At 37.6% G+C, this 72,089-nt stretch overlaps 4 protein-coding genes across 6 annotated transcripts in view; all 4 read right to left on the bottom strand.

The window, feature by feature from the left end:
• OGG1 (8-oxoguanine-DNA glycosylase 1) overlaps nucleotides 1-12,045 on the bottom strand; it is a 17,338-nt gene extending 5,293 nt beyond the window's left edge. Inside the window, exons 1-2 of one of the 3 annotated variants that reach the window (XM_088964888.1) lie at nucleotides 11,089-12,045; nucleotides 9,018-9,228 (exon numbers count right to left, since the gene is read on the bottom strand). In XM_088964888.1, coding sequence (XP_088821014.1) covers nucleotides 9,018-9,228; nucleotides 11,089-11,900 — 1,023 coding nt within the window. In that variant the 5' untranslated portion in view covers nucleotides 11,901-12,045. The remainder of the gene's footprint in view (nucleotides 1-9,017; nucleotides 9,229-11,088) is intronic. The other 2 variants (XM_088964887.1, XM_088964886.1) reach the window with 2 other exon arrangements.
• Nucleotides 12,046-38,232: 26,187 nt separating this feature from the next.
• LOC148873929 (uncharacterized) lies at nucleotides 38,233-48,929 on the bottom strand. Its single transcript, XM_088948212.1, has 4 exons — nucleotides 48,735-48,929; nucleotides 39,789-39,848; nucleotides 39,496-39,528; nucleotides 38,233-38,415 (listed from the first exon to the last, which is right to left on the bottom strand). The coding sequence occupies exons 1-4, from the start codon at nucleotides 48,927-48,929 to the stop codon at nucleotides 38,344-38,346; spliced, it is 360 nt and encodes a 119-aa protein (XP_088804338.1). The 3' UTR covers nucleotides 38,233-38,343.
• Nucleotides 45,072-48,831, bottom strand: LOC148873930 (Pentatricopeptide repeat (PPR) superfamily protein). The gene is made up of 2 exons (XM_088942341.1): nucleotides 48,695-48,831; nucleotides 45,072-48,104 (listed from the first exon to the last, which is right to left on the bottom strand). The coding sequence occupies exon 2, from the start codon at nucleotides 47,990-47,992 to the stop codon at nucleotides 45,623-45,625; it is 2,370 nt and encodes a 789-aa protein (XP_088798467.1). The 5' UTR covers nucleotides 47,993-48,104; nucleotides 48,695-48,831; the 3' UTR covers nucleotides 45,072-45,622.
• Nucleotides 48,930-54,742: 5,813 nt separating the features above from the next.
• On the bottom strand, nucleotides 54,743-68,404 carry LOC148873928 (BTB/POZ domain protein TNFAIP protein). Its single transcript, XM_088963669.1, has 10 exons — nucleotides 67,601-68,404; nucleotides 66,345-66,442; nucleotides 66,225-66,270; nucleotides 64,702-64,784; nucleotides 64,466-64,530; nucleotides 59,631-59,692; nucleotides 58,890-58,949; nucleotides 58,596-58,628; nucleotides 55,135-55,200; nucleotides 54,743-54,974 (listed from the first exon to the last, which is right to left on the bottom strand). Exons 1-10 carry the CDS (start codon nucleotides 68,054-68,056, stop codon nucleotides 54,930-54,932), a joined length of 1,014 nt encoding a protein of 337 aa, XP_088819795.1. The 5' UTR covers nucleotides 68,057-68,404; the 3' UTR covers nucleotides 54,743-54,929.
• Nucleotides 68,405-72,089: the final 3,685 nt, after the last annotated feature.

Here is a 72,089-nt window from a genome sequence, read left to right as displayed (position 1 = left end):
GAACAAGAAAGGAGAAAGGGGGTCTCCTTGTCTTATACCCCTATTGGCTGAAAAGAAATCTACCACTGTCCCATTCACTAGCACTGAATAATGACAATTCCGGACACAGCCCATGATCCCCTTACACCATCTAGCCCCAAACCCGAATTTGGTTAAAACTTTCCTCAAGAACTCCCAGTCCACCAAGTCATAAGCCTTTTCCAAGTCCAGCTTACAGACCACTCCCTTCTTCTTATCCCTCTTAAAGTTCTCCACAATCTCATTAGCAGTTAAAATCTGGTCTGTAATTTGTCTTTCACTCACAAAGCCCCTTGATAGTGTTCAATGATATCCGGAATTACCTTCTTCAGCCTCAAAGACAACACTTTTGCAATGATCTTGTACAAGCTATTCACCAAACTTATTGGCCTAAAATCCTTCGGGTGGGATGCATCTTTCTTTTTGGGAATTAAGGCTATAAATGTAGAGTTCACACCCGGATTGACAATTCCTCTCCTGAAAAACTCCTCAAACACCCGCAAGAGATCACCTTTCAAAATATCCCAACAATCCTGATAAAAAGCCATTCTAAACCCATCCGGCCTTGGAGCTTTTGTTCTATCCATAGAAAACACAGCCTCCTTGATCTTTTCTATATCAAAGCTTCTTTCCATCCTTCTCCTGTTCTCCACCCCTACATCTGGCCAATCCAAACCTTCTACCCACACCCTTCTACTCACAGGCCTTCTTAGAATAGATTTGAAATGCTCCACACAGGCCCTGGCAATCTCCTCTTGCTGTACTAAGTCAACTCCATCTACTACCAATTTGGAGATAAAGTTCTTCCTTCTCCTGCCATCTGCTAGAGAGTGGAAATACCTAGTGTTTCTATCTCCCTCTTGCAGCCATTTACACCGAGATTTTTGCCTCCAGCTAATTTCCTCCTTGTGCAGGCAATCCTCTAACTGTCTTCTCAATTCTCTCCTGAGGTCATTGTCTTCCTCTCCAAATTCTCCCCTTTCCTCTTTAAAGTCAAGGCTTTCAATCTTCTTCATCAAGTCTCCCTTTCTTTCTTCTTTCCTCCCAAACTCCATCAAGATCCACTCCTTAATTCTTGCTTTCAAGAATTGTAGTTTCTTATGGAATTTTATCCCCTCCCACTCCACCGACGGGTTACACTCATGCCACCACTCCCTCACTTTGTTAGTAAACCCTGGATGTAGTAACCACATATTTTCAAATCTAAAGGGGGTAGGACCTCCACACCTTCTTTCTTCCTTGCATAACACTATGGGCCAGTGATCTGAGGTCACCCTTGGGACAGCTCTAGATTGGAGATTTGACCATGTAAATGCCTTATGCGCTAGGGGAATCTCTTTAAGCTCAAAGGCATCCACAAAATTGTTAAACTTCCTCATGCTTTTTGTCACCCTCTGGTTAATCTTATTGGACTCTTCCGAGAACCTTATCACATTGAAGTCCCCACCCATGCACCAAGGCCCATCCCACAACCCTCTAACATCAACCAGTTCCTCCCGCAACTCCTTTCTCTCTCTGTAATCATTCGGTCCGTAAACATTTGTGAGCACCCACATATAATCATCCTCTTGCTGCTTAAACTTCATGGAAACCGAGTACTTTCCGATCAACTCCCCCATCCCTTCAACCACATCCCTCTTCCACATTGTTACAATCCCCCCGGAAGCACCCCACGATGGAGCCGCCACCCAGCTAATCCCCCTGGCTTTCCATACACTCCTTGCCCATTTGTCACTAAACTCCATTCTCTTAGACTCTTGCAACAGCACAATGTCTGGGTCATACCGTCTTATTACCTCTTTTATTGTTGCTCTCTTCTTCGCACTCCTAATTCCCCTCACATTCCAACTAAAAAAATCTTCATTCCGCTTCTTTTTACAGACCCCTTGCCACCTACCCGCTACTTTCCCCCTTTCCTTCTATCTCCTTTTACCTCGAGCTTCTTGTCTCCTTCTACATCTCTCTTTAGTCTCTCTACTTCACTCAACCTCCTCTTCTTTGTTATGATCTGCATCTTCCTCTTCTGTAAACTTTCTTTCAACTCGTTCAAATCCTCCAGCCTACAACCCAACTTCCCTACAAATTCTGCTATCGTGTCTTCTCTCACCGATTCCACCACCCCTACCCTTCCTACAGAATCCCCTTCATCTCTGTCCACCTGCCTTTCCTTCCTCTCCTCTATTCCCACCTCAGTTCTTTCCTCTCCAACCTTCATCCCCTTACTGTTACCTCCCTCCTTCCTTGCTTTCTCCCCGTAAACCTCTCCATCTCTACCCTCATTCCTGTCCCTCCTCTCCATTAACCCCTCCTCTCTTCCTTCCTCCCCTTCCCTCCTCCATATCAGCTGCCCTTCCACATCCTTAAACACTCTTTCAATGATTTCCCACACTTGTCCACTTCTATACCTTTCTTCCCGCACCTTCCCACTTCTATACCTTTCTTCCCGCACCTTCCAAGACATGGTACAGGAACGGAATCTAGAACCAAAGACACAGGAGACACATTAGTAGCACAAACCAAAATCACATGGTTACCTGGGACTGAAGGACAAGCTAGAATAGGACTGCTCCCGACCTCCTCTTGTTTCGAAGGTTGGTAAATAATTATCTTCCTGAGTTGGTTGGGGAGTACATCTGTCCTTTGGTCAACCTGGTGATCTTTCCACTCTACCCCTAGGTCACCCCTAGATAGCATATTCCTGCTCTGCTTCCGGTTCTCCCAATTTTCCCCTTCTGATAAACCTTGCGCACTCTGTGGTCTTGGGAATGAGATAATCCGATTGCAGTCTTCACCCTGGAATAATCTTGCAATATTCCACCCTTCCATATCACCTCCAGCACAGCTGCCTTCATCGTTTACACTGCCCATGCTAGAGCCATCGACAGAAAGGTCCTCCGGTTCACCATCGTCTTCACCGCACTGTACCCACCCTTCAAACTTCTCTTTCTTCTCTTCAGTTCTTCCCCTAGTGAAACTTAGCTCCGGCCTCTCTGAGAAGCCTTGCACGGGGCTAAGCACCTTCAAGCTGCGTCGGGAGACCCACTATAACGCCCTCTTCTTTCCTGGTTTCCGACACTGCGCACATTCCCCCTTTTGGCTCGCGGCTGGGGACGATGATAGACCGAAACCGAAGTCTATCATAGTCGAAACCCTAGTCACGTGTTTCTTTAGTGGCTCACGCGCCTTATAAACAATCTGGGTCGGGCCCGCTGGCCTGTTTGGGCATTTAAGAATACCCTTTGCAGCCCACATGGGCTTTTGCTTTGGCCCATTTGTAAGCACCCGCGAGCTCACGTGACTTTTAAGAAGGTCACGCGCGTCCAGCCCCGACCCCGGTTTGGTTCTAACAGGTTTAAGTTCAAATCTTCCTTGACCCAACCCCTTTTCCCTGTTCAGAACAGTCTTGGCGCTAGTTACAACCTGTGCAAAGTACCTGCCACCCTCCAGACTGCTCACTTCTTCCACACGCGAAAATCCCACCCCCTGCCTACTACCCTTTTGTTTCTCCAGCAAATGTTTTTCCATTTTAGTGAAAGTGCTTTTCCTATTTGAATCCTCCAACCCTTTCTTGCCACGCAGCTCTTCTTCTTCAACCTTCTCATCTCCCTCCATACGAGCCTCTTTCCAGAGCATCAATTCAGTGGATGAAGCCAGCCACACTGAGTAGCACTACCTCTCGACTAGCACCTCTATCTTCCGAGGTATCTCCTCATGTTTTACTCCATTCAATAAAATGGAAGCTGAACGAAGGTCTCCCCAAAACGCCCCTCCTAGTGATCCTCCACACATCAAAGCAATGGCTTCAGCAGTTTCTTGCTTCCACAAATGAAAGGGAAGACCTAGCAGACGCACCACCACTCCATCTTCAACAAAGAAATCTTTGGAGTTTGAACCCGGACACCATCTTTATACTATGAAATTTCCAGGCTTAGCTTGGATGTTTAAAGCCTCAACTTCTACTCTGTTCTCAAGCAAATCCAGCAAAGCCTTGTTCTTCTCAAAGGATGTTAAAACAAATGTGCTCTTCAACTTAAACCTTGTTGTTAAGAGATCTGCAACTTTCCTCCAGTCAAGAATGGGAGCTGAAGCTTCAACTATCAATTTACTTTCCCAATCCCCTCTCTGTATGTTTACTCCCATTCTGTAATTACCTGCCCCAGCTAACACTAAAGGAGTCTCTTGCTTAGTCTTGTTCACCATACTACTAGACCTGCTTATCTTCCTTTTTACTATTGCTTCTCTTTTTACACTCATGCGTTTCAGCAGTTCACATAAGGCGTCAAGAACTGACTTCCAGCCCTGACCCTTCCTTCTGGAAAGCAGATCATCTTGCTTTCTACCCTTGCCAAAAAATTTTGTCAAGGAGATAAAATAACCTTTAAGGTTTCTCTTACACTCTACAACAACCCTTCTTCCAGATTCTGAGAAAAGCTCTTTCCAACTATTTTGCTTGCCTTTGTTACTTGCACCTTCCACAAACTCCTTGAGCCCTTCAATTACCCCCAGTCCTTCTAACAGCACCATCCCTCTCTTTGCTTCCCTGATCTTCAAGCTCAGCTGACCATTTAATCTCTGTTCCTCAAATAGGAGTTCCTTAGATTCAATCTTCAAAACTTTTTTTCCAACGGCCTACCTCCACAAATTCTCCCATCTCAGCTCCTCCCCCTCTCCCCCTCTCACCCTCTCAGCAACCTTCTCTTTGCTTCACCCTCTCACCCTCTCACCAACTCAGACAATGGCACCAGATGAAAACACAGTTCCTCTCCCTCTCACCCTCTCACCCTCTCAGCAACCTTCTCTTTGCTTCACCCTCTCACCCCACCAAATCATAAGCTTTCTCCAAGTCCATCTTATACACAAAACCTTTCCTCCTTGATCTTTTCAAATCCTTGACACATTCATTAACAACTAGATTTTGATCAACTATCTGCCTCCCTTGAATGAAAGCCCCTTGATTTTGAGTGATAGCAGATGGGAGAACTAATTTTAATCTCTCAACGAGAGAACCTTAGCTAGGATCTTGTAAATGCTGGTTACTAGGCTGATTGATCTAAAGTCCTTTGGATGACTAGCATCAGTTCTCTTTGGAATAAGAGCTAGAAATATTGCATTCACCCCTGGGCTAAATTTGTGCTATTCTACAAATTCATTAAAGACCTCAACTAAGTCATCTTTCACAATATCCCAACAATCTTGGTAAAAAGCCATTGTAAACCCATATGGTCAGGAGGCTTTACATCTATGCATTAAGAAACTGCCTTCCAAATTTCCTCTTCTTCAAAATTCCTTTCCAACCAATTTGCTACCTCAGTCTCCACACAAGGCCACTCAATTCCCTCCAAACTTGTTCTTTCATTCAAAGGCCTCCTAAAAATTGATTTGTAATGGTCCAAAAAGATCATAGCAATTTCCTCCTGATTGGTTATCTCCTACCTTTCTATCTCTAAGTTGGCCACATAATTTTTCCTCCTCCCATTTGCTAGGGCATGAAAGAATTTTGTATTACCATCCCCTTCTTTAATTCACTTGCATCTGGATTTTTGTCTCCAACAAATCTCTTCCCTTAAAAGCACTTCTTGCATCTCTTTCTTAACCCTACATCTTAAAGCTCTTTCCTCCGCAACTAGAATCCCCTAAGCTTTTTTCTCATCTAGCTCCTCTAATTTAGACAAGAAAGTGATCCTCTACTCTTCCGAACTGCTCCCTATTGCATTTCTTAATTCTCTCTCTCAATCTCTTTAATTTTTTGTGAAACCACACCTCTTTCCATTCCACTCCTCCTTTCACCACACCTCTGCATTTCTCACAAAGTTTGGATGTGTAAGCCACGTGTTTTCAAATCTAAACGGGTAGGGCCATTTGTTAAGGTTTCTAAGCCTAACTTACTAAGGAAGTGATCCAAGGTGACTCTAGGTAAAGCTCTCGACACCAAGTTTACTACACGGGATTCCCAAAGTTCATTAAAGAGGAACCTGTCTAATTTTTTGTGATGTCCTACTTCCACAGCTATAGGAAGTTCTTGGTGGGTCATAGTTTGGTTTAAACCTTAGTTCTAATGTTCCATCATTTTCTTGGATTATGGATTCTAATTCTGTAGACTTTACAGGGGTTGGATTTTCTTCTGAATTTAGTGTCCATTTTTTCTGGTAATACTACATCCTTCCACATGATCGGCTTTGGTACAGTAACATTATTTTTTATGTTTGTTTGAACCAGAATGGTTACTCCTTTTTTTACACTCGTACCGAGTGTTAAGGCAAACTATGTTCATTACTTTGAAATACATCCTATATATTAAAGCTATATTCTCTAATCCAGGCTTCATGTTAAAACCTTGGGTTCGCACTCTTAAGATTAAGGTTGTACATACGCCATGGTCGGTTAGGGATACTAAAAAGTTAGGGAATGAATTAAAACATCCCAGGCCATCACTCAAGCTTCCTTCTATTCCGATAGTTGCATCTTTGAAGTTAATATGGCGAATGTCTTTTACACACACCAGCATAGCAGCATTTAGCCCTAACCTTGTTAAGGGCTTCACCGCTACTTGCAACAATCCAAGGTGTATGAGAAATTGCAATCTCTCTTTCCCGCTAGGGGATAGAAGTATTAATGTCCTTCACTGATTGCTACGGTCCTTTCTACCATTTTGACATTATAATCAACTTTTAAGCTGAAGGAACCGGACCTATACACTTCCCTAGGCATCTTAGGAATTGACCAATTCTGTAGTGATCTTTCTAAATTTTCAAAACTAACTTCTTCGATGTTTTTTATTGACATGGTTTTACTTGTGGAGTTCAAAGAGGTCATAGTATTATTGTTAGACTTAGATAAGGATCTTAATAATCTAGCCATGGGTTTTGATATCCTTGAAGCTAGTCAACAATCTGTTGCCCTTCAATCACTCAACTTGGGCTCTTACGACTTTGCCTAGTAGGAACAAGGGTTCTACCCTTGCTAATCCTAGCCAAAGAATTCTCGTTATCCTATAGAAGCTTGGCTTCGGGACAAATGGCTCTGATACCAAATGAAACTAGAAACTAAGAGGGGAAGACCGGAATATATATATATATATAGATAGATAGAGAGAGAGAGAGAGAGAGAGAGAGAACGAAGGAAAACAATGAACTGTAAAGCCTCTGCAAAGATAGAGTTAAGAGAGTATTAGCACAAATTGGCTATGGTTCATCTTATTTTGCAGCAAAAAGAAACAAAAAACGGAAACCAAATAAAAGTAGTAGCTTAGATGTTACCTCAAATTGAGCCAGAGTCTGTGTCTCTATATCTTAAATTCAGAGTTCAACAAGGAGGTCTAAAGAGAGGGAGAAGTAGAGAGCTGATACAGAGTTGTAGATTGTGCAATGAATGGAAGAGACATCAATGGTGGCATTGGCTTCAGGGTTCAGGCCATTGAACAATGACAAATGGATAGTTAGAGTATGGAGAGGTGACTGGTAAGGGAATAGGATTTGAGAGGAAGGACTAAATGGTTCAACAACAATGGAGGACAAGAGGGCTAGAAAGATGGAGAGGGAGAGGCAGAGAGTCAATGCAAAGTTGCAAATCGTGTGGTGAATGGAAGAGATGGTGATGACGGTCTTGTCTTCCAAGTTCAGGTCATTCAATGATGATGGAATATTTATCTCAAAGTATTGGCGAGTCAAGCTTGAATAGCCAAGTAATCGGCTTGGCTCGACTCAACTTGAATCTATCCCTACCTCCAACCCGTGCAAAAAAAAAAAAAAAAACACAAAAGAAAAACACCCTAAACCCAACCAACCATTTGATGAAATACTCAAACTCAAGCTTTATCCATTTTCTCATTGTGTCCATTGTCTAAACTAGATCTCTCATTTCTCATCTGAGAGACTTTCTTTATCTTCTTCACCTTCTTTAATCCCACTCCAAATACTACCAACTTTAACCTGGCAAAAGCTTTTGAAACTTGCATCAATCTTTTGATTGGTTTTCTATCTTCTAAATCTTCTTACTGCATTAGGACTTTTCTCCGTCTTCGTATAAACCTCCCTTTTAGCATTGATTCTTTCTAATTCAAATATTGCATTCTTTTTCAAAAAATTAAGCAGCACTCAAGCCATCTCTCCTAAACTTCCCCTCCCCGAAGTCTCCGACAATCTTCAGACTTCCAATCTCCTCAGTTCTCCCAAAACCAGAATTAGCCGTCTCAGCATCTAATATTAATATCCCCTTATCCTTCTCTTTCGACTGGATTCTAGATTCTTCTTCCACCTTCTTGAAAGCTTCCTTTGCAAAATCCCCCCCCCCAAGAAGAATAAGCCCAAAGTTTCACTGATCTTCACCTCTGTGTTTATCACCTTTTCCATATCCACAATTTTCTCAACTTCGTGAGTCTCATCTATTACTATTTCTTCCTCCTCTATAGCCAACGTTGCTCCACCCTCATCACCTAATTCCACATCATCTTGCAAAAGTCTGGTTCTATATTTTTGTTTCCTTTTATAGACTATTGATAATGACTTTCTTTTCTTCTCATCCTCCTCAACATTTGTCTCTACTGCTTCACTGACAACCTTGAGACCAATGTCTTCCAACTCAAGCCCTGCTTGAACTTCATCCCTCTCTATAACCCCTCTAAAGATTTCGTTTTCCACTGAAATGAGGGAAAACAAAGTTAATAGTCCACTGCTCTCTGGATTTCAAAGGTTCTGGAAAGTAGTAAATTTGCTTTCTGGTTTCCACCCCAATCCAAAAACAGCCCAAGTTTTATAACCATGGATCTTGAAAGTTGAAACTGACCAAAGCACACACATGCAAAACTCTATTACCCACCCACAAAGAAAAGAAACCCAAGGAAGCCAAACCTTGTCAAAGAAGTGTCGGGCATTTATGGTTTTGGTTCATTTAACAAATAGGCATATTAGAAGTTTTCTAGTGATGACATATAGGGACATGCCCACCCCACTCTCCACCTTTTAATCATCTATTTATAATAAAGGGCAAATGAAAGAGCAAACCTGCCACACATGTGTATCAACAGGGATGGCATGGTGTTGGTCTAGAGAGAAGAGAGCAATGCAAGCTGCAACTTTTGGTCCAATTCCAGGTAAAGTAGATAGAGCATCAACCACCTCATCAAGATCCAATTCACGAAGAGATGAAAGCCATTCTGCACCTCCACCAGGTTTGGATTGCAAAGCCTTAACTGTACCAACTATATACTTGGCCCTGTGTCAACAACATGGATCATTAAATAATGGTAAAGATAAAGCCAGCAGAAGAAGTCAAAGAGATGAATCATACAGAGACAGTATTATCATTCCTTTCAAGAATAACATCTGAATTTGCCCCCATTTTCTCCTTTCCTCAACGAGTCTACGCCAGGATTGTTTATTGTGCTGCTCTGAAGTTTCAACCTATCCTTCACCCCCTTTCTTTTGTAAACAAAACAGTGACTCTACCCTCGTTCTTTACTTCTTTCTCATTTCCTTACTCTCTATCATAAATTTGATGATATAAAATGATAGCCTTCTTTAGTTACCAATTTGATATTAAATTGCTCAATTGAATACTCGTCATATTAGTATTTTTTAAATGTTAAAATTAATATATTTAAGAATACTATATTCCTTTAGATATGAGGATTTGCCATCTTTGAGAAGAAATTAATGCTCTTAATAAAGAGAACTGCTATTTTTTAATAAATATTCATGCTGACTGGTATTTAAAACTAAGGAACTAACCAAAATTTAGTTTTTAGGTTTATAAAATTTTTATCACCTACACAATGCCTAGGCACCCCACAATCGCATAGACAGGTTGACAACTATGATCTCTCCATCTCCTTTTCTTTTGCTACTCATTCAAATTTTAAACCAGGAGTCTTTTTTTAATTGAAGAGGAGAAACCTTTCTTTTCTAGATCTTGATTTTCTTCTTTTCAGATTTCTTTGCATGCATTCCTTTCTCATTTGATGCTCACTGAATATTTTTTTAATCGATTTCTTATGCTCACTGAATATTTTTTGCAAGTTAAGGGTTGCTTTCCTAAGTTTTGTGTTCTAATATCTCTTAATTGTTAAGCTGATAGTATTTCATATTTTCAATGTGATCCATGTATTTACTTTTGGCACTGCTCTGTTTGTTGTTCGATGTATAATGCTAATAACTGCCATACCTTTTTAATTCTTAGACCTATTTATCTGTTAATTGTAGCATTGAAAGTTTTTGATGATGCACATAAGTGTATTATTTCTATTTGGCTGCTTAAATAATACATTTCCCCAGGCACCCAGGCATTGTCTAGGCACTTAAGTGTTGCCTGGGCACTTGCCTTAGAGTCAGCACCCGGAGTCACCCAAGGTCCTTGGCAACTGTTTTTCCCCTAAAGCAATATAGCTGCTAATAATATCAAAAATGAGTAGATCTCAAGTACTTGTACCTGCAATTGGTGGGACAAGATTATACAAACTTCAATAGAAGCTTCAGGCCTTAATCTCGGAATAAACATTTTTCGACGGCTCAGAATCAGCATGTTCAAGTAACAATCCTTAGCATTTTTCCTTTTATAATAGAAGGGTAAAATTCATCTGACAGAGATCAAGAATCAAGAAATTTGCAAAGCAAAATGATCAAAATAGAAAAATAACAGCTGAGTAAGCCTATTGATAAACAGATGATTGTCTTTTATTTTGTTAAGCAACATTGCCCACACTGAAGCATCTCCCATCTGGAACTTATTGCACATCAAACTCTAACCAACAGTGCTGCAGGACAAAATCTACTAAAGTTTGTTTCACTTCTTGTTCAAGTACTATGAGTCTACGATTAATGTCCTTATCTTCCTTAATACGTCTTACAGCATTAGGGACAAGAGAACAAATCATCGGAGACACAAATAAAAGACAGAAATATTTGACCCATATTGCAATTAACCAATTAGTTCAGTTCATAACAGCACAATCATTGATGCAAATGCACAATGCAAGGCACTAATTAATCAACAGAAGTAGTTTGCTAAGAGAAAGAAATGCTAATTAAGAAACAACTCTAATGAAACCGATGAATAAACAATTAGAAGGTAACTAACCTGTAACCAAAACCAGCCTCTCGAAGCTCCGCCTCTGACACAAGCGACAACCGCTCCAAAGACGGAAATTCATGGAAATCGAATCCTTCAACAGTTCCCAGATAACTGCCTAGAGAAGAAATGAAATCCACCATCCGGGTAATTCTCCCAATATTGTTATTAGAAGAACAGAGGAACTGAAAGAGACACTCAACAGGGTCTTGCCTGAGAACACGAGCACCACCCAGATGTGGCGCCAAATCGGCAAACCTGGTATCAGAAGCCGAGAACGACGCCCACATGTCCCCAAGCGAGATTCCCATGTTGAGATAATCAAGGAGAGCGGCTCTGGCGTCGGCTTCACCGGTTGTGGTCCGATGAAGGAAGTAGGCGACATCACCATTGCCGTCGTCGAGCTGCTTGAGGGAGAAGAGGTGGGACTTGACAACGCCTGTGTACTGAGAAGGGCCTGTTTGCTTCCATCGGAAGGTCTGACCAGTGGGGAATGTGAGGGGCAAGAAAAGCTCTGATCTTCCCAGGTTGAGGGTCTCCCATTTTAGAGTTGTTCTTGGGGCCTCTGCTGTGGGTGGTAGGGTTTCTTTGGATTTGGGATCGTTGAAGGTAGGGGTGAGGCGTCTTTTGGCTTTCTTGATTGAAGATGTAATGGAGGTGGGGTTCTTGCTCTGGTGGGTCTTTGGGGTGACTTTTGGGGTTGGAGGTGTTGATGGAGTGCATGGTTTATTAGTGAGTACCGGAGATGTCGTTGCAGGTCTCTGCCTCTTCATGACTGGCAGAATTCTTGGACACTGCAGCATCTGATGACCGACGTTCATTTCTATTCACCGCTACAGTATCCTAAATAAAAAGCACAAATACAGGGGCAATGGAGGCACCGGTACAAAGAATAGCTCACGTCCCTCGTTCGTTCATGCACATCTTCTTCTGTACCGAAAATTTTCTGTATCTAAGACTCCGATTGGAAAGAGTATAAATGCACATGCAAAATAATATAAAATATAAGGTTTTGCACTCTATAAATTTATAATTTTACTTATTTTAAACTCAGCTATAAGGGAGAATTCCCTATCAGTCCCCTTAATAGGTTTCTGTAATAACAGTCGTCAGTTAACTTTGGACATCTTTTTTTTTATTCGTTACTTCTAGATAAACCAATTTAAACAAAATTCATTTTGTTTACATCTTGATTCCAGTAAACTATATTGCCGTTCCACCTGATTTCAAGCAATCTTTTTTCTGGCTTGTGGAATGATAGACTACCGGTTAGGAATTATGAATCTATGAACGAACTACAGCATAATCAACAACTTGATCTAAACCCAGTCCAGGGAAGTGCTGTGAAGGCACACCATAAGGAGGGGTGCAATTTTCCATGTGCTAATCCAGGTGGTGCCCCAATGGCAAGAAACATGCATACAATCCAAGGGGCGAAGAAGAAATTGACACGGTTTGAACTGGAAGTATTCCCTCCAAACAACAAGGGCCAAGAGCTAGAGAGCCAAAGGAAGAGGTTGATGAGTGGAGTAATGTGCAGGATTTTTGTAGTTGCATCACAGTATTGCTTGATTGGGAACCGGAGGAGGAAAGGCCATTTTTCATCTTTGGGGAGGAGGATGTCTTCTTAGTCCTACACAAAGATTGCTTTCAGTTGCTACAATGGTTGCCGATATGATTTTTGTACTGTTTTCTTATTCCATGCTAATTAGAATTTCTGTCGTTTTAAAGGGTTAACTAGCTCCATGAGAAAACACAAATCCAAGTCACAGAGTTTCAGATATACCAAATAACCGGAGTGTGGGATTAAGGCCCCGTTCGCTTTTCGGTAAGTTGCTTATTTAGGTAAATGCAGTTACTTGGGTAAGTTTTTCCTGAGAAACATTTATCCGGGTAAGTGCATTTACCCATGTTCTTTTATTTCTCATGAAAATAAGGCAATGACCATTTTAGCCATAAAAATCTATTATTAAAAGGGGCATTTTTGTCTCATTCAAGTATTGGCAACTTTCTCCCTTGGTGGAAAAGTTATTTACCCACCTAGAAGATGGGTACTATTTACCCGGATAAGTGATACCTAGGAAAATAAACTTTCCTAATCCCCACATAAATCTGAAAAAAGAACACAGTATTCTAGGTTAATAGAAACTAAAATCCCATTGACCAACTTATCCCCTCTCAAAATCTGAAAAATGAACATCCCCTAAAAGACATGAGAAGAATCAGTTACTATAAGAAATGCTCTTACTACTTTTCCTTCTTCTGGGTATGGAACCTATATGATTTCCCATCAACAGATGAACACGAAGACCCCCAATTGCACATAGTGTTGAAATCTTTCATTGAAGGGTAGCAACATCTTTGCTAGTCATGGAATTACCTTGTCGAAAATGGGATACTCAACCTTGAAGCAAGTGCATGCAAATTCTATAATCTGTTCGTTAGTTCCTTGCTCCCGCTGGCCAAACAAATTGCATGGGAAAGCCAATATCTCTAGACCTGCACAAATGATGAACAGAGTCAAGCTCTTACACCTAGTCTCAAGAGTGAAAAAGGAGAAAGCAATAAAACAACACTGAAACCTTGGTTTGTGTATGTATGCAAGCATTCCTATTAAACATTAATAGATATCTATATGTCCTAGCTCACATTTAAGCCATGGAAAAAGTGGTTGCAATCCAGACCTTGATCTTTATATTTGTTGTATATCTTACTCATCTCCATATAGTTTGAATTGGTCAATCCACTGAGAAGCCAATTAAAGGGGGGAAAACTCAAAAGGTCTGTTTGTAGTTAATGAAGTCAAATCCAAGCACAACTAAATGCTGAAATAAGAAAAGAAGAAACTAAGTTATACCATTGCGATGCAACATTAACAATCAACAGAACCTTTTTCCTTGTAAACGATAAGATCCACATCATTTTCCCTTGCATCCTAGCTGAGATAGGAAGGTTATAGCAACTATCCAAGATGGGTTTTAGAATATACAAGAATTTTTCATCAAGTACATAAAATTTAAAAAACAAATTAAAGAATATATAAGAAACCGTAGCAATGGCGATTTTAGTTGTTGCCAGAACTTGGTCAATTCCTAACACTGTTGTTGGTTCATTCAAACCTGTTCCTTGCACTGTCGTCAATTCCTAGCATCGATGTAACAATGGCGCAACTCTTTAGTCTCAAGGTAGAAAGACAATGAACAATGTCTCCTTTCAAGGGTAGTTTTGATATTTTAAAAGTTTTAAGTGGCACATGTCATCATGTGATATAGATAATTGATGGACTGCTAATGGTAAGGACCTATTAGACACATCTTAAAAGTTCAAGTACTACATTGATACATTTTGAAGTTAGGGGACATGACACAACCCCTAAAGTTCATGGTATTGATAAGGATTTTCCCTAAAAAATCACTTTAATTTTAAAATAGGAAGTACAAGCGGATGCAGCATATGGCTATTAATCTTGTGCATAACCAAGGTTCTAGATGATGTGAACTCATTGGTTTCAAACGGGACTTCATTGAGTCCAGATTTTAGCGCCACTCTAGATTTTTTTTTTGGTGAATAAACTGGTGAAATTTCATTAAACACATAGAGAAATACATCAGGGGTAGGCACTAACAGAACACAGACTCCACTGCTAATAGAAACAAAGAAAAGAGAAAGAAAAACAAAAAACAAAAAAAAAAACACAAACACACAACACTACTAAAGTCGACTACAAAAGGCTAAGTCCAGATTTACTACATCAGAGAGACATAAAGGACTTGCAAGGCTAGATTTAAAACTCCCAGAAAAACCACATTTGGCCACTGCATGAGCTACTTGATTTGCTTCCCTCTAACAGAACTAGATCTTGTAGTTCCTTCTAGATATGATTTTTTGAATATCCTTGCAATAAAAGAGGATATTCGGGTCTTCATAACCTTCAGTGCCATTTATCATTTTAACTAGATATTCATAATCTGATTCAATACAAAGGTCTGACAATTTCATCCTATCTGCAAAAAGGACTACTTCTAGAAGGGCTTGAGCTTTCGATTTGAGAGGCGATGAAGCTTTAACTGGGCCAAAACCCGCACCCCAACAGCATCCCAGATAGTCTCTAGTTATGAAGCCAAAAGAATCCTGCCCAGATGCCTCCAAAAAACCACCATCTACATTGATTTCCATATGGCCCTAATTTGGTGGTAACCAAAAAGAGTTCTTCTTGATCTGGCTAGTCTTGGAAGAGCCTTCTAATCTCTGATGCCAGAGATAATATCTCTCCACTACTGACCTACAAATGAAGGAGATAACTACACGAGGATTTGAATTCTCATTTTCAAAGTAAAAAGCATTCTTGTCTCTCCAGATGCCCCATAACACTACGGCAATATCTTCTAATTTGTTCATATGGGTCTTTCCTAGTTGAAAGAATATATTCATTAACCAATCTTTGAAAACTGGAAAGTTTTGGCCATATTTTGGATTGATACCACAACCCGATCTAAACCAAATGCATCTTGATTTATCACACTGGAGCAAAGCATGTAGAATTGATTTAGAATCTTTTCCATATCTTTCACAAGTACTAGAATCTCTTAATCTTCTCTTAGAAAGATTTTCTTTGACTGCTAATCCATTAACACAGCATCTCCATAAGAAATGTTTGATTTTTTGTTCAATTGGGAGACTCCAACAAGGTTCCAATTCAGAGATAGGAAACATCTCTAAATCCTTCATTTCAATGTATTCTTCTATAATAAATTGAATATCAAATAAAATCTTGGTATGTATCCTCTTGACTTTTCACCACAAGATTTGGGGGAATTGGGGTCCTCTGATTTCTTCACCACAGCTTGAATCATCAACCATGAGCTTAGTTAACTTACGGGTTTGAGCTTTTTATGAAGTCGAGTATCGACCATGGCACACCTGATTCAAAACCTATGAGATCATCTAACATTGAGAAGAAAACTTTTTAACTGGGATGGCTTCCATGGGCTTCAATGACTTCAGTACAGGTCATGGCATCTTACAAATTTGTGTGACAATGAAGAAAAAAAAGCAGAGCATGGCAGATTGATTTGGTCTTCCTGCAAGAAGGAGGAGAGAGAGATGGGAAGTCATGGGACTAGTGCTCTCTTCGGTTGGGAGGTCATTGTCTGTTTTTGACTAATTGCAATGTTAATAAACAAGGGGAAATAAGAAAAAACAAGTAGAGAGGGGGAGAGAGAGAGACAGAGTTCTGGTTTGTTGGTTCTATTGTCACAGAGGAGGGAGGAACAAAGAAAAGGGAAGAAGAAATGGAATATTTTCTTTCTTACACTTTTTTAAATTCAAAAAATTTATGAAAATATAATGGGGCGAGTACGGCGTTTAATTTTATCGCACAAGTGAACTAGGGCATCCAAGCGAGCTACAATGTGTTCCAATCTCATTAGAAGTGCACCTCAGCACATACCGAACGAGTGTAGGAAATCCAGTCCCGGTTTGGTTAGTGGGAAGTTGGGATAGTTGTTGCTTTATTAAGAGAAGGTCGATAAAGAAAATTAGATGACATTTGAAGGGCATTTATGTCTTTTCCCATAACACTTAACTGTTAGTTAACGACAGGTACTAGATTGTCGCATTTCGAAAGTTGGAGTACTAGATCGTCGCGTTTTAAAGTTCGGGTACTAAATTGACACTCGATCCAAAGTATAAGGTACCTATCGGGAATTTTCCCTTAAGTTAATTACTTTTATTAAATTAAATGTGTGGTAAAATTAAATCATTAAAGCAACTATGCATTTATAAATGGGTCAATAGCATCTAACATAAATTGGACGTGACACCGGTTAGTCTAAAGCCGGTCACATTTAATGACCTATAAAAAAACAAACCAAACATGATAATGCATAAGAAGAAAATGGGTTGTGTTTAAACCATCTTTTCTCATCTTCTTCACCCGTGATTTTACTATAGGTTCATTGGAACCCAAATTATGTAAAACGGTTTAAGAGGGTGGATATTTAATGCAATGCTATTTTAAAGCATATACAAATTCCAAAACATCATTTTATTGGCCAAAATAAGAAAAATAGATTCTAAATTTAAAGACTAGACAAAAATAATTAAATAAATAAATATACAATTCTAAAACCTACCTTGTTAGATTAGAAGTAGATGTCTTCTATAAAGATCCAATCACAAATGTTACCTATCCTCACAATAATGTCAAAAAACATTTAGAGAGTAAAAGCTTTAAGAAGTATACTTCAATTTATAGATTTCATATTTGGGAAACATATCTACCTCATATAAAAAATAGATGACTCTCCCATACTATTATAATCTTCTCTACATGGATCCCAACTTTGATCTGTATAATGAAGGAGAAAATAGAGAGAAAGTATAACATAGTTGTTAAGGTGATTAGGTGTCAACTAGGTGACTAAGCCATTTCGCATGGTCGCATTGCCCAAACGCCATTAGTTTTGAACTTTCTATATTTGTTTTTTGATATTTTTTAGTTGTTTTATTCTTTTAAGATAGAACTTATTACGTATAATCATTTTATTATTGAGACAATACAAAGTAATAGGCTTTGTTTTGTCTTTTGTCTTGCAAAAGGTTTTTGTTCGATTGGAGAAGGAAAAGAGCCGAAGACTTCCAACTCCAGGCCAACTCAATCGCACGGTTTCAAGTAAGTTCTTCTTTTCTTCTTTCAGTCTTTCCTTGCCATTTTCTTCTTCTTCTTCTTCTTCTTCTTCTTCTTCTTCTTCTTCTTCTTCCTCTTCTCCAAATTTCAATTCGCCCCATGTTTGTTCTCAGTCCTCATTTTTTGTTTTTCTTTTCCTAAAAAAATAGGGGCTCTGCCCCTAAACTCCTTCGATCCTCCACTTATCCACCTATTCTTTCTTTCCACTATTCTTTTTCTTCTTCTTCTTCTAAGTTTTCAAATAAAAATAGGGGCCACATCCCACATGTTTTATTTAACAACAGAAGGCCCAAAGTTGATAAAATCAAGGGCTATGCCTCACTCTTCTTCTTCTGATTTAACGTTATATTTATATATTTTGTGTACTTATCAAAAAAAAAATTTGTTTCCATTAATTTATTGTCATTGCTAATTTGCTCTTAGTCTTAGTCTCTTTCTCTTATTCGTATTCCTCATTATTTAATTTAGGAATAACATAGGTTAATTATTTTATGGTTTAACATTTCTTTTTGTTTCATAATTTGTTTTATTTGCTAATTGTTTAACTTTTTTTTTCAATAGAAATAGAGGATGACAAGTGAAGAGGGTAGTGACAGGTATAAGGTTCAATCAAAGGACCCCGCATGACAATATGAATCTTGGCATGATTTGGAAGATAAAAATACAATTTCATGCTCGTTATGTGGTAAAGTTGTTAAAAAGTAATAAAAAGGCAGGAGGAATATTGGAATTTATCATTTCAATGTTCCAACTTCCATTATCTTGATTAATTAGGTCAACCACTTGAAGGTTCTTACTATTTTTTTGCCTCGGCCCCATTAATTTGAATTCATTTATGTTTGGAATCCACAGATCATCCCAAATTTTAATACTAGTGCCACTACCCACTTTCTAGAAAATGCTCTTTTCCAAAATTTCCCTTCCTTCCAATATACTCCTCCACCCCCATGGAGACTGGATTTTGAGCTTTACATGGGTGAAATGGTGCTCAGGGTAATATTTTTCTTTTAGCACTCTTGCCTATAAGCTTGTAGTATCAAAGCAGAGCCTCCATGCTATTTTGGAAAGTAGAGCAAGGTTAAATGCTCTAGGATCTCTAAAGCCTAACCCCCCATTTGATTTGCTTTTACAAATTTGTTTCCAATTTACTCATCTTATCTTTCTCTCATCCTCTTTGTCTCTCCACCAGAAAGATTTTTGGCTTTTTGTCAAAGAGTTACAAATGCTCTTAGGAAGTAGAAAACAAGACATGTAGTAGAATAGATTTGTTTCTAATTTACTCATCTTATCTTTCTCTTATCCTCTTTGTCTCCCCACCAGAAAGATTTTTGGCTTTTTGTCAAAGAGTTACAAATGCTCTTAGGAAGTAGAAAACAAGACATGCAGTAGGTTGGGATTGCAGTCAGGATAGACTTTACAATGACCTCTTTTCCTGCTTGAGATAGCAGAGATCCCCTCCAACCTTTGGTTTTATTTGAGACCCTCTCAGAAAGATACTAAAAAATTTGGTTCTTTTTCCTACTACCAAGAGGATGAGATCCCAAATAGATAGATGATTTATCTACTTTTTTTAATTTTAGCACATTTGGAACCATCTTTTTCAGTTCGGGGTGCATGTTATTGCTATAGAAAGCTTAAAATCTTTGATAATTCACCTGTTGCCCGGAGGCTCTTTCAAAAAGGGAGATGGCTTCCAGTGGAGCACTAACTTCCTTAAAATTTGCTTTAGAGAAAAAAAAACCGTCATATACAAAAAACAAACGAGATATCGTTGGAGCTAATTTGCATATTTTGATTCCAGAGAAATCTTTTTTGGTCACTTTTTGTTTAATAATAAATGAGAATACCTCTGAGCACAAGAGAAAGAGGTAAGTGGACAGAGGATCCCCCTGTCTTAAGCCCCTTTGAGGGTAAATTCTCTTTGAAGGGGAGCCATTTACTGAGAGTTGATAAGTAACTGTGGATACACAATTCATGACCCAAGAAATAAATTTATCCCCAAAGCCCATTTTCTCCATGGTTTGTTTAAGGAATTCCCATCCCACTCTGTCATAGGCTTTGTTCATGTCCAGCTTAATTGCCATGAAGCCAGTTTTTGCTTTTGTATGAGTCATATAATGCATTACTTCATGAGCAATTAAGATGTCAGAAATGGCTCTCCCTAGGATAAATGCATTTTGGTTTTTTGAGATAATATTATTCAGGATTGATTTCATTCTGTTTACTAAAATTTTTGCAATTATCTTGTAAACAGTATTATAAAGGCTAATTTGGCCTGAAATGATATGCATTTTCTGGACTTTTGATTTTAGGTATTAGAGTTATAAAAGTTGAGTTGAGGCTTCTATTCATCTCTCCTATATTAAAGAACCTTCTTGCATCTCTTACCACATCCTCCTTTACTAACTCCCAAAAGGATTGAAAAAAGAGGTTTGGGAAACCATCTAGCCCCGATGCTTTCCTGGGGGTCATTTGGAACAAGGCTTCTTTAATCTCTTCTTTTAAGACATCATTTTCAAGGTTTTCATTGATTTCTTCATTTAGTACTGATTGGATTCCTTGCATAGCTATCTCAATATCTGTGGAACAAGAAGAGGTATAAATTTTTTGGAAATGATTTTCCATGATCTTTTTTATACTTTCTTGTCCTTCTATACGCTATCCATTTTCATTTTTTAGCTTTAAAATTCTATTTTTTGCTCTCCTGATTGTTTGATTATGGAAAAACCCTGTATTTCTATCCCCAAAATTAATCCAGTTTACCCTAGCTTTTTGAGCCCACATGATTTCTTCCCTTCTTATCCATTCATCTAATTGCTTTTCAATTTGATTAATCTTTCTTGATCATAATTTGACTCTTTCTTTTTCCTCTCCATAGTGAACTCCCCTCTGATGCTTTCAATCCACCACTGAGACTTCCCAAATTCTTTTTCATTCCAAGTCCTCAGAATTCTGCTTAATTCTCCACATTTTTTTGGAATAATGAATTCAGCTTGGTCATTTTGCTTTTCAGTCCAAGCTTCCTTAATAACCTTTGCATAGTTTTATGGGTAAGCCACATTTCTTCAAATCTGAACGACTTCCTAATTTTGAAGGTTATTAGGTTAGTGTCCAGGCAGATTGGTAGGTGGTTAGAACCATGGTTTGTAAGGACAATAACTTTTGCATCAGGGAAATTTTCTTTCCACTCTGTATTACATAGGCCTCTGTCTAATTTTTATTTTTATATTTGCTTCCTTGTTCCTTTTATTATTCCAAGTATATTTCGGCCCTTAACTCAGAATTTCTTCTAACCCCCAGCCAAACCTGTTCCTCCTAACTTCACCAACCCTAATTGCTTTTCCCCCCTACTTTATCATCCAAGTTAAACAACATATTAAAATCCCCAATACAACACCAAGATCCTATCATTCTATCTACTAAGTAATTTATTTTTTCAATGAACTCCATCCTTTTACTCCTATCAAGTTCTCCAAATATGAATGTACAACTCCATTCTTTGTTATTACTTGCTTTTATTATTTTGGTGTGCATTACGTTTTTATCTGTTGCTAAGACTTGAATGTTCAAACTTTCATCCCAAAAAAGGGCTAAACCTCCTGCTAAACCCCTAGCATCAACACCCCAGCAGTTCCAATCTTTCCAGCATTTAAACGGCTTCCTACATACTAAAAGACTGCACTTAGTTTCACTAAGGAAAATAATTTGAGCTTTATTTTTTCTCTGGGCCTCTTTTGCTAACTGAATTGTCAAGGGAGAACCCACACCTTGGAAGTTCTAGCAGAGGACTTTCATTTCCACAGAAGGAGTTGTTTTGGGTCAACTCCCACAAGCCCAATCGATTCCATATTTTTGGAGCAGTCAAACTCTGAAAATTTTTGATATATTTTTTTATTTTTTTTGTATTATTTTCTCTTATTTTTTACTCTACATTTTCTTTCCAATAATGGGAAAAGATTCGTAAGTCCCTGGCTCCATCATTTTTATTTCTCCTACACTCAGATTTATTGAGTCTACCATTTTGCTTCTTTTCTTGATTTTTTAAAATGTTCTTTAAAATTACTCTCCACATATTACTCTTCCTTGCAATTTCTTTCCTTTATGTACTCATATTATATATGCCTTTTCTTTTCGAGCTCTATTCATCATTTCCTCCTTTTTTTCCTTGTACTTTTTTTCTTCCCATTTTCTTTCTTTCGTTTGAACCAAGCAGGAAAATAATTGATATTTTTAAAGCTATCTACTGACCGATCAACATGGTAACAGAAATACAAATCATTTTCTTTTTCCTGGGTTCAAAATACTTGTTCATAGTTCGCCATCCAGATCCAGTTGGTAATCGTTGATGTTTGTTGATCAATGTCACTCTTGAAATAGCTGAGGATCTCCCCTTCTATGCCTTCCAGCCTGTGTCCTTTTTCCTCTTGATATTTCTTTCTATGTTTGTCTCCTCCTTCATTTTCTTCCTGGTTCGACGTTCTTTCCCTTTCTTCTCTACCGGTTTCTGCGAACGGGTGAGTTGTTAGGTCATTCACCCTACTATTTTTATGCGGGTTTGGATCGGGGTTACTCGGGTCAATATGTCGGCCCATACCCGGCTCATCATTCCATATTTCTTCCCCTTTTTTCAATTGGCTTTTTGTTCCTGCTATAACTAGTGCTCCAACTTCTGAAGAAACCTCCATTTCCTCTTTAACTAAGTTTCCAGAAAAAGCAACATGTTTTCCTTTCTACTTTAAGCCGCCATCTGCTTCACCATCCGAATCAGGTAAGACTTGTAAGGTTAGGCACGACTTTCCTCTTCTATAGATTTCAGGACTCAGCTCAGTCTTGTCTTTCCTAACTAAATAGCCTGGAAAGGTAAGACTTGTTCGGCAGGGACTAAGCTTCCTTCTACCTCCCCTTTTTTTATTCTTCTCTTTGAGTCTGAATCACTATTTTCTTCCCCCCTTGATCTTTCTTCTTCTTCTCAAGGTTCAAGAATCGGTCGTCCTCTTGCCCCACTCCAGCCCTCAGCCACGGCCCATAACCAGTCAGTGCTTTAGGCGCCTCCAGACTTTGTTCCCCCAATTTTGCAGTTAACATCTCTATTGATTTACTATTGTTCGAATCTTCAGAGCACCCTCTTTCCATATGTCCAAGCCTACCACATTTGAAGTAGAAGATGGGCAGGTTCTCATATTGGAACGAGAACCAGCTTTCCCTTCCATCTTCCAATGTTCCTTTAGCACCTAATGTTAGTGGTTTCCTGATATCAACCCTCACTCTCACTCTCAGCCCTTATTCCACTCTTCTTTCTTCTTCTTCCTTCTGTCTTCTCCAGAGTTTGTTTACAGCACTTCCCCTGCTGTCTGCGCCAGTAGTGTTCCCGTTTCCTTAGTTCTATACCCTATTGGGATATCCAGTATTCTTACCCACAAATGTATGGTGTTCAACTACACTTCAGATGGTAAGATATAATCTGAGTATTCTTTCAATATGAGAGGATATTCCTTCACTATCCACGACTCATCCATCGACACATGTTTCCTGACCTTTTCTCTGGTAAAGAAGATCCATAGAACGTTTTCACTCTCTCTTTCAAAATGTATTTCTCCTTTAACCCGCCACCACATATTCCTGATTTGCTCTATAACTCCTGAGACGTTTAATGGTTTATCAGATACCACCTTTGCATATAGGCCGCATCTCTTCTCTGGGTTCTTGATCAGTACTCTGGTCTGCTCCTCCATATTTCCAACTTCCTTAATCTCCATTTCTATCTCCTTCTACACAGATCGGCCACAAGAAAATCAAAACACGTAGTTACAGAGATATTTGATCACTGCTCACTTGCTGAGTTCGGATCACCAGCTCCTCTTATAGAGCACTCGGGAGTGTTGGGTCACCAACTTCCTTGATCGAGATATGACTGAGTAGGAGAGTTTGTTGCGCTAGTCTAGATCAAGGTTTTAAAATACATGTATATTTCCATGTATTTTGTTGTGTTCTTATTATTTTTAAGTTTTTTTTTTTTCCAAAAATATGATTAAGGTTATTTTTAAAGTTGTTTTGAGAACCCATTTCAAGGTTTTTTTTTTTTTTTTTTTTTATAGTTTATCGAATATAAACTCTTAAAAGTTTCAAACCGTTCCAAGCTTAAAACTCTTCCCAGTTTTAAACATTTCAGTTGTACCATTTGTAGCTATAGTTGGAGACGTTTGTGCGGTTTAAATTTTCATCCAAATTTTAAACACTTCCAAACATCAGGTAATAGAATATTGAAAAGCTGAAATTTAAAAAAAGAAAACAACTAAAAACGTTAAAAAATAGAGAAGAAAACAAACCGGGTTGACGTGGGACCCAGTATACCGTTCGGGCAAAGAATACAATTGAAACGGGTCTTCCGTGACTCTTTTTCAGTAAACCCGAATTTGAAAAGTCGGGTCATATGTCCCAACCTGTGTACTATACGACAGTACAGGTCCGTGTGTAGAGTACGGGTCATCTATATACATCTACAACCAATTTAAATTTATAATATTTCTAACCAATATTACTAAATCTGCTAATTTAATAAGATTATTTGGATTGGATGGGAACCAGTTCTACCCAAATGAGAATACTGAAAATGCTAAAAATATGAAATTTAATTAGAAAATACCGAAAGTAATGAAAAAATACAATTATTTTTTTGTAATTATTGAAAATAAACTGAAAATTAATTTTTTGATTAATGTTTTATTTGAAAATTACAGAAAATTAACAGAAATTTGTATTAGTAAAATTGCATAAATGACTAACAATTAATGAAAAATACGGAAAATTAATGAAAAAAAATATTGAAAATACCAAAAGCATAAAATATTTATAAAAATAATTGAAAAGTATTGAAATATTAGTAAAAATTAATAAAAGTTACCGAAAATATTGAAATTAATTAAAATACTGAAAATGCAATAAGAACTTACTTTTTTTTCTGAAATTAATTTTTTGGTGAAATTTTATTAAAGATCAACTAGAAATTATTGAAATTTTACTCGTAAATTCATTTTTCTAAAAATTAATGAAAAAATTCTGAAGCATAATGAAAAAATACTGAAAACCCACCGTAATTATGAAAATGCACATTTTGATATTGAAAATTAACTGAAATTTGTTGAAAAACTATTGAAAGTGCAAAAATTACTAAACATTATTCAAAATTTCTGAAAATTAATGAAAAAATAATGGTAATACCGAAAATACAAAATAATTCTGAAAATTAATTGAAAACTATTAAAACATACTTAAAATGAAACAAGATTTGTTGAAACTATTTTTCCAATGACTTGCAATCAGGATATCTCCTTTTGATCTTTTTTTTTTTTTTTGTCATAGAATATAGCACTAGCAAATAATATGTAAAAATAATTATCAATAATTTATTATTTTTGTTAAAAAATATGAATAGTTAATCCAAATTACTATATTACTAAATTATTTTTGCAACAAATTATTTAAATAAAGATTAACTATTTTAAACAACATTGCATCCCTTATAGTAGTTATCCATTTTTGTTGTTTTACCTTCCCTTGACAAATCCCATGCATCGCACGAGTTCTCATGTTAACAATTAATATATCATTTTGATACTTTTTGTCATCAAATTGGATATTACATCTTTCCATGCATCGCACGGGTCCCTACTAGTATTAGGGTAAGATGAATATATATAAATACTTAAAAAGAAAGAAAGGAAGAGGAGGAGGAGGAAAAGGGTGACAAAGTGAGCTATTTCTTATCCCTTCCTCTTTCTTTGCCTTGTGGTTCTTCATTTCTTTCTCTTGTCATTTGACTTTTCAGCCAATAGAAAAATGAAGTTCTTGCAGACCTTGATGAGAGTCTTCGGTTGTAGTGGTAATCATCTCCAGTGAGAGGGATTGCTAGTGAGAGAATGGAAGAGGAGGGGCGGCAGTTTGTAGAAAGGGAATAAGGAAGAAGAAAGAGGAGTGAGAGTGGGAGATAGGGGTTTAGGTAGCTAACAAACAAAATTGATTTTTTTGGAGTCTAGACTAACGTTAAAGTCTGGACTCCCTTAAGTTTCGGTTTGAAACAAATGAGGGACGTGGCTGGTCTCTACGGGTACAGAAAATCCTCCATACCCCAAAGACTAGAGGATGCAAGTTCAGAAAGCTTTACTTCCAGTTGCAGCATCAATGGAATCAATAGACCATAATGAACATCTATTGGTGACAACGGAAATGGATGGTATAGGATATGGCAAATGAGGCAACTTTAATTTTATGGGTTTATCCAATGTTGTCTACTTAGACTGGAATTGGATTGGATGGTTGGACCATTAGAATCAGGATTCATATGGATTATGGAATATACCCCAAATACTTCTAGTGATAAGTGATGTATTTGAGAGTTGAGATCATCAATAGGAATGGCAATTTTCCTCGTAAAATCAGGGCCCCATCCCTAGGGGTGTCAATGGACCGACCGGTTTTGGATTGGACTCCGTTCAAACCAAAATTAATTTGGATGGGTTGGACGAACCAATAAGACATATTGAATTGGACCAGTCTAGACTTAATGGTCCAAAGTATTTATTGGATTGAATTGAACCTGGTCCATCTATAATGACTTTATATTGGATTAGGTTGGATTTAGCCAATATATGGTCCATTGATAGAAGATAAGAATATAGGTGTCAATGGACCAGGTTTGATTTAGAATTAATCTAAATTAAAACAAATTTGAACAGATTGGATGGTCCAAACATTGAATTGGAACGGTCCAAAATGGTCCAAAATATCCACCAAATTGGATTGTACTTGGTCCAAGTGGACTCACATTGGATTGGACCGGATTGGACCAAATTTAGTCCAATTGACACCCCTACCCATCCCGCCCTGTCCCGAATGGGGTCGGTTTTCCCCGATCTTAAATAGGGATAGGGTAGGGACGGGAAAAATATTTTTGACCCAGATCAAGGACGGGGCAAGGACAAGGTTTGCATATAATTCCCTGAACCTAGTGGTAAATTATTAAAATATTTCTAGGTTTAATATTAATTTTTAAAATATCCTTGAATTTCTCTAGAATTCCAAAAAACCTAAGATCTCATGATCATATTTCTAAAATACCTCTAAATGCCCTTATATCTAAAATATCCCTGAAATTTAATGTATTTTAGGTAATTTCTTTGATATGGGGAAAATTCAAGGATTTCCGTCCCCAACAAGGGAAAGGTGCCCCACCCCACCACCGTGCGTAGGGGGGGATGAGGTAAGGGGATTTCTACAGGGAAGGGGTTTCCTATCCCCACAGGCACCCACCCCCAAGTATCATGAGTTCACATCCTCTGCACCACACCAACCAATAACAATCTACCACACCATGTGGAAAAATGACTTTAGTTTTGAAATGGGGAAGGACAGGTTGGCATAGAAAATTGCTATTTGCCTAGTGCAGTAAAATGTCTACACCAAAGGGTGCAAAGTACTTGAGTTCAAGCATCATAGCCATATGCACAAGGTTTACCATATCTTTATGCCTATGCCTTATAGGGGTGTGCACAAGTTGGTTTGAGTCATTTTTTCAACCAACCCGACCTAGTCAGTTTACTTATTGACTAAACCGAAACCGACTAACTCTGAAGCAAAACCAACCCAAACATGAAGGGTCGGTTTGGGTTGGTTTACCGGTTTAGTTGGTTTTTATATATTTTAAACTAAAATATCTATATCTAAATATCTATTTATATTTAAGTTTATTTCTTTTTAGTTTTAATGCAAAACTGATTTTTTGTCAATATGTATTTAAATTTATACAAAAGTGAATTAAATATTGTACCATTGTATTACATTTGTATTGGTTTTACGTTTTTAGTTTTTATCATAAATAACCAATTTTTTTCAAAGTTCAAACAAAACACAAATAACACATATCAACATTTAACAGATAGGATAGGGACTAATTAATAATTACTTAAAAATAAAGGATCGATTTGGTTTGGTTTGGCTCGGCTTTCATACATGAAAACCGAAACCGAACCGAGTTGTTGATTTAATTTTTCATACAAACCGAAACCGACCAATGAATTTGAAAAACCGACCAACTCAGGTTGGGTCAGGCCGGTTTGGTCGGTTTGACACTTAATATGAACAACCCTAATGCCTTATGTGTGTGTGTGCACACATGCGTAAGTATTTCTAAAAATATAGTTGAATATGTTTGCAAGTAAAAGATAAAGATGTGCATATGCATGTGCTCAAGTAAAGGGTAAAGATATAGGTTGATGTTATAGCATCAAATTTAACTTTTATGACCTACACCAAAAAAATGCAAGTATCCACTTTATAATAGTACAAATATGTGTGTGTGTGTGCACATGCATAAATATTTCTAAAAATATAATTAAATATGTTTGAATATACAGGAATCTATTTTGATAAGATTGTAAATTGTAACAATTTATTTTTTAAATTTTTTATAATGAATCAAAAATAAAAATGAATTTAACATCATAAAAAAATTGTAGGGAGTGGAGTCCTTACAAGGACAAGGATGGGGATTTTCATGAGAACTCCTTGTCATGCCTTGTGTCATTCCTACACATGGGATGATACATGGAGAAGTTATTAGAATGGGAAAAATTGTCCCAATACATCTTGTTAACTTTTCCCAAGTGGAAAAATTACTTACCCATGCCTATTTTTTTGTAGGTATACTAACATGGGAAAAGCAATCAATGGGAACCACAATCCCATTGACACTACCTGAATAGGAAGCATAGTAGCAAACAAGGGGTTTTATAGAGCTTTGGCCAAACCTAAGCCCATGTTCTCTCTTCAAGTAACCTCTTGAGAATTCCACTAAAATCATTTGGGCTTTCAAATGCTAGTCAAGCCTTAGAACCAACAGGGCTTCCAGGTGCCTATAAGACCTTGGATAGACTTTTGGGTGCCATCCCAACCAGAACAATTGGCTTATAGGTGCCAACCACACCTATAAGTTGTAATGATATAAATTTATTTAAACACCTCAAAATACAACAAATGTAACAATATAAGCTGAGATACAACAAAAATGCCTCTTCAGTATGCTAATAATAATCTATACTATTATTAAAAAGTGTGAATGAGGTCTAGATTCTAGATTTTTTTACTGAAATACCCTTATTCTTTGGACTTAGTCTCTCTATATTTATGAGGGCAAAAAACATAATTTGAACTACTATTTTTATTAAATTCATTATATTCCTCATCATTAAGTCCTATATTTAAGGTATTAAGTCTCATTTCCTTTCATTAAATTTTATATTTAAGGCACATTAAATAAATGAGCTTTTAAGACTTTTCGTGATTGAAACACCTCTATTTAATAATTTAATCTCTTTAATTATGTAGGCAAAAAAATGTAATTTAAAGTACTCTTACTTTCTGGCCACTTCATTATATTTCCTCTCATTGAGGTATTAACTCTCATTCTCTCTCATTAGATAATTTATTTGAAGTATTTTTGTTTCTCACTAATAATTTCTACAAATTAAATCTATGTCTAATATTTTTAATAATGTAAAACTTATGTTAAAAAACCAACATGAAAAATAATTAAATAAACCACCCATTGTTTGAGTGGCAAGTAAATAATTCAATCATTGGCATCAAACGTGTCAACCAATGTTCTCATAGTTAAATAATAAAAATTAAAAACTAAATATAATATAGATATTATAAAAATTATAAAAAAATATGAAAGAATTTAGACACATCTCTAATATTATCTATCTATCATGTCAAACAACATTAAGCATGCTAAATAAAAGTATTTTCATTCGATGGAAATGAAATACAGGATTTAAAACTAACCCAAAAACAAAATCATTTTCCTATTCAAATAGTGGGTCAATGATTCAACCTTTTAGGTTAAATGGATCAACCCAAGATATCATAAATAAATAACAAAAAGTTAAAAAGATAGAGACAAAAATGATTAAAAATATAGAAATTTTGTAAAAAAGAACATTTGGGTGCATCTTTAATATTATGTATTCATCATATGAAACAAAAATAAGTGTGATAGAGAAGAATTACTTTTATTAATTATAGAAGTAGAATTAAAAAATAAAGTAACTTAAAAAGAAAATTGTTTTTGCATCTAATTAATGTTTAATGGTCCATAAGAGGCAAATTAGGTTGTTTTAACTCAAGCTTGAATCAAATCTTGCTCATAGTTTTAAACAGGCTAGCTTTGATTTTTAGTCCTCGACTTGGGCCTATGCCTAGGTTCAAAAGTTTGAGCTTTTTTTATTATTTAGGTTAGGCTAAAACCTATCCCGTAGGTAGCTAAAGTCAAGCTTGATTATATATATATAATAAATACACATATACAATATATTTGTATACATGCATGTATATTCAATTATACACATATTTTATATCAAAATTTGTCATGGGGCTACTTGATAGACCTAAGTCCAAGATTAACTCCCAAGTGGATCAAATTTCAATGTAGGTTGGAGGTTGGGCCCAAGTTGAACAAATTAAGTTTGACTTTGATTTAAAGCTTCAAGTCCAAAGTATAGGGTTAGGCTTGGGTTAAGCTTAAATTAAATGCAACCTACTTGACTTGCACCATAATGATCCAATTGTTTAGGTAAGTGGATTAACCAATGATATCATAATTAAATAATAAAAATTTTAAAATTAGATAGAAACACAATAAACATAAAAATATCGAAATTATAGAAAATTTTTGAGATATCTAAGATATTATAAACTTATCATATCAAACAAAAATAAGTGTGATAAATAAGAATTATGTTTAGAATTTATTATGTAGATAGAACAAAAATAATTTAAAGTTGCCCAAAAATGAGATTGCTTTCTTTTTTCAAGTCAAATAGGCCAGGACATTGTATCATAATTATATAATAAAAACTTAAATATATATAAATAAATAAATATAGAAAAACACAAAAAAAATTGTTTATAAAATTTGTACGTGAATCTAACATCATATATATCATATTAAACAAAAATAAATATGATAAACAAGAAGTATTTTTATTAACAATGAAAAAGAACTATAAAATCCAAAGACACCAACACACCATGCTTTCATTACTTATCCTTTTTAAGTAGTTCTAATAAGGATATCGGAATTATCAATGTTATTTGAAATTACCAAATGCAATGCACATGCATATTTAGTAGTAGATATAAAACAAATTACATCACAACAAGAAAATGCATAGACTAGCATAGGCTCAACTCTTAAAGAAATTCATAGATATCAATGAGAAACAAATAAGCTAAGAAGGCTACTTAGTTTTTCAAACTACAACTGATTTAACACACAAATCTATTCTTCTCATAAAACTCTTTCTTACAACAATGCTCTCTTTTTTCTTAACAAATTATTACTTATTGAATTCTTCCTCTTCTTCAAGCCAAAGCCACTGATTTATAGTGATAGAGATCATTTGACCACTAGAAATCCATTAGGAAGGAGTAAACCATACTATGGAATGCTAAATTGAGTTCCTAACAAAATAGAAGGCATACTATAAGAGGAAATAATTGTTATGCCTTCAAACAATTAAATTTTTCTACAAGTAGTCAACTAGCATTGTTTAGTAGTTAACTACCAATTGCATGAGGAGATCTTTTTTTTTTTTGTAGCCGACTACCCCCTTTTGAGAGTCAACTAGAAGCTAATACTACCCATTCTTGTTTGTCAGGCATAGTCGACTCATCATTTGCTATAGTTGATCACTCAACAAAAGCATTGACCTCAACTATTATGAGTAGTTGACTACTAAATAGTGTCTTCACAAATACTAGCCTCAGGTACCATGGGTAATTGACTATAAATAATGAGTTGTTGACTATTCGTACGAAGGGAGAGGCTGGGAGATGATGTTCAAGGTGAAAGCATCCATCCTCCCAGATGAATGGCTTTGGCTGGCCAAGGCCTCAACTCAGCTTTCTTTGACTTGGCAGAGCTCATCCTTGACGACTCCGAGTGGTGCTTGAAGCTCAATGGTTCATTGGTGGAAGAGGGCCTGAGCCCCATTCTGGTCCTCATAGATTCGGTGGGGGCCCATGTCCATTCCTTTGGGCCTGTCTGTCATTCAAGAGGTCTTGGAGATCCGAGATGCGGGAGGGAGAGGCGTGACATTGGCCCTTGGCCCTCGAGAGGGGGCTATGATTGCCTGATTGCCAACCGTCATCCTGGGAGTTCTCACTTCGGTGGTGGTGATGATGCGTTGAGTCTCGGCGGTGGTTGCGAGAATATGCAGATTCTTCGGTGGTCGTGAGGTCCTTTGCAACTAACTGGCGCGTTGGCTACTATCGGACTTTGAGGGGTCAACCCTATTAGATCAGACTGGGCCGATCGATAGGGGGTCTGGAGACACACGTTCACCATTATGCCCTAGGATTCCAGCGGAGTGGCCTCCTGCCGAGCGCCCCACCTCGTCCAACCTCCTGCCGAGGTCGTCGAGCCTGTCGAGGACCATTTGGAGTTGGTCCCTTGTAACCAAGTTCTGAGCTTTCCTGGTGTTTCTTGCCATGTCGGGTGGTGCTTAGGCTTAGGAGTTGATTCTTTTAGTTTTGAGGAAGTTCAATTGAGGGAAGTCTTAGCGACATTTCCCACAGACTACACCAATTGTTGCTAGTCAAATTGGGTTGAGGGCAACACTATAAATTCACTCCCAAGCCGAGGTGTTGCTGAGTGGTCCGTGGTCTGAGGTGGTCGAGGACTAATAGAGTGGTCCTACAAGGAATGAAGGAGGATGTCAAAGGCCCCGGGTTGGTACCCAAGGTGGAGACTTCGACGCTCAAGTTAGTACTAGGAGGTGGTATAGGGTGGACGAGGCCTGGAGTGTGTGTACTCAGACGAGGCCACAAAGGAGAATAGGAATTCTTAATTGCTTGTTCTTGAGTTCAGGTTCCAGTTCCTTACCTTGAGGGGGTTTTCGTCTATTTATACTTGAGGTCGCCTAGAGGTAGGTGAGCTCGGACGGTCCGGATGCAGTTCATATGCGAGGAGCGTGGTCATCGCCAAATGGCGTCGTGCCATTGGTTCTGGGAAGCATGCCAAGCTCTGCTCCACGTGTGCCCTAATTGGGTTTGCTCTAAACGCCGCCACCTAGCATGTGCCAACTTGCCATTGGATGTGCCCACATGCGCCTACATCAGGCTTATTAAGGTTAGCTAAGTTGCAATTTAGAAGGAAGTTTAGATTAATTAGGTATATTAAAGCTATTTAATGTTAATAATTAACTAAATTAATTTGGATGAATTAGGTTAACTAAGGTTAAGTAGCGTAATTAAAATGAATTAGGATAATTAAGTTTATTTAGTTTATTAAGGTTTGTAGACTTTATTACGGTTTCTTAATATTAATTAAGTTAATTAGCTTAGTTAGATTTAGGTAATTAAATTTAATTAGGTTAATTAATATAATTGTATGAATTAACATTGGTCATGTTTATTAATGTTAATTAAGTTCATTAAGTTAAGGGAAAATTCTCGATAGGTACCCTCTACTTTAGGCCAAGTGCAAATTTAGCACCCGAACTTTAAAATGTGACAATCTAGTACTCGAACTTTTGAAATGCGACAATTTAATACCTACCGTTAATGGACCGTCAATTGTGTATATCACATGACCTCATGTGTGATGTAAGACTTTTGAAATGCCAAAATTACCCTTGAAAATAAAACACATTGTTCATCATCTTCTCTTCTCAAGAAAATGAAACAAAGCCCAAGCCAAGCTCTTAACAGTCCAAACCATCATTTCATGATAAAAACACAAGAGCCAGGGTTTGCCGCTAGCCGCCACCATGGACAGCGGGAGGGGTGGTGTTCTCAGTTCACCACCGTAGCTGCAACCATGGCCCATGCTTGATACTCCTGATCAAGAGAGAGATAGAGCGGAATAGGAACTATGAAAGAGAAGATAGAAAAAAGGGCGCTCGTTTTATGTCATTTTTCCTATTTTTCGTCATTTTGACATTAACCCTAAAAAGACAAAAGTGGAATAAACATGAAAGAGACTTGTTATTGAGCTTCCCGTGGCACATCTGCAATCGAGAGCAAAGGTCAAAGTCCAATCCAATCAGATGAATACTTTGGACCATTCTAGACTGATCCAATTCAATGTCTAGACCATCCAAATTGTTCAAATTGGTTTTAATTTAAATTGGGCCCCACCCAAACATGGTCCATTAACACTTGTACTCTTGTCTGTCAATGATGAGATATTGTTTAATTTGACCCAATCCAATAAAAATCCATTACAAAAGGACCAAATCCAATCCAATCAAACAAATATTTTGGATTATTAAGTCTGGACTGGTCCAATTCAATATGTGTTATTAGTCTGTCCACTCCGTTCTAAAGTCACTTACCAATTAAAAATCAAATGTCACAATAAATTGATTTTCTCTTGGTGAAAAATTTTAAAACTAAATCCTTGGCAATCATTCTTTAAGATATCCCAAAAAAAAGTTGATGGTTCCAAAGTAATTTCTTTATCTTCCCGTAGTGTAGAATAATGAAGGCATTTGCAAAGAAATATAAAGCAAACCAACAAAATAACCATTATCCATTAAAACAAATGAAAGATAAATGAAAATCAAACAGTAAATAGAAAAAATTGTAATCTCCAATTGCTATACATAGTTGCAATCATAGAATACCTGAAGCCTAGATTACTTACCAAAGAAAAAACAAGTTTAGAGGCCTAGGTTGTGCCAATTAAATTGTTCCAAAGCAATGTGATAGGACTTGAAACATTTCCTCCCTTCAAACTTTCAGGCCATTTATCAAAACTTAAATCATACTATACATCTATACTATATACAAAAGTCCCGATGCAGAGTGAATTATTTTTTTGGATTAAAATTACCTCCATTGCTTTGTTTGAGAAAGGGTATAAAAGTCATTTTATTACAGTTTTAAAACTCCATATCTAATTGTAGAGGTTGAAAATATAATTTCAATTATTACTTTCCACTTCATTTAATCCCCTTTCATTAAGTCTTGTATTTAAGGTATTAACTCCCATTTTCTCTTATTAAATCATATATTTAAGTTATTTTTCACTAATAAATGCTACTAATTAGATCTATGTCAATATTTTTAACAATATATACCCATATATTTTAAAATTGACTCAAAAACAAAATCGTTCTTTATCCAAGTGGTGGCTAAGCAATTCAACCACCCGAATCAAATTGATCAACCTATGAAGTCATAGGTATACAACTTTTAAAATAGAAATAAATATAGAAAATTACAAAAATATAGAAAAAATTAGATACATTTTTATACTTTATTAATTAAATTAAAAAAATTACGTGTAATAAACAATAATTTTTATAATGAAAATGAAATAAATAATTTAGAATTGACCAAAAATGAAATTATCATACTATTTGGCAAAGATCAATAGTTCTGCTTTTGGGTCAACTGTATTAACATTTAATGTCATAAATAAATAATAATGAGTAATAAAATATAAAAATAAAAAATTGAAAAAAAACACAAATTTTGCAAAAAAAAAAAAACATTCAGGCACATGTATAATATCATATAATTATCATATTAAACAAAAAGTAAGTGCAACATATTAGAATTATTTTTATACACAGAACTACACAAAATATTATAGAAAAATTGAATACATCTATAATTCTATATTTACACTACTATTACAAACATGAATAAGATTGTGTAATTTTCTTTTGAGTAAAATACTCATTTTTGAATTTTATCTCTATTTAATTGTGAGGTTTAAGTTATAAATTAAATTACTACATTTCACGTAATTCAATTTTCTCTATTTGAATTTTACATTTTTTTGATAAATGAACAAAAAAATACATCAAAAAGATAAAACATTACAAAAAGAAGAATTTAGCCAAATAGGTAGGCCTTCCAATAATACTTAAAACTTCACAACTTGATACAATTATCACATATTTGGATGAGGTGTTTATATAATCATATTTGAATTTTGCAATCTGCATCCGATTAATAATAAAAAACAAAAAATTATAAAAACAAAAAATAAAAATACATAAAGTTTAAAAAGTAGATACATTATCACACAAAAAATTAATAAAAAAGAAACAAAAAGCCGCAGAGAGAGAGAAGTTAAAACAATCATCATGCAATAGTCAGGGAACCCCTCAAGATGATCCATGCAAAAATCAGTCAAAGAAAAGCCATACTGCACTAACACTGTAAAGTAAAGCGGTATGGCAAGGAGGAGAATTTCTTGAAATGTAAGAACGTATTCATATGTGACAAAGTTGAATAGAAATAACCCTGAATTTTTTAATTGGAGTTAACATACCTCGTGGCCATTAGATTAATAGAATAAATTAAAAGACTCTTTTAGCCTTCACTATTCTTTATATTTCAAACAAAACTATTTGCAATGAACAACCTAAAAGTCTTTACGGACGACATCCTTGCTAGCTTGGCTTGAAACACTTATTACTTAGAATTGGCCAAACTGGCATTTGTGAAGCTTACCTCCTCGACCATGACGACTTTGCCGGAGTTCCCCTCAAACCGTTCATCTAAATCTCACGTCACATTCCATACTAACCATTCAATAATAGCAACAATAGTCGAGCTTCTCAAGTCACTTCAGTCTAATGTGGCATGCCTTCAATCAGTCTAATTAGATAGGCACACATGGTGAACACATTGAATAAGCACTTAAAATAATTTTGTTGACACCTATCTTTTAAAATATCCTTGAAAATGATTATAAACAACTTTTAATACAGGTGTCAGAATATTTATCGAGTGGTCATTAAACGTGCTTACAATGCTGTGCCTACTAGATATAGACTACTTTGGTGCAGGTTTGCTTGTACCATCTATTTTCTCAACATGCATGCATGGAACATATTGCCCTGAGCTGAACAAAAAACTCCTCACTCAATTCTATTTTTAATGCCATTTTATTACATTTATTATTCCAAAGATACTCCAAATGCAAAATCTCTGAGATCAAATCAGACCCCCACAATGTCCGACAGTAATCACCGTGTATTAAAAACATCTCCGAATGATAATACCAAAAATGATAATGTCATCATTGGGAGATGTTCCCAATATATGGCGATGATGTGTTGTGGGAAGTTGTGGGGGGCAATCATGCAAGAAATGGACAGAATATAGAGAAAGGAAGGGTGATCAGAGGTTACTTATTTCAACTCTACAATTTTTTTTTTGTATATGGGTCCCACTATTTTACATTTTTTTCTAGCTATTTGACTTCATTTGATGTTCTGTCAACAGATTATCGTCTTTTTGGCATCTGGGTCTCTAAGAAGTTTATGCACCTTCTCAGCCATTGGAAGGGCGTGGAGAAGCAAACTAGGGATTTTAAAATTTTAAATGGATCATATCATGTCATTATAAACGGTTCTCCACGGTATGTTTAAGTCCAGTGGGGTCAATGGATGAAGAATGATCAAGTCCATTTTAAAACTTCAGGGTAGGTTTAGAATATGTTTAAATCTTTTACCCTAAAAAAATTATAATATATACAGGAGAGAGAAAATAAAACAGAGTTATTTGGCAGTTACAAATAGCATTTTTATTAACACAATTCTGCATTTCTTTCAAGTACAGACCAATACTGGTTGCAAGGTTCAAAATATCGATACACCGGTAGGGGCATGTCAGGCATTTCAATACTTATTTTTTTACTTTTTTTTATTATCATTTTTAAACTGATTCAGGGGAACCGGTCTAGGACCCCTCCATCCCCTGAACCGGTCAGACCCCTGATACATCCACTATAGGGGCATTCGGAAGGGTCCTAGAATGATACATATCGGCCGGTACAAGCCGATATGTAACGATGCTTTGAACCTTGACTGGTTATTATCTTTCTCCTAACGACTCAAGGAGCTAAAGCCTCTTCCTCCTGCAAAAGCAGAAAAATAAGACAGCATTGATCAGCATCTGAGGTTCTCGTACTTTTGTTAAGTAATAAACAGTCTTTGTGCATGTATGTGTATTCTAATAAATCAACACCAAGTTTAGTGATTGCATTTTCAATATGGAATTTGCAGCCACTTAACACCAAGGCATTGAATTATGTCTCCTCATCTATTGCACATATGACAGCAGATCTTAGGAGTCAATAAAAGAACAAATAATACATTATTCTACGGAAGTCTGTGAAATAATCATCCTCTTTCCATTAACCATTATTAAGGTCATGCATCAGTACTCTTTCAAGTCATAAACAACAATAATTATTAATTGATTACCTTCTTCCTAACTTTTTCGCTAGGTGCAACATTGTATGTTAGAATGAAAATCTCCAAAAATTTAGATGTTACAACTGATTTACATTTGAACCAATTTGTGGTAACTACAAGAATTCAATTACAAAAAGAGGCATGGATATGTGGATGTACAGGACCCAAATTGTCTAGAGTGTATCATCAAAGAATAGTGGAATTATTACTAGATTCAATATTCATGGATCATAATCAAGTTATACGGAAAATCCATAGCCTTGCTTGGTTTCTCTTCCGGCGCATGCTTACACCTGATCAAGTAAAGGGGAATGCCGATGCCCTTCCACGAGTAGACTGTACCCTTTTCTTGTTTGTAAAAGAAATTGGCTGGTTGGCCCCAGTGTATTAGCACCATTTTTCAATAGCACAGCATAATAGAAAGTGGAAACATGAATGAGATTTAAAATTTTCAATTTCAATTCCAAAGAAAATTCCAGTCTCAAAAAAGTGAGATTTGTGAGATTTCCTGAAAAGTTTTAGAAATGGCATTATCTATTTAAATTTTTGGGAATACCATCATCTATCATCATCATCTAAGCCTTGCCCCAACTATATGGGATTGGCTACATAAATCCCGTTTTGCCAATCTATTCTATCGAGGAGATGATTTCATACTACGTGAAAAATATTACAGAAGAAACATTAGGGGGATAACTTCTCAAGAAAAAGAAATTAAAAATTCATCTGTTAATGGGAAACTTGTGAACAAAAGAAATTAATAAAAAGACAATGGAGAGTAGACTACAATGGTTTGGCCATATGATATGAACACTACTAATACTAGCAACAAGTGATTTAGATCAAGCAGAAGGTTCAAAAAGACAAAGGAAGGGCAAAAAAGAACCTAAGATCAAGTAGTGAGTCAAGATTTATCTGCTCATTCTTTAACAAAACAATGTAATCTTGTACAAGTTATACAAAAAATGCAATCTTGTATAACTTTTTCTTCTTCACCACCTTCTTTTCAGTTTCCTTTTTCTTTCTGGCTTCAATGTCTCACAAATTCATATGATTGCCTTTCTTAAGTCATCTTCTTGGTGCTTCTATCTTGTAAAAAAATCTGCCAACATCAGATATAGTCATATATGGATCCTTTTACCCATCTGCAACTCCACATCATCACAACTAATATGGTTGCTCATCTATTTATTCATGATGATCAATCATGTTCAAACTTCAAAGAAGGTAATATTTTGGGAGATGAAATTGTTAATCAAATTTCAGACAAACTTTCCAGACATAAAAATAAGATCTTATCCTAATAAGATTTAATTAGTTTTAAGAGGTATCAGGTTATAGGCTTCCAAATGCCACCTCAATGCTTTACCAAGTTCTAAAAACAAGTTATAAAAAATCAGACAATGTTCTAGGACTCAAGAACATGTAAAACTAGATGAGATTACTTACATCATCAGCAATTTGCAATAGACCACTTTGATCCTGCATGAACAAAAAAATGGTTTTCAGTTGACATTCTCCCCAATCCTCAATCTTTGATCCAAGATTTGTTAACCTTTTCTCAATAAGTTACAGACCAATAAAAAAGTACAAAACCAAACCAACAAACAACAGAGTTTTTAAAGGCACCTGGACAATACAAGTTCCATATATTAACAATATAAAAAGGAAAGTGCTGTGTTTATTCAAGAGCATCATCACTAGTATCCCAAATATGCAAAGATGAAAAGCTGGCAAGTTACCTTTACAGCAACAAATAGAAGTGGGTCAGATGGTGTATCAATCATATAATATGTACCACCCTGCAAAATAAATGTCAAGAGTGAGAGATATAAGAAATGGATTCTGGTCTTGGAGTAATATATCTGAGCATTGTATCAAACTTCAAATGACCATCCCTCTCTATGATATCCTTTAACAAGGTATTAACCCATAGAGACATTGCAATAGTGTTTTTAAGCAAAATGACATGGAGAGGGCACGAGGGAAAAATGAATAGCTTTAAATGCAGAATATAATCTTTTACAATACTAAAATGTTTGTATTCTTCTTAGCCTTGTCTGAACCTTTTTCTTAACTCCTTGTGCTTCCCTTTAAACCAAACACATTTGACCAATTACAAACAAAATTTCATCTCAAAACCATGAATTCATTGAGGGAAAAACCCCAATCCATGACAGACATCCACACAAAGACACACCAAAAGCTCTTCCAAGCACTGTTTTGAAAATCGTAATCATATCGTAAATCGTAGAGAAAGTTTAATCAAATTGAATTGTGAATCGTATCGTAAATCGTAAGATTATTTCTGATTTTTACAAACTTGTCAAAAAATTAAACATAGATACATTAAAAGGCTAAAAATATATACGAAAGTGGCTTTACCCTATTTTTAATCTATATCTACCATATATGTATTTAAATAGAACTTACCACAATAGAAGCCTAAGACGATATAATCAAGTTTGACTTGAAAATCAAACAAATCTACATACAAGGGCTCTTTAACCTACATATGATGGAAAATAAACTCAATTTCTAGTCTTGAATAGCATAAATAAATCATTTTCTAGTAAGGGAGGGTCTCCTTTGGCAAAACTAAATATAAACAAAAAAAATAATAGAGAACTAATTCTTAATTGAATTTATTTGAATTATAGAAATCATATTAATCATAAGATTTATGAAATAAATCAATTCTTTTCACTATTACTCGAGGCATCCTAAAGACCAACAAATAAACAGGGAGGTTAGCTAGAGTGGATTTGATCAATGTAAGTCTCCCAACCAGAGAAATATGGTTCATCTTCCATCCGGTCAGTCTTTTCTCAATTTTCTCTACCACTAAACTCCAAAAACTAGCCAGTCTAGGGTTATCTCCTAGAGGTAAACCTAAATACCTTAAAGACCATTTCCCACTCTCAGACCCCAAAGATTCAGCCATAGATCTAAGCTCCTCACTTTCTAGATTGACCCCCACCAGTAGGCTTTTGTTCCAACTTACACTCTACCCATACTTCTTGCCACTTAGATATATTGATGCAGGTATCCACCACTAGTTGTACAACTATATTCAACTCAGCAATGTGGCATTGTGAATTAAGCGATAGCATGGAAATTGTTGCAATAATTGATATGGCATTAAACAAAACATGATTCATGTAACTGACCCCATATAGTGAAAGGATAGGATATCCATCATATGGACGCCCAAAGATTGAGGAATAAAGGGGGGCGAATTTCAAAATTTTTTTTCTCTCCCTTCAGTTGGGAATCGAATTCCCTATTTAGAAAATCATATTTTCAATGATCATTCTTGAACCATAAACTGAACCAGATCTGAACCAAAAGTAGGAGATGATTATACCTGATACGGAGAAAAAGTATCCCCCAACGAAGGTATTCACGCCCAAAGAATGATCCAAAGACTGCTCCCACTGAAGATGGCAGAATACAGGATGGAGTATAATCAACAGTGTTCTTCTCCAAGAACTCTGTCATTCGCAAGAATCAGCAGGATGGTACGTGAGCACAGGTTCCTATCAATTGTTTCTCAAAGAACTGATGTCAAGATCGAATCTTGACTTCTCCCACAACTGGAGATCGAACTGGCAAAACAAGGCGGCAAGAACAGGGAGGCGGCAAGAAAATAATTCTGCAAAGATGCTTAATTCTTCTTTCTTGATTTCAGCACTAAAGAGGATATAAATGAATGTCTTCTCAAGGCTGTCGCCCCCTCCTACTTTTGTTAACCTAAAAGATCAGCTCCTAATCCAATTAGGAGTTGCTTATCCAAATCATATTTGGATAAGATCTCTCTTTAGGTGATAGGGATAAACCATTATCTTATCTGCATATTAAATTAGCTTTCTCCTAATCTCATTATGAGGTTTTTAGATCTGAATCACATTAGATCTAGACCCTCTGAGTGGATAAGGTCAAGACCCTATCTTATCTGCTAATCTATCTCAGAATTCACCCCATTATTAACTAATTAAATAGCCTAGTTCGAAATGGGTTTTAGGCCCATTAAGCTTATATGCTCACTTAACCTTCCTAACTGTTGCCCAGTTGGACTTCCTTGTATGGCGTGGGACCCAAGCATTGATATATACATTAGCCACATGGGTTCGGCCCAGCCTTTGTTACAAGGCATAGTCGAATACACTGTTATGGACAGTGCACCCCGTGAAACCCATCAAATGGGCTCTATGGGCCCAACATTTACCCTAAGTGGTCCCTGGGCCAAACCACCTTGTAACACCCAGGGACTGTGGGCAGATGCAAGATTAACCCATCAGGTATTATCCACAATGGTCTTACACTCAACCTTTCAGCCCATAATGATCATACACTGCCCGACAAGAGAGGACCTCTCCCTCGGCTGCAAGGAACAGTGTTGCACTCTCTGCTTATATGGATCTCGGGAATTAAAACCTTTTGCAGATCATTTCGAAACCATAATATATATACTTTCATATCTCATATAAAATATATTTTGCAAAAACAAATCTCAACGATTGAAATCGGCTGACGGCAATCTTGGTTTCCATCAGTGAGAGTGCATCTCCGATCATTATCTTTGTCCGACAAAGGGGCTGATCCTGTCACTATGATCACCCACTCAAATGAATTCTCAGGCTATCCCAACATACCCAGGTTTTGACCCCCGCTAAGGATCTCACTGATTGGTACATCAAAGACAGCACAATCCGACACCTAGTGCAGTATCATAATCGAGTCTAGGGGTCGTGTGTAACTTTCCAGTTTTGCCCATCAATCTCCAAGGTCCAGGGCAATACTAGAAATCTGGTCCAATTCATAGATTCAATTAATCTTATACTGTATGTGCCTAGGGTCTCACCCTGGCAGTTGAGGCAGGCCACCCCAACCGACTTAGTGGCATTACAGTGTCAGCCTTGTCAGGATAGGTCTCCCCAAACCAACCCACTGGCTGTGAACATTCTAAACTAACACGAGTCTCATTAAGTATCCAGTTTAAGGGTATTACACAGAAACATACCAAGGGAACATGAATCAAATATGCACTTTTATTCATTTACATTAAACTCATAAAATACATCATTCTGATTGAAGCTAAGGGCATACAAAACTATCTAATATATAGTTGGGATAAGGCCTAGATGATGAATCATGTTTTGTTATCACAGTGTTCACAATCAAACACCGTCAAACACAACTGCAGGCCTAGATGATTGGCAGCAGTGTTCATGTCACTGACCCCAAGTGAAAAAACTTAAGTCTGATTTATCACAGTCATTAACCAAACAAACAAAGAAAAGATAATCCCACAGGTTCACTAGGAGAGAAAAGGTGGGGCAAGTCAACACAGAAGTTAAAAATAAAAGAAGAGCATTCAGAAATATTTCTGGTATCAAGCAGTTTTATACGAAGCTTCTATCTATAGCTTATTGACAACCAGCAAACTGAAATCCAAAGCTAAAACAAGATATATACAGCTGAACATCCATTAACATTTGTGCTCTTCAAGATTTGAACAGGCCTGCAGGAGTAAAATTATCCATTACATACGAAGTTCAGAAAATTTATAAAGCTACAAAGGAACTAAATCACTTACGTGTCAACTGCACACAGCAGCATGCAATCATCCCTCTGGAAACTTTTGAATACCCTTCTTATTATGCACTCTAATGGCAAACTATTTGTAGAGTCCACCTATCCATGGTTTTCCAAAATCCTCAATTTGGTAAAAACACAATTTTAAGAAAGCAATGAGCATGCAAGTCAAGGGAAATTTGTCATGATCAAATGCCTCTCATAACAAGGTGGAATAATATTCTAAACAAACAGGAGTTTTATGTATATTACTATTAAGCTCTGTTTTTATGTTCCATGAGGTCACAAAAGCATTGTAAATTGAGATGTTTTCAATATGCCATAACCAATATATGTCTCACAATAGTCACTAGATCTAAGTCTTGCAATAGTCCTGCACAACTGGGGTTTTCTCATGTGAGACCCAAAAGATGTTTTGGGACCTACCAACCCAATCACCTTCTCTGGGAAGCCATAGATTAAGGCCCTAGTTTTCTCACTCACTTGAAATAAATCAGAGATCTCTCAGTTTCCCAGTTACAGTGGTGATTTCATAATATTTAGCAATTTTCTGATATTGGTCAAATATTGAATTTTAATTCTTGTAGTAGGTATTGTTTCTGTGCTTAAATGTTTTAGACTCTTAACCTTTTTTTTTGGATAATTTTTTAGACTCTTAACATTTTTTTTGGATAATTTTTTAGACTCTTAACATTTTTTTTTATAATTTTTAGACTCTTAACTAATAGGCAGTTCAAATAGTTATATGGTTGGCTCAACAAGGTTATCTTGGACCTTAGTAATATTAAAGTTCAAATTTTGTAACCCTTTTTAAACCTACTAGATATAGGTAAAAACTTGTCTGTTTAGGGTGATTTTTTTTGATAAATAACAAGATTTTATTAATATCTGAGATACGCTTAGCTATCCAAATATTATTAACAATTCTTTCCCATAGAAGCAAACTCCTAATACCTCAATTGAATAACTTTCATATATTAGAATTGCCTCAAGCCTGTCAGTAAGAAAAAGAGTGTGATGTTTTGGAGACCAAAACAGTACTAAAAACCCAAGAAGAACCAATCATCTAAAACATAATTCAGAAAATTAAAAAGAAAAAAATGTCACTTTAATATGAAAGTAAAAGATGCAGACAGATACAAAAATGAAAATACAATGTAAAATTGTTCTAACAAGGAGCCAGGATCTCCCTCTCAAAATACGAATTTCAAAAAGATTGACAGTATGGATGTATTAGTTATTTAGATTTCTATATATTCCAATTAAAAATGTGTGCCGGAGCTTGAACCTAAAGTCCTTAACTCCAAAAAAGGATTTGCATCGTCATCATTATTATCAGCTAAACTTTGTCCTAACTATATAGGATCGAATACATCAGTCCTGCCCCGCTATTCCTTTTTGATCAATGCCCCAAACAAGGATATTCATAGTTGTAAATACTAGCTGGATTTATATTAATATCCTCAAATACACCATCCACTGGCCATTTCAATCCAACCAGTTTAGTGATCAAAAAACAGAAAGAAGCTTCCCAGTTAAATGTTCTAAAAACCTCAACTGAGCAGACTTTCCAAATCCCATAAAAGATAAACCATGATTCAGGAGACCGATGACCCCAGATAAACTACCACTACCAGATGGCACTTAGAGAAGCTCTCTTACAAGCAAGTGGTCTGGGCCTGCAAGCTCAAATAAATATGCCATATATGTCATTCCACCCATGCTATCAGATCATAAAAGTACTTGGTGGAAAGTTATTGATGGTGAACAGTCTGAATGAGATGGCATTCAGCAATTATGGCCATGACTACAGTCCATAAATTTTGGTAAGTGGATTCCTAAAGATTTTTTGCAAAAGCCACCCAGTTGATTTTTGATATACCAACTGCTAAAGCTAATATATTTTTAACCATCACAGCCTGAGCTTCCCTCTTGACTTAATAATTTCAGCAAGAATTCAACCAACAAAGGACTTCCATTAAAATAAGCCCACCCACTTCTTAAATGCCAATGCTGCTTCTCTCCTCTGGCACTGGGCTTCTGTTTGGAACTTGGGGGCCTTTTTTTTGTAAAGTGTTTTGTGGTATTTCAAGAAGAGGGTCCTGTATTTGTACTTGTCAATAAACATGTTTTCTGCTTCCATCATTTCTATAACTTCATTTGCTCTCAAGAAAAATCCACCCCTTACAAAGACATAAAGTAAGGAATCCAGGAGCTCCTGATCAAATTTCATAGAACTAGAAGATGCAAGAACCTTCATCTCACCCCACAACTCTGTTACCTCAATGTACTTTCCCCCAATGGCAGCATACCCAGTGACTAATGAATGAAAAGTCTGTGCATTTGGTAGATGCCCCAAAGCCCTCATCTTTTTTAGAGCCTTCTCAGCATCTTGCATTAGTCTCTTCCTACAGAAAAAATGGATCACATTATTCCAGTCATGCACCCCACAATCTGCTCTTTGCCCTTCTTTGATTTCTTCCAACAGTTTTGCCATCATACCTGCTTCACCACTTTCTGCACAACCCTTTACTAACATCTCAAATTCTCGATGAATAGGTTTTGAGATCTTGGCCTCTTTCATCTCTTTGAATAGATCAAGAGCACCTTGAGTATCTTTCTGAATGACTCTAGATTGGATCAATGCCTCATAGCAGCTTGAATCAAGCTGAACCCCAGCTTTACGAGCATCTCTTAGAAGAGAAGTCACCTCTTCTGGTCGGTTTGCTTTACAATAGGCATTTAGGAGGGAAGAGTAGACAGAAGAGTCAGTCCTTACCCTAGCATATCGCATCTCATCAAGTAGGTCATGCGCTTGGTCTAACCATCCAAGTGAGATACAAGCATTAATTACATGGACCACAGCTGAGTTCTCAGGGGAAACTGGGCCATCTTCTTTATCTGCCTTGATTAAAAACTCAGCTAAATCCTTAACTTTTCCTGCTTGAAGAAAGGCCTTAACCAGTTTGGCATAACTTTTTTCTGTTGGCTGGAGAATACCATGTTTAGATGTAACCAGTTCAACTCGTGTTTGAAGTTTAGCTAATAACATATCAAGCATTTCTTTTGCCTCAACCTCAAGCCTTGCATAACTTCTATCTCTAGAAAATTCCTCGTAAGATGGGGCATGGTGCTCAAGTAATTTAATACCACCTGAAACCTCAGATTTTCCAAAAGAAATTTGCTCAGGATTTTGTGCAAGAGAGGACTTCTTAGTTCCAACAGCTTCAAGTACAAGTGTTGCTGAAGCAAGAGACTTTCGAGCATCTTTTGCCTTTCTGAGCATTTCCAATACAATCTGGGATGCAGAATCCATGTCCCCAAAATTCAAATGGCATGTCAGCAAACAATTATAGAACTGTTGAAACTGAAAATCACCTAAGCTGCAAGCTTCATCTATGTTTCTCTTAAGCTTCTTGAGGTCTTCTCTACGCCCATTTCTTTCATATATGTGTACCATAGTGAGAAGTGAATTTGCATCAGCTTTCACACCAACTCGTGGCATCATGTCAAGAAGTTGTTCAGCTTTTCTATAAGTCCCAGATAACAAACACCCAACTAAAGCGATGTTAAAAACAGTAGTGTTTGGTTTCATGGCAAGCATAGGTCTGTTGCTCTTTTTCCGTGGGTCCACCCTGTTATCCTGGAATAAGTATCCTATCTCTAGAATCAACTCTGCAGCAAGGTAAGCCCCAGGTGTTGTTTGTGCCATGTGGGCAACAATTGCTGACCAAGAAGATACAGGAGGAAATTCCTCCATTTCTACCAATTTTCTCACAACTGTTGAAGAGGGAACAGGCAATCTACTCCTTGCAAGCATATAAGACAGATATATCAGAGTCTCCTTCTCTAACAAATCATGTTTTCCCTTCTCAATAACCATTTCCACCAAACTGTAAGCTTTCTCAAGCCAGTAAATGTCAGGGCTTCCAGCAAAACCCGTGAGAACCTTGTTCAGTACAGATTTCCTAGGGAGCCCTTCGATTTGCATGTGAAGTTCATACAACTTCCATGCATCATCAAACATATGCTCATCAATAGCATTTCCTAATTCCATTGTTATTTTTGAAGGATCCCTAGCCTGCACCAGGATTGAACCAGCCATGGTGGAGAATGAGGGCCAGGTTAGGAATTTAAATCCATTCACTGAACTTGTAAAAAGACTTTTCATGTTCGATTTGTTCAAAAAGAAATCCATGAATCGACAACTATACCCATAGTTCAAGTAAGGCCCAGGTCGACATCTATGCATCCTGGTTATCTTGTACTGATTGCCATCAAGCAAGAAAGCAAGGGCAGAAGAGGAAATTGAAGTCCAATGATACCCAAGTTTCTTAATGGATATCATTTTTAGTTTCGACCACAGTAGAATTGCCCAGAACTGATTTTGGCATAAACTCAAACAGAAATGTGGTATTCGTCAGCGACTTCCTTTGCAATGTTCCACGCAGAAGTGAACCCTGTGGAGACGAAAGGGATAGAGAAATCAATGAGAAAATCAAAGTAAATGATTATGAGACGGTCTCACTAATACGATACTATCACCACCCAGATGAACACTATAAACGCAAGGGGCAGAACAGACCTTTGAACCGAGGTGCTAAAAAGAACCTATTTAACTTACTGGCAGAGGTATTGATATATGATAAATAAAAAAAAAAAAAGAAGGAAACCTATAATCTGCCCTTCATCATAACCTGGGATCATGGAGTGGAATCAAGCCTAAAAGGACACTCGAATTAATATCAACAGTAGGAAAACGAGTGGGCTCAGAAGAATACCGTTTCAAAATCATAGCAGAGAACATTTGTTAAAACAGAGTTAAAATAAAGATAGTGACCGAATGATTCAACCATTGAAAATCAAAATGCGTCACAAATTCACAATGAACTTCATGCATCGCTAGAATAGCAGAAAGAAATGGACACAAGCAGCAAACCGGGCTTCCATGGATTAACGTTATGTGCTACAAATTTTCAAATCGGTCACTAGCAGGAATGGAACAAAACCATAAAATGAAGAAAACGTCTATCTTTGATGTTGGCTTAACTTCAAGATTAGATGCTGCAGTCTGAACAGACAATGATTACCGGAGTCGACTCGTGGAGAAGAGAAACAACGGTGAAATGGACGAGGATCCCGTGCAGCTTGGTGAGCTGGGAGGACGGTTCCTCTGCACGTTCGGCTCGAGTGGGAGTTGGTTCGATACCTGTCCCAAAATATAACCTTGACCGGAGGATCGCTGCTGCTACGTAGACCGGCAACAATAGCCAGTCTTGATTCATCGTAGGCCGTGCCGGGCCTTGTCACTGTAGCAATCGGACATAGCACGAGTAGACCTGTTCATGGGCCAGGTAGCCCGACGGCCTGCCCGGTCCCTAAACGGGCTTGGACGTAGGCTTGACTGGAGCCCAAAACACCAAGCCCGATTATTTTGCGTGTTGAATTCGGGATTTGTCAAAAAAACTCAGCCCAACCCAACTATTTTATATCATATAAAATATATAATATTTATTATAATTTTTAAATTCATAAATTGAAAACCCTACCCAACTTTTCCTTTCCCTCTCTTCATCGATTATCTTTTTATCAGTTCTCACTTCTCAAAGAGTTCAAGCTAGCAATGACCAACAAATTATCGATCTTCAGTGAATCGGTAGCAAAGGCAAGCAGCGGTATGCAATAACCTTTTTTTTGCATTACCTTCTCTAGCGAACTTAGGTAGTAGCAAGCCAGCGACCAGGTCCTCTCATCTCTCGACTCTCATTGTTTTCATCAATCTCCAACAAGTCAGTGACAAATGTAGGCTAGTAGCGGTACTCGGTGGACTCAGGTAGCAACGATCAGGTTCTCTCTCTTTGTACCAACAAACACAGGAAGTCGGCGAACTTGAACTTCAAGCTTGGGCCCAGGCTTCAGGTTTTTTATAAGGGTCAGGCTTGGGCTCGGGCTTGAAAAAAATTCTATTAATGGAGAGTGAAAGCCCGGCCCATAAAAAGGTCTAAGCACAAGTGCACGACAAAATGGGCTGCACTGTCCCACCCATTTTGTATTTTGACTTGGGGGGAGGTTTACATAAATACCCCAAGAGCTAATTTGGAGGGTATTTTTATATTTTGACTTGGGGACAGAAAAATGACAATAATGCCCCCAAAACTTATATAATAGTTAAGTTGGGGGTATTTGGTAAAATGATAAATATTTTTTTGAAAGACCAAAATACCCCTCCCAATAACTATAAAATAGTTAGTTTTTAAGGGCATTTTGCTTAATTAAATTGATTTCAACTTCAATAAATACTCTTACACCCTCCCTTATTCTCATCACATCAATTCTCATACTTTCTCACACTCTCATATACTCCAATACTTTAATATACTCTCATACACTCTCATACATTCATAATCTCTTACTCCCTAATCCCTAATTCTCAATTTTATTCAAGTTTCAACAAAAAGAAAAAAATGTTTGCTCAAGTATCTCAAGTTAACAATTGGAAAGCTTAGAAGGTTCATCAGTTGAAATCAAGTTGGATTCCGATCAAATGACCGAGTAAATTGCAATTAATTTTCATTTTTTAGGATTTTAATACTACAAATTTTAAAAAATGGCTTGTTCCTCTCAAAATTCTTTTCCCAACATGTTTGATTTTGAAGATGTAATACTAATATGGGTAGGGAATGTTTACTATAGAGACTCTTGAGGGGAATGGAAAAAAAGTTATTTGCATTAGATGTAAGAGTGTTTTTAGTTATAGGTTGGTACTCCCATTTGGCTAGACATATGGTCACTTATCTAAAAAATAATGATAGTCAAAATCAACCATAAATTAAGTGCAGTTTTTTTTGTAATTTTCAATATTCTAAGATAAAATGAAACAATAATTAGCTAAATATATTGTATATATTGAACAACCATTTTTATTAGTTGAAGACCCTAGGTTAGAAATATTTTTACGACAACCAATAAATTTTTAATTTGAAAAAAAAAATCTAGTTTTAGAGCATATGCTTTAAAATTTGTTTATTCATATAAATAAAATTTAATTTCTACATTGTCGACTCTTAATTCTAAAATTTCACTTATATCATATATTTGGACTTCCAAATATAAATTATATTTGTGTTATGAGGCATTTTATTGATAGTCATTGACTTTTACATAAAAGAATTTTAAATTCTATATTGGCTTTTACATAAAAGAATTTTAAGTTTTATAAAACTTGAATGATCACATATTAGACTAGTAATTGCTACAAGTATATTAAATACTTTGCATAATTATGAAATTGAAAATAAAGTTTTTTCTATCAGTTTTGATAATGCCAATAATAATGATTCAACAATAAATATTTTAAATTATCAATTAAAACCATGTTTAAATGATAAATTATTTAATATTAGGTGTAATGCCACATATTAAATTTACGTGTTTAAGATGTTTTAAATATTGCTTCTCAAATTTCTAAAATTAGAAATTTCATTATGCATATTAGAAGTTCTAGTGCAAGAAAATAAGAATTTAAATATTTATGTCAAAAATAAAATTTAAAATATAGAAATTTTGTATTAGATGTTCAATAGGTAGAATTCCACTTATTCTATTTCATACAAAGACATTTTATTAATTTTTAAAATGAGAAAATGCCCCATGATTTTATAACCAATGATGATTGGGAAATTGTAGTTTGCATAAAAGATTTTTTACAAATTTTATATGATACAACTAATACATTTTTAGGTGTATATTGCCCAACTTATTGCATTTTAGTTAATCAATTATTTATAGTTAGTGAATATATTCAATTTATAAAAATAATTTAAAATATTCAGAATATTATTGATGTAATGGAAGTTAAGTTTAAAAAATATTGGAAAAATATTTCTCCTCTATATTGCTTAGCTGTAATATTAGGATCTTGAGAATAGAAAAGATGGTTTAGATGTTTTACTTAAATCTAATTATAAAAATATGATAAGTAAAATTAAAAACAAAAATAAAATGAAGTTAATAATTTATTATTTGAAATATACAATGTATATGAATCTCAATTCTTAGGATATAAGAGAACTTGTATAGCCTCCACTAGTGAACTTCTAGTTTTAATAGTAGAAAACTGAAGATCACAACGATTTAATCACCTAGCTCCAAGTAACTCTATAAATAACCTTGAACCTAAACTTTCTTTTCCTTTTGGTATTGAGCTTGATATCTCACAGGATGACCTTGGCCTTTTCGTTGTAATTCAAAAAGGGAAAAGGAAGTGTATTGCCCATTAAGGGTACAAATTGGGCGAGTTGGGCCGGGTTTATGGTCAACCCTGACCCAATTCTAAGATTTGGGCTTAAGACCCAAGCCCTACCCGCATTGTAATTTAATGTACTTGGGTTGGACTCGGGCCTGGGCCGAGCTCAGGTAGGTCAATGAACCTACTCTAAAATTATACATGTATCTTTGCATTTATGCAAATATGTATTTATATATGTAAAAATGTATACTAGTATTTTATATTTAAATACAAATCTATATATGGATGTATGAATGCATATAGTTGGGTTGAGCTTGGGTTAGGACAAGGTTGGGTTAGGATTGGACCAGGTTCAAGCTACCTAAGGGCTAGGCCCAAGCCTAGACCAAAAAATAAAAAAGCCCAAATTCTTAGGCCCAAGCCCAACCCAAGGACTGAAATCTAAGCTTGGCCTGTGTAAAATTCTGGGTTCAGGCTAGACCTACCCAAGTTGCGCCCCTACTACCTATTCCATCACTAACTATGCTTATTACGACGCCTTATCCACCTTTATACTATGCCTATAATTCAACCATTTCTACTATTTCTATTTTTGATAATGTTATAGAGGCAGTGCAATTTCCACAATGGAAAGATGCTATGAACCAAGAAATGAAAGCCCTCATAAAGAACCAAACTTAGGAGATTGTGCCTCTCCCTAAGGATAAGGTCCCAATGGGTTGCAAGTGAGTGCATATAGTTAAATATTAGAATGATGAATTAATCGAAAGGTACAAAGCTAGGTTAGTGGCAAAAGGGTGTACCCAAACGTATGGGATTGATTATCATTAGACTTTTGCACATGTGACTAAGATAAACTCCATCCAAGTAATTATGTCTTTTGCTCCTCACTATTTGTCGTCTTTGTACTAGGTAGAAGTGAAGAATGCATTTTTCAATGGAAATCTTCATGAAGATTACATGGATCTTCCTTTGGGAGTAAGCTTCCCTAACAATGAGAAGGTTTGATGTCTAAAGAAATCCCTTTATGGACTCAAGCAATCTCCTAGGACTTGGTTTGACAAATTTAGAAAAACTATTCTTAAAATTGAATTCACTTAATCACAGGCAGATCATACTCTTTTTATAAAAAATGATTAATGGTCTAGTGACTCTTCTAATAGTGTGTATTGATAATAATGTTGTCACTTGAGATGATAACTTTAAAATTGTCTAATTAAAGTCTTTCCATGCTTCTGAATTTGATATCAAAGACCTCGAAAATCTCAAATAGGATTGAAGTATAAAGGTCAAAGGAATCTTCGCTTCACAGAGAAAGCATGTTTCTTAACATTCTTCATGAAGTAGGTAAAGTTGGGGTGCAAGCCAGTTGAAACCCCCATTGATCCCAATCATAAATTGAATGCTAATGGAGAAATTCTTCTTGACAAAAGTGTTTATCAAAGACTTATTGGTAGGCTTCTCTACTTGTGTTTGACCAGGCCTAATACATTCTATAATATAACTCTAGTGAGTCAATAGATGCGTAGATCTATAACTTCACATACACAAGCAATCAATAGAACTCTTGCCTACTTAAAAGATGTTCAAGCAAAGGAATGTTAACATCACAAGGTTAATGCTTACACTAATGTAGATTGGGCATGCTCTATGAGATTCACCTCTAATTACTATGTTGTATCATGTTGTATCACAAAAAAGTAAAAAACAATTAGTTGTTACCCGATCTATCACAAAAGCAGAATATAAAGCTATGGCTCATGATGTATCAAAGTTATTTTGGCTGGATACTTTGTTATCTGAGGTTAGAATCCAAATTGATATTCTAATGAAATTGTATTGTGATAACTAAATTACCATAAGCATTACCCATAACCCAATCTAGCATGACTGAACAAATAAAAATGGCAATTTGACTCATCCCTCTAGGACTCTGCCCGCTTCGACCAGGGTTGGTTTTTTACCACTGATTGGGGTTCAGACGGGTTTCAAGGAAACGCAAAACTCTGGGGATCAAGGACGGGGTTCGAGTGGGTTAAAAGTAGAAATGACAAGGGCAGGGTGGGGCAAATTCGATGATCCCCATGGGGATGGAGATACTTCTAGTTCAATGGGTTTAGGGTGGGGCATTTAAGTTTAGAGTTGGGGGTAGGACATCAACTCCACCCCCGCCTCATTGTCATTCTTAGGAACAAAACATAATGAGATTGACAAACACTTCATTAGAAAAAAATAGCCAATGGAGAAATATGTGTGCCTTTTGTCAAGTCTAAAGATCAATTTGTTAATTGTCTCATCAAGGGTCTCCACAAGCCAAAATTTGATAGAAACCTTGACAACTTGGGCATGATAGATATCTATGCTCAGTTGAGGAGAAGTACTGAGAAAATATATAAAAATCAAAAAGTAGATTAAAAAAAAAATTGTGAGATGCAATTGCCATACAAAGTTGCAATGCATAGAAGAATAGGCGTCTAGATTGTGCCAATTAAACTGTTCCAAAGCAGTGGATAGGATTTTAAACATTTCCCCCACTTATGGCCATGCTTAAAGCATACTATACATACACGAAAAGAATGAAAAAAATAAAAAGGAAATAAAAGGTGAAGAGTTTTTGTGCTATGTCCTAGTGTTAGCTGATGATGCAAGATGAATTATCAAGAAAAAAAGCAATAGAGGTCCAATAGAAATTTTGCATGAGGCAAATCGTTATGTGGAGAGAGAGAGAGAGAGAGAGAGAGAGAGAGAGAGAGAGAGGAAAATCGTTATGTAATTAGTCAGGGAACCGTTCAAGATGATCATGACTCCATACAATAATCAATCAAAAAAAGCTATAATGAACTCACGCTGTAAAGCAGTAAAGCGAGGAAATTTTCTTGAAATGGCTGAACGTATTCACGCATGAAAAAGTTGAACTTACAAAAAAAAATTATCATATATACAGGACAGAAAACCAAAACAGAGTTATTTGGCAGTTACACAGCTTCTTTTTTCAAAAAGCTTTGCAATTCTTTCAAGTACAGACCAGTACTGATTGTTATCTTTCTCCTAACAACGACTCAAGGAGAGCAGCCTCTTCCTCCTGCAAAAGTAGAAAGAAAGACAGCATTGATCATCAACTGAGGTTCTTTTTCTTTTGTCAAGTAAATAAACAGCCTTTGTGCATGTATGTATGCGTGTTCCAATAAATCAGCAGCAAGTTTAGTGATTGCATTTTCAATATGGAATTTGCAGCCACTTACCACCAAGGCATTAAATTCTGTCTCCTCATCTATTGCACCTATGACAGCAGGGTCCTCCAAGAGGTCCTAGGAGCCAATAAAAGAACAAATAATACATTATTCTACAGAAGCCTGTGAAATAGTCATCCTCTTCCCAACATTAAGGGCATGCATCGGTACTCTTTCAAGTCATAAACTACAACATTTATTAATTGTTTACCTTCTTCCTAACTTTTTCGCCAGGTGCAACATTGTATGTTAGAATGAAAATCTCCAAAAATTTAGATGTTACAACAGATTTACATTTGAACCAATTTGCGATAACTACAAGAATTCAATTACAAAAAGAGTCATGGATATTATGGGTGTACAGGACCCAATTTGTCAAAAGTGTATCATCAAAGAATAGTGGAATTGTTACTAGATTCAATATTCATGGATCATAATCAAGTTATACTGAAAACTCGGCCTCGCTTGGTTTCTATTCTGGTGCATGCTTACACTGAATAGAGTAAAGGGGAAAGCGGATGACCTTACACGAGTAGTCTGTACCCTTTTCTTGTTTGTAAGAGAAATCGGCCCCAGTGTTTTAGCATCATTTTTCAATAGTACAGCATAATAGAAAGTGGAAACATGAGTGAGATTTAAAACTTTCAATTTCAATTCCAAAGAAAAATCCAGTCTCAAAAAAAGTGAGATTTCCTGAAAATTTTAGAAATGGCATAATCTTTTTTAATTTTTGGGAATACCATCATCAATCATTGTCATCTAAGCCTTGCCCCAACCATATGGGGTTGCCTACATAAATGCTGTTTTGCCAATCTATTCTGTTGAGGGGATGATTTCATATTAGGGTTAAAAAAATATTACAGAAGAAACATTAGGGGGATAACTTCTCAAGAAGGAAATTAAAAATTAACCTGTTAGTGGGAGAGTTAGGAGCAAAAGAAATCAACAAAAAGACATTCAAAAGGACGGAGGAAGGGCTAAAAAAGAACCTAAGATCAAGTAGTGAGTCGAGATTTATCAGCTCATTCTTGGATAAAAAATGTAGTCTTGTACAAGTTCTACCAAAAAGGTAGTCCTGTATAACTTTGAAAAAACTCAATTTATCTCTTCTTTTCGTGTTTCTGGGGATTCTTGAGATCTGGGACTAAGGAGAGGTTTGAAGGATTCAGAAGTGGATTCGGAAAATGATATTTTTTCTCTTCTAAGTTCAGTTTTTCTAGACCACCCATCTCTTGACAGTAGAATTTGGACTGAAACTTCCACATGTTTTTCTTGTTCTTCGTTTTTCAACGCTATGGTCCTTTTTAACCCGGTTTCCTCATTTCCTGTTAAAGAAGTATGGAGCACTCCGGTACCCCCAAAAGTAAGGGCTTTTTGTTGGGAAGTGGTTCTCCAAAAAATCAACACCTTGGAAGTGCTTCAAAGAAAGAGACCAAATTGGTGCTTGTCACCTCATGTCTATAGCCTTTGCTTGAGGAATGGTGAAACAGTGAATGACCTATTAATTTCTTGGTTCTCCTCTCTCTTTGATTGTAGGTGGACTCCTCCCACAAGCGTAGCGGATTTATTTGACCCTAGCTTTTTTCCAACAACCATAGAAGAAAGGAAGGGTGATGTGGAGAACAACGAGGACAGCTATCTTGTGGGCAGTGTGGGAAGAGAGAAATAATAGGATTTTCCAAAGGAAAGAAAAATCAACTCCTGAGAAGTTATTGAAGGGATCACCACCAAGGCAGTACATTGGCTGAAAACTCTTGACTTGTTCAAGGATGTCTCTATAGATGATTTGACTAGAGGATGGAGTATTTTAGCAAGGTCTTCTACTTCATCACCTACCATACAAGCAGTTTGGTACCCTCCTTTGTAGTGTAATGTCAAACTGAACTTTGATGGCAGCTCTCTTGGGAACCCTGGACCTTCTGGAATAGGGGGTGTGTTTAGAGATGCGGAAGGAAAAATCCTAGCTAGAGCTGAAGTATTGGCTATCCTCTAGGGGCTCAGATGGGCCAAGCAATTGGGTTTTCAACAGTTAGAAGTGGAGGGGGATTCAAAATTAGTAGGTTGGCTGCAATCAAATAGTTTGGGAACATGGTCCCTTAGACAACATGTAAGGGAATTATTGAGCCTCACAAGGAAGCTGGGTGCACAAGTGTCTTGGTCTAGGAGGCAGCAAATGCTTTAGCTGACAACCTAGCAAAACAAGGGGTGAATCGAGAGGTTTTGTTTTGCGCAGTGTAGTAAGTTATTTGTTATTCAGGGGTCACCTTTTACTTTAGAAGGTGACAGTTCTTCTTCTAGTTTTATCTAATGAAAGTTACAATTTCCTATTAAAAAAAACTTTGGCTTCTTCACCTTCTTCCTTTTAGTTTCCTTTTTCTTTTTGGCTTCAATGTTTCACAAAGCCACTATGATTGCCTATCTCAAGTCATCTTCTTGTTGCTTCTAGCTTGTAAAAAAATCTGTCATCATCAGATATGGTCATATATGGATCCTTTGACCCATCTGCAACTCCACATCATCACAACTAATATGGTTGCACATTCATTTATTCATGATGATCATAGTTTTCAAGGAGGCGAGGCTAGGTGACTGGGGGGTGCCTAGTCGCCTAGGTGGGCGCCTAGGCATCGCCTAGGCGATGGATTTTTTATGTTAAAAACATAGATCCTAGGGTAGTTCCCTAGGTACCATAACCATATTTCTTTAATAATTATTCATGATTTTCATAAGAAAAGTATAAATTTCATATTAAAGTATAGAAAGTCAACATATTCATGAGAAGAAAAGGAAAATAAAATTCAAAAAATATAGGGGCTGAACCCTTATTTTTGTTATAGGAAAAGAAGAAAATGAAAAGTATTGGTAGTAATAGTAGTAGAAGAAAAAGTAGTAGAAGAAGAATATATGGAAGGGGAAAATGTGCTGATTAGATAAAATTTTTAGTTCTTCCTTGCTTATTGGTTCAGGTTTTTAACAAGTCTTTGAGGGTTCAATACAGCAGTTAGCAATGTTTGTGTTGATTAAACCCTAATAAATAAGAAAATAATAAAAAGAAATTAGTATATAAACACACAAAATGATCATTCTAGTTTAATAATGTCTATTTTATAATTATAATATCAAAAAAGAATGAATAAAAAAGTTTTTTATAGTAGGAAGTAGAAAACTGTTAGGCGATTAGGCGAGGCGAGCCTCAAAGGTCGCCTTGACAACTATGATGATGATCAATAATCAACGTTCAAAGAGGGTATGATTTTGGGGGATCTTTGATGTGGCAAATATGACAATTTAATCAGATTTCAGACATAAAAATAATATCTTATTGCAGTAAGATTTAATTAGATTTAAGAGGTATCACACTACAGGTTTCCAAATGCCACCTCAGTGCTTTACCAAGTTCTAAAAATAAGTTATAAAAAATCAGACAATGTTCTACAACTCAAGAACATGTAAAATTAGATGAGATTGCTTACATCGTCAGCAATTTGCAATAGACCATTTTGATCCTGCATGAACAAAAAAAAAAGGGTTCTCAGCTTATGTTCTCCCAAATCCCCACTCTCCAATCTAAGATCTGTTATCCTTTTCCAATAAGTTAGTGGCCAATAAAGAAGTTACAAAAACCGAACAAACAAAACAACAGAGTTTTGTTGAAGGCACCTGGACTGTAGAAGTTCCATATATTAACAATATAAAAAAGGAAAATGATGCATTTATTCAAGAGTATCATCACTAGAATAAGCAGACATGAAAAGCTGGCAAGTTACCTTTACAGCAACAAATAGAAGTGGGTCAGATGGTGTATAAATCATATAATGTGTACCATCCTGCAAAATAAATGTCAAGAGTGAGAGAGATTAGAAATAAATTCTGGTCTTGGAGTAATATAATAGTGTTTTTAAGCAAAATGACACATGGAGAGGGAACAGGAAGAAAAATGAACAACTTTCAATGCAGAATATAATCTTTTACAATACTAAATAAAATGTTTATAATGTTCTTAGCCTCATCTGAACTCTTTTTAACTTCTTTATGAGTGATCAGAAATTTTGTTACTGTATAAACTTGTAAATGAAAGTTTGCAAAAAAAGAAGAAGAAGAAGAAGAAGAAGAAGAAGAAAAGGCCTGTAACTAGAAAAAGATTTATTATTACTTTCTTTGAACCAAACACATTTGACCAATTACAAACAAAATTCAATTCATTGAGGACAATAGCCCAATCCATGACTGACATCCACACAAAGAGACACCAAAAGCTCTTTCAAGCTATCAAAAGAATCTCTCAGTTGCATTCCCACCAAGAAATCAACAGATTGAAAAAAGAAAACATGGACCAAAACATAGCACCCTCTAGTTCCTACTACCCAATTGAAAAAGAAGACCATGATAACATGCATCATAAACACCACTGAAGATATCTTATACAACAAAAGATATTGAAATTGAGATTAACAAGAATCTGAGCCCCTTCTGGTAAATAGAACAAGTTAAATGGACTGCAACCATACCTGATGGAAGCAAGTAATTTCTATGCCTTCACTTGGTAGGCCATCTATGTCTTGACCATCATCTGCGAGATTGTAAACAACATTCATTGTAATGAAATCATAATTTACAAGTTCACAAGGCCTTATCTCAGGAAAATATTGCTCAAAGAACCTTAAACATCACACACTTTATGAGATGAAAACTCAGGAAACAGCATTTTAACCATAAAAAACAATTTTCACAGTTTTGTAATATAAAGAAAACGTTATTTTTACATTTAAAGGCCCAAGTCAATATAAGAACTCAATAGCACCAAGGATAATACACGAGAAATGGCTGTATTGGAATATACCACATAAGGACAACATTGCTTTTACATTTAAATAGAGATTTCGCAGTCCAGAATGTTAGTAGTAATTCCTAGTCATCAGATAGCCACAGCTAATCTGAGGGCATGATCTAGCTGCTGTCTTATAACTAAAAATTGGATTTCAATAGTAATTGCTAACATGAAGTTTTTTTTTTTTTTTTTGGAAAAGGTAAAGTAATATTTATTGAAAAAGAAATACACACAAGAGGCTGAGATCAGTCCCTGAACAGGCTGACCGATCTATTCAGCAATTATATAAGCCATCAAGACAAAGAAAAAAGTACATCTGACACATTACAGTTTCTAAAATCTGCCACCACAGACAACCAAGAAATCAGCTTGCCCACTAACTTCTGAGTTAAATCCTCCAGACTTAGAAACTTATTACTGAACACAGAATACCCTTCTATTCCTCTCGGTCTAGATACACCAAATTACAGCACTTGGAATCAACTTCCATAAAGTCTTCTTTTTCTTGCTCAATCCCATGATATGCCAGCCGTATAACAGCTCTTCTACCGACCTCGGCATCACCCAACAAACTTTCAAGGAGCTGAGGAAGTGGTTCCACAGCTGCGCAGAGAACGGGCAGTGAATACATAAACGATAAGTAGATTCAGCACTGCACCCACATAAGCTGCAAGATAGGTCCGAAATCTGAAATCCCCTGCTCACAAGGTTCTCCTTGGAAAGGCAGCCAATGATTAAGAGCCATAATCCAAACCAAGAAACTGGCTTTAGTCGGACTAATGGGATTCCACACTTGCTGAACTGGGAAATCAGGAACACCCCTCCTACCAGGCACAGCAGCCAATGATTTAACTGAAAACATCCTATCAGAATTCCACTTCCAAAGCCACTTGTCCTCCGAGCTATAATCCAACTCTTGAAACTGGAGACAGGTCAGGAGATTCACTGCCTCATCCACCTCCCAGTCAAAGAGATTTCTTCGGAAAGGAGTCCAAAGAACTGAACCACCAGAAGTACTATAGCACTCAGCAACTGAGGCCTCTTGATCTGAAGCACACTGGAAGAGGAGTGGGAAGGACTCAGCAAGAGGAGCATCTGTGCACCAAGAGTCCTTCCAGAATTTGGTCCTATTGCCATTACCAGCCCTGATTGAGATCCCCCTGCCCAGATCTGGAAAATGCTTCATTATCCCTTTCCACAGAGAAATACCCCAGCTAGGAGGGGGATCCCTAGTTCTCCAATTGCCCCAGCTCGCACCATATTTCCTAGCAATAAGAGACCTCCACAAAGCATTAAATTCTACAGCAAATCCCCAAATCCATTTACATAGGAGGGCAGAGTTAAATTGTTTCAGCTTCCTTATACCTAACCCCCCTTCAGATTTGGGGAGACAGACTTGTTCCCAACTTACCAAGTGCACTTTTTTCTCCTCCTCCCAGCCTATCCAAAGAAAATTCCTTTGAAGCTTTTCAATCTGATTTGCAACCTTCCTAGGAATGGAAAACAGAGATAGAAAGTAGGTAGGCAGATTGGAGAGGGTACTCTTAATCAGAGTCACCCTCCCCCCAAAAGATAGGTATTTAGCCTTCCAAGAAGTCAGCTTCCTTTCCAATCTCTCAATAACTGGGTCCCAGATAGCAGAGGAACCACCACTCACCCCAAGCGGGAGACCCAAATATTTGACTGGAAGGGATGCAATCTGGCAAGCCAGAATAGCAGCACACTCAGCTAAATTGGAAACCTGTCCAACTGGGATAATTTGGCTCTTATTTCAATTAACTTTCAGACCTGTAATCACTCCAAACCAAGAGAGAATCCCAAGGATTAACTCCACCTAAGAGGGGGACGCCTCCACAAAACATAATGTATCATCTGCAAATTGAAGAATATTCACTTTCTCTCCCCCGGCACCATTGCAAAACCTTCCCATTCCCCTAACACAGCAGCCTTCTTACAGAAAAGAGTGAGGATCTCCACAACACATATAAATAGGAGAGGAGATAGAGGGTCTCCCTGCCCAAGACCCCTAGAATTATCAAAGAAACCTGCAGACTGTCCATTTACCAAGATTGAGAACTTTGGGGAAGAGATACAGACTTTAATCCAATTCCTCCATTTCTGCCTAAAATTCATCTGAAGAAGCACAAGGTCTACACATCTCTAGTTAACATGATCATAGGCCTTCTCAATAAAAAGTTTACAATCAAACCCGGAGAACCTTCTTTTTTCCTGGAATGAATGAGCTCGTTTGCACTAAGAATTGAATCTAGCGTCTGTCTACCCGGAATAAAAGCACTTTGGTTATTTGATATAACACTACCGAGAACTGCTTTCAATCTTTCAGCAAGAACTTTAGCCAGGATTTTGTAGAAGCTATGCAGCAGACTAATCGACCTGAAATCCTTAATATTCATTACACCCTCAATCTTTGGAATGAGGGTAATAAAAGTAGTGTTCAGACTTCTGTGCAATGAACCAATCTCAAAAAAGTCCTAAAAAACATTCAAGATATCCTGTCTCACCACATCCCAGCATTTAATGTAGAAAACATTTGTAAGACCATCAGGCCCTGGAGACTTCTCATCAGCCAACAACTTGATTGCTTCTTTAATTTCCTCCTCAGAAAAAAGGTCTCTCAATGAATGAAGACTGCTCATCACTCAGCTGGTTAAAAGAAAGAGATCTAGAAAAAGGTCTGAAGGACCAAGATTCCTTATACAGCTTCTTGTAAAAGCTAGTTGCCACAAGCTTCATATCAGTCTCAGTAATACCCACCCTGCCCTCTCCCTCCAGCCTGGTAATTACAGAAGCTCTAGCTTTGGAATTTGCCATTTTGTGGAAATAATGTGTATTCCTATCCCCCTCTTTCAGCCAAGCCACTTTGGCTCTTTGCCTCCATTTAATTCTGTCTCTGCCAATTTGTCAAACTTCAACTTAGCCTGGAATCTTTTTAATCTGAGCTCCTCAGCAATAGGGCCTAATTCTTCAGATGTGTCAATCTCCTTTATAGTACTAAGGAGAGCCTTCTTCTCAGTATATAGACTCAAACTTTTCTCCAATTTCCAAATCTTTAGTCCTGCTTTAATGGCCTCCAATTTCTTTGCTAAGATGAATGAATTGGTACCCCCCACCTGCAGATCCTCCCAAACAGACTTCAGCAAAGGAAAAAGAGAATCGTCCTCAAACCAAGCATTCTCTAATTCGAAAGGAACTTTTGCTCTCACTCTACCACCACAAGCCAGTTGAATAGGAATATGGTCTGACACTGGTCTTGGAAGGGTAATCTGCTTAAACTCCAGGAAAATATCTTCCCAGTTAGAAGTAACCAGAAACCTATCAAGTCTCACTAGAGTAGGAAGGTCTTGATTGTTGGTCCAAGTAAACCTGTTGCCATGAAGGGGTAAATCTTGAAGTTCAAATCTATTGATAAAATCAGCAAATTGCACCATATCCTTCGATCTTCTCCCACCCGAGCTTCTCTCATCCCCATAAAGACTTTTTTGGACCTCTATTCCTTTTGTTGTTTGCTGGAGCATTTGGAGAGGGAAATAGAAGGGTTTTCTTATAGAAATTCAAGGTATGAAAACTATCACTAATATTCATTTCCTTATATTGAATGGGATCTTAGCCTAGTGGTTAAGGCACTAAGGCAAGGCTAGGCAACATGGAGATCCTTGTCACCAAGGTGACTAAGCAATGATTTCTTTATAAAAAAAAACTGGTTAACATTGGCTTGTTTCCTTTGGACTTTTTTTTTATGAGTTAGTTAGTTTCCCTAGCTAAAGTAGCAAATGGCAAACATTAAGGCCGAGTTCATTTTTCGGGAAGTCATTTACCCGGGTAAATGCACTTATCCGGGAAAATGTTCCTAGGAAACATTAACCAGGGTAAGTGCATGTACTAGTCTTCTTTCGTTTTCTAAGTTATACAATGACCATTTTATCCATAAAAGTGTCATACTGTCATTATTGAAGGGACGATGTTGTCCCATCATGTGTTAGCAATTTTCCCTGCAGACAGGAAAGCTATTTACCCAAGTGAGTGGAGGATAATACATACCCAGGTAACTGAGGTGCTCAGGAATCACTCTTTTTCAGTTGGACTCAGTAACACTGAAACATGGATACAGGTGAGTTGGTCAACTCTTGTGCTGACCAACTTACCCACCACCGTTTACTGAAAAATGAACAAGGCGTAAAACTAATCTGTTATGGGTCTTTTCTTTTTCGGTGGGGAAGACTTTGCTTGGAAAGCTTTTTGGGATCTGGAGAGAGGTCAGGAGGATAAGGGCTGCTAAATTTGGTGTTGATTAAATAAAATCACAATGTAAGAAAGGTACAATTTTCAATATAACACATTCAATTTTAATAGTATAGCAGTAGACAAAAAATCAGATATGCATAACTTTTGCCTCGCCCCCCTCCCCCTCCCCCAGTTTTAAAAGGAAAAGATCAAACTGTCAAAGCAACTTCCATGTTTCAAAAACCACAAAATAAGAAAGAGAATAAATCTTGCCTGTCCCAAATTCAAATATATTTTCTTCTGAATAGCAAAATCCTCCTCTTGCAGTATAACAAAATCTGATCCAGAGACACAAAGAAGTATACTTGCATTAGGAATCATGGGGAAACCAAAATTGATAGCTTCCAGTAACTATGATATTACAAAATTGCATTTTGCAACTGATGTGAAAGAATTGGGTTAAATCTGTCTACAAATAACTTAAAATACATAGGCCATAGCAATCATACCCGCTAATTACCAGATGCATATGTATCTTGGCAAGGGAATAAGCAATGGTAGGAAGAATGGATTCAACTTCTTCATCACTGACCTGCAAAACCCCAGTACATAGATTGTAAATAATGTGGATTATGACAAACTTGAACTCTACCAACAAAAATAGCTGAAATGGAGAGTTCTGAAATCCATTAGGAACAGATGAACAAAATCGATACTTGTTTGTTTGTTACAAAGATTTTTTTCTTATGCACATCATGCCTGAAAGTAGTAAAAAAAAAGTATTATTTGATAAGGTCCGAAAATTTAAATCCCAAAAGCAAAGTAGTGGTCACTAGTGTAGGCCATGGCCATAAGGGGTGAAGTTGAATTTTAAGATAAGATAAGTGACATTAACACTCACAGACTTCAGTAGATACTCTTAAGATCATTGTATATTGGTGTCAATAATGAAGCAAAGGCACTCAAAGTATTCCATATAGAAAATAGTGCTTACCAGGGAAATTCACATGTATGGTATATTATTTCTTTCTTTTCTCTGGTCTGCATAGACAGAAGAGATACTCTCCATATAATTATGCCTTCCTTCTTTGTTTATTCTTCATTGAAGGAAGAAATGATAAAAGGTTCAGCTTCTCAGTGTAAAACTTGCTTCCCAGGAAAGCCTTTTTCACCTATTTGGACTCTGGTCATTTGAATCCACATCAGACCAGAGTCCTTGCTTTATAAATTGATAATGGGAACTACCCATACTTCTAGCCACTTAGATATAATGGTGTAGGTATCCACCACAAGTCGCACAACTATATTCAACTCACCAATGTGGCATTGTGAATTAAGTGATAGCATGGAAATTGTTGCAACAATTGATATGGCTTTAAACAAAACAGGATTCATGTAACTGGCACCATATAGTTTGGATAAGGCTTAGATGATGATGATAGAAATTGTTGTAATACACAAAGTACATTTATTCCAAGGTGTAGGCTTGTAATGGCCATGTTGAATTTCTCTAGAGTTTATCATATGGTTATACTATATTTATTAAATTTATATGTCCATACCTGAACATTGCTGCTGATCTGCATACTCATTGATGTGGAGAAATTTTTCATCATTTTTAGAGACTCATTCCTTTTTTTTAATCAACAATGAAATATGAAATCATTCATTAAGAAGCATAATCAGATTCATCATCATCTTGAAGCATTTAAAGCAAAATAGCTTTCAGCTCTGAAATCAACATCAAGACTCACTTTCATACCATAAACATGCTATATAACTCCAATAAATGGTACAAGTCAAAAGACTTAAGTCTGATTTATCACAGTCATTAACCAAACAAACAAAGAAAAGATATCCCCCCAGGGTCACTGGAAAAGAAAAGAAGGGTGGGTGAGTCAACACAGAAGTTAAAGATAAAAGAAGTGCATTCAGAAATATTTCCAGTATCAAACAGTTCTATAAGCAGCTCCTATCTATAGCTTATCGATGACCAGCAAACAGAAATCTAAAGCTAAAACAAGATACATACAGCTGACCAGCCATCAACATTCGTGCTCTTCAAGATTTGGACAGGCCTGCAGGAATCAATTATCGATTACAAATGAAGTTTAGAAAATTTACAAAGCTACAAAGGAACTAAATCACTTACGTGTCAACTGGGCACAACAGCATGCAGTCATCCCCCTGGGAACTTTTAAATACCCTTCTTATAATGCACTCTAATGGAAAATTATTTGTAGAGTCCACCTATCCATGGTTTTCCAAAATCCTCAATTTGGTAAAAACACAATTTTAATCAAGCAATGAGAAGACAAGGGAAATGTATCATGAAACCACTGATTCAGATGTCTCATAACAAGGTGGAATAATTTTCTAAACAAATAGGAGTTTTATGCACATTACTTTTAAGCTCTGTTTTTAAGTCTTGCAATATGTCCCACAAGGTCACAAAAGCATTGTAAATTGAGACGTTTTCAATATGTTATAACCAATATATGTCTCACAATAGTCGCTAGATCTAAGTCTTGCAATAGTCCTGCACAACTGGGGCTTTCTCATGTGAGACCCACAGGATCAGGATGTTTTGGAACCTACCAACCCAATCACCCTCTCTAGGAGGCCACAGGTTAAGGCCCTAGTTTTGTTCACTAACTTGAAATGAATCAGAGAACTCTTAGTTTTCCAATTAAAGTGGTGATTTCATAATATTCAGAAATTTTCTGATATTGGTCAAAGTGTCAAACATTGAATTTTAATTCTTGTAGTGGGTATTGTCTCTGTACTTTGTTATAGACTCCTAACTTTTAGGCAGTTCAAATAGTTGTATGGTGGGATCAGCAAGGTTGTCTTGCACCTTAGTAAAAATTCTGTCACCATTTTAAACCTACCAGATATAGGTAAAAACTTACCTGTTTAGGGTGAATTTTGGTATCTTTGAAAGGTTTTTAGTTACCAGTACAATGAAACCAACATTTTGTGAGTCTTTCTGAATCAGGAAAGTTATAATCATTTTATTAGCAGGTTGTCAATTTGTAAATGGGGTCCTAGGAAATTTAGGTATAATTCCTTTCATTATTTTAGAAACTTGCAAATGACTTGCCGGCAACCCTATCTCTATTTATATATGATACAAAACCCTTACTTTTGTAAAGATAACTAAATAAAACTATGTTTCTTCTTCTTCTTCTGGGTAGTTTCATCCTTTCATAGATAACTTCAAATTGTTGTTATCCTTACCATAATGTCAGAGCTATTGATGCAAAGCCTGTCTGTCCTAAAAACAAATCCACTTAAAATTCACTGAAGCGCACATAAATTTTCGCTAAATGCAAGGAAAAACCTTCAGAACATAAAATTCCGAGACAGTAGCTTAATATCAAGAGGGAGAAGAACAAGAAGACTCACAATAGTGGCAATTCTCTTGGAAGAAGCCATGAGAACCTTCCCATGAGGATCCAGCACGAACCCAGCAGGCGGTTTTGGTAGCGGCGAGGGTTGGTAGGATTGGGACCGGCTAGTAGAGCCCATGGAATCGTTATCACCAACATCAACCTCGTCGTCGAAGTCGATGTCGTCAACGATAACAGTCTTCGGAGGCCTACCTCTCTTCTTCGCCTGCGGTCGCTTCTTTACGGAGGAGCCCCTCTGCTGCTTAGCGGCTCGACACCGAGTGAGTGCGAAGCTACAATTATGGTGGGTATTGCAGCTGTTTCTGTAGATTGAGATTGAAATCGGAAATGATGTGGAGAGAGGGGATTGGTTCCGATGTAACAAAGAAGAATGGTTGGTCTGAAGAGGTGAGAAAGTGAAAGGCCATGGACGAGAGCAGAAGAAATGAGGAGTAGTGGCTGAGAAGACCATCTCTCACCGCTGCTGCTGCTACTACTGCTTCTCCCTTCGGTGTCTTGCTCCAGGAATGTTTTGGATTTCTTTCTCTCTGCTGCTCCTCTCTGCCGAGATATTTGGATTTTGGACTTGCTTACGTGCCAGCAAAGTTCTCCGAGAACAGATATTCTCCTCACACATCGCGCCTAACACCGCACATCCCACCGTCAATTGGGAACATCTCCAGTAAAGTACGGAAAATGTTTCTATTGCACGGTAGATGTGGCTGTGAGATCGTTGTGAGGCGTCCTGTGTGAGGATCAAATCCAGCTCAAGTTCTCCATGAACTCTTGGCCCTAGCTTTGTGAGGATCAAATCCAGACCAGGGTCTATTAAACTTTTGGGGTTTAATATTAATGAAAGTAATTGATGGTGCACAATCAGGTCACTCCTATCTGGCACTTGCGTGGCTCCTGAAGGGTACCTGAGATGAAGAAGAAGAATAATCCCCGGGGGCTTGCTCGGCGGGAGCACTCCAACGCTCAAGTTAGTATTCTGTAGAAGAAGCAAGGAGAAGGTGAAGGCTAAGAGTGCAGATAGCGCGAGTGATACAAGATAACTCTGTTCTTTGAGAGTGGGCTCTTTATAACAGAATTCCGTTGCATCAGGCACACTAGCCTCTAATAGGGCAGGTATAACTTCTACTATCAGCCTCCCACAGCCGTTACAGGCAGGGCTGAGGTGGCACGCACGGGGCCGTCATTGCAGGGTGCGTGCCTGTCAAGTGTAAAGCACCCTCTAAAGGTGGCATGCACGACGCTGTCTAACGAGAGACATGGTTGTTGTCCCCATATTTGTCGGGTATGGTGGTTGGGTAGGAGATCTTCCTGCGATATGCTGAACTACTCTTTCACGAGCTACCCTATGTCGGGCTATCCCGTAAGCGGCGAGCTGCCTGTGGCAAGTTATGCCGAGCTGTCTGGCCCGAGGTGTCTTCACCTCGGGGCATCTAGAGGCGGATCGATGTGTTCCTGTCTTGGAGTGGCCTAAGATCCACTGGGAGGGGCTCGGATATTAGGAGAGGTCAGAGGGCCCCAAGCTCGGAGGCAGCTCGGGGTGCCTTAGCCCGGGGAGGAGACGCGGGCTAGGTGGCTCCCGGTGAGTAGTCTATCCCACCGAGTTTCTAGACTGAACTCGGTGTGACTTTCCCACCGAGTTGCGGTTGTGCATACTGTGCTGTCACGCTGAGTCATCGCTTGAGCAAGGTCATGCCCACGTATACCTGTGCTACGAGGTCGGGCCAAATCACCCTCCATCAATTGCCCCCCACTCCCTGCATTGGTGGTGTTGACCCAGCGCAGGGAGTTCATGTTGCGCCGGGTGGATTTGGCTTTGGTACTCATGCCGCTTCGTCACGCGTTTCGCCTAGCTGGATTGGTCTAGTTCCCGGCTCAATCAAAAAGAACCCAGGTCACGTTCAATTTACGCGCGGAAGTCAAGCGGTTTGGACTTTGCGGACACGAAAAAATGCGCTAAACTGATTTCACCTCAAAGAACCCGTAGCCGGTTTTTCTAAGAGTCGTTGGATCATCTTCATTTTGACCGTTAATGCTCGGGCGCAGCAGCTATAAATAGTGGGGGACCCTTGGCCATCTCTTTGCCACAAAGCCTCCAGCGTCAGTGTTGAGCTCGCGTCTGAGGTTCCCAGCTCGGGTCTTCTAGCTCGGTTTGTTCCTATAGTCAGTTCGTGTTTCCTGTGGTGAGTCCCCGAGCTCCTCTTTCTTTTCCGAGTACTCTTTCCTTTTTGCCTTGCAATGTCGTCTAGCGTAGATAGCCTCATTGATGAGCCCAAGGTGGGTACCTCGGCTCAGGGTGGATCCTCTGCCGCCCAGCCGTCCGATGTACGTGCGACTTCGGGTCATTTGGCATCCACCTCCCACCGAGGTCGGGTGCCAGATCAGTTCGACCCTTCCACCATGACTCTAGAGAAGCTCTAGGATCTCATACAGAGGTTCAACTTCCCTGGGCAATATTCATACAGTCTTCCTACCGGCAACTTCCCATGGGAGCACGGTCCTGATGAGATCGTGGTCTTCGGGGAGCAATTGATACCCGGACTCCGACTTCCTCTTCACCCCCTGATTGTTGAGGTGCTAATGCACTTTAACATCACTTTGGACCAACTTCACCCGAACTCCATACGGAATGTGGTGGGGATCATTTCTCTTTGCTTTCACCGTTCTCTCTCCATTGACCTAGACGTCCTCAGTACTGTCTTGGCCATAAAGAAGAGTGCTTCGGGCACTCTCCCCGAGCATAGACGGGCTTATTACCTGTCTCCCCACCCGGGTTTTAAACTCATGCACAATCTCCCGAGTAAAGTCCCAGCCTGGAAGCGGGACTTCTTTGTAGTTCGGAGCAGCACGGGGTGGTCCTTCCCTACTGATTGGAGGGTGGCCGTTCAAGACCCCGGTGCCGTCCTAGATGGAAAGACCAAGAAGGCACTCCAGTCGCTGGCTCAGCTTGGGTTAAATTACAAAAACTTCACAGCCAAGGAGAAGCTCATCCAGGCTGGCTTGATCCTGGGTAGGTTTTCCTTCACTTTGGCTTTTTGTCCATATATTTACTTCAGGATTACTAACGCCGAGCTTCACTGCAAGTCCCATGGAGGCAGAGAAGATTAACGACCAGAGGCTATTTCGCCAAATGAAGAGAAAGAAGCACGTGAAGAGAAAGAAGCGCGTGGCCAAGAAGGCACGCGTTGAGTCTCCGCAGGCCTCTGCCGAGGCTCAGCCTTCATAGGCTCCGGCTCCGGAGCCCGAGCTCCCAGGCGGCGTTCAGCCTGTCATCGATCTGGAGGAAGACATGGCACCTCCGGGACCTAAGACAGTGGCAGAGCCCGCCACTGAGCCTGGCGAGACAGCTGCCAGAGGTGCTACAGAAGCTGCTCCTGAGGCACGCCCTACAGGGGCTACAGCCGGGGCCTGCCCTATTGGTGCCGCGGCGAGGCCTCTGAGGAGTCCGCCCATGCGGCAGAGATGACGGCGTCTAGCTCGGAGAGCCAATGGGTGAAAGCATTCTGAACCCCCGGTGTAGTCTCCAGAAGAGAAAGGAGGCCGCATACCCGGAGGAGGTCACGGAATGGGCTAATCTCACTCCTGGTCAGTTCGGTGCTCGGGCTGCTTCTCATACCATGGTGGTGAGTTCCCTGTGAAAGACTCTCTTTTTTTTTTTGATTGGTCTCCTTCTTGTAGTTGAACTCAGCCGTGCATGCCTTGACCTTTCAATCTGATTGGCACCTAAGACGGGGTTTGGAAGCTGAGAAGTCATCGCGCGCAGCCCATACCGAGCTGAGGGCAGCTCGCGGTCAAATCCACCGCTTGCAGAGCGATGCTTCAGCTCAGAAGAGCTTTATTGAAGTGTTGTTGGCGGAGAAGGGTGAGCTGGCCCGAGACAAGGACAGACTGAGGGCCGAAGTAAATGGGTTTAAGGTCGGCCAAGAAGCCTTGAGGCTTGAGGTTGATAGTCTCAAGGTAGACTGGGATAGTCTTAAGGCAGACCGGGACGGTCTCGAGGCAGACCGGGACGGTCTCGAGGCAGACCGGGACTCCCTAAAGCTCGAGGTGCAGGGCCTCAAGGAAGCAAAAGGAAAACTAGAGCACGAGGTGGAGTACCTCCGAGCTGACCTCAAAGAGAAGATAGAAATCTTTGAGGATGCCCTCCAGGAGACCAAGGTGCAAGCTGTTATTGATTATGTCCAGTGGCGGATGATCAAGAACCTCTACCCCGATCAAGACACAAGCACTATCACCACTTCCCGGATCACTAATGACATAGTGCGTCAGTCGGCAGATGATCCAGACTCTGAGGACGAAGGCGCCGACAATGAAGTAGAGGCTGCTGGCCCAGTTACTGCCCCCGAAGAGGTCCTTGGCAAAGACAACGAGCCTCCAAAATAGCTTGGTCCTTGTATTTGCAAGCTCAATCTCCTTTCTTTTTCTTGTAACAAAACTTTTGTAATGAAATTTCTTAATGAGAAATTCACTTTGCTAAACACTTGTGTAATTTT

This window comes from Nelumbo lutea, chromosome 1 (assembly GCF_056320005.1).
Source record: "Nelumbo lutea isolate HS-2025 chromosome 1, American lotus-T2T, whole genome shotgun sequence".
Classification (NCBI taxonomy): Eukaryota; Viridiplantae; Streptophyta; class Magnoliopsida; order Proteales; family Nelumbonaceae; genus Nelumbo; species Nelumbo lutea.
Note: the sequence above shows the minus strand (reverse complement) of the source record. Positions and strands in the feature narration are given on the sequence as shown.

Excerpts from the sequence above, each read along its gene's own strand:
- LOC148873929 (XM_088948212.1), bottom strand. The coding sequence starts at position 48,929 with ATGAATCAAGACTGGCTATTGTTGCCGGTCTACGTAGCAGCAGCGATC. Across the intron at positions 39,849-48,734 it reads TTCTCCACGAGTCGACTCCG|GGTGGTACATATTATATGAT; the intron begins GTAATCATTGTC and ends TTTATTTTGCAG. Across the intron at positions 38,416-39,495 it reads TATTGCAAATTGCTGATGAT|CCAATTTCTTTTACAAACAA; the intron begins GTAAGTAATCTC and ends GGGGCCAACCAG.
- LOC148873928 (XM_088963669.1), bottom strand. The coding sequence starts at position 68,056 with ATGGTCTTCTCAGCCACTACTCCTCATTTCTTCTGCTCTCGTCCATGG. Across the intron at positions 64,785-66,224 it reads ATGTTGATGGCTGGTCAGCT|GTCAGTGATGAAGAAGTTGA; the intron begins GTATGTATCTTG and ends GGGGTTTTGCAG. Across the intron at positions 58,629-58,889 it reads TTCTATTTGTTGCTGTAAAG|GATCAAAATGGTCTATTGCA; the intron begins GTAACTTGCCAG and ends TTGTTCATGCAG.
- LOC148873930 (XM_088942341.1), bottom strand. The coding sequence starts at position 47,992 with ATGATATCCATTAAGAAACTTGGGTATCATTGGACTTCAATTTCCTCT.